Raw genomic sequence first — 72,089 nt, 5'->3', positions numbered from 1 at the left:
TGGTTGTAGAAAACACATCTAACTAAAAATTTTAACATGAAAACCGAAAAGTAGTTGAACATAGAGTATTACCAACTATAACATTTAGGTTTAACGTTCTAACGTAGCATGTAGTTACATTTAAATGTTACTTTATTCGATGTTCAAGTTGTCAGTAAACTGTAATACTTCAAGTAAAATATATTACCTTCTATAGTAGAAAACCTCTCTCTAGCCAGATCTACTAATTCTGTAACGGAGTCCACTATTCCTTTCAGTGACCCAATAGTATTACAAGTTGGGTGATGATGGACATCAGCGTGGGCCAACACGAAGAAATACAATATATTTATCATCTTATAGGCTGAAAGAGCGAGCATGTTTGGCGCGACGGGGATGCTAACCCGCGACCCTCAGATTACGAGTCGCACGCCTTAACACGCTTGGCCATGCCAGGCCGGACGGTAGGTGAACTAAACTTTGTTTCGTAATGTAGCTTTAGTTAATCCTCAGTCAATGGCTGTTATCGTGAAACATTTAATGAAGAGTTAGCCACTATTTTCATAGAAGAAAAACTACTTTGTTCCACGAACTCAGTTATGTAGAATAATTGGAAAATAAGTTTCAGAACGAGCCCAGGTTTAAAATTAAAAATAGTAAACTTTGTTAAGAACATATAACGTTTTTTATTAATTGTTTCATGATATTTCTTCACTTATTCTGTTTATTAAAATATACTAATCATCACTTTTAAATATACAGCTTATAAGACTTTTTTACTTATTCGTTTTAGTTTGTTTTTATATATGCATCAAAATGTTAATCTGTGTTCAACCTGACACTTTTTACATGATGATAAACATATATCAGTGTTCAATAACACATAGGAATCAACTTTTTAGTTTATACCATAAATTGCTTCAAGTTTCTTGAGGAATTACAAGCATATTACTTCTTAGTCTAGAATCGTTTTTCGAACAAAAATTTGGATATTACGTTTCTCACGAATTAAGCACAATGTCACATAAAGGGGGGATCTGTGTTCTGACAGTCATGGGTATCGAAACATGATTTGTAGCATGGCGAGATCGAAGACATACCGCTGTGCCACTTGGTGCCAAATTAGTGAGATTGGTTTTAGTTTAAAAAAGTATGAATTTCTTAAGACAGTTTCCACATATTTTGTACAGAATAATGTTGAATAATACAGGAATATATATTTTAAAGTTTTATTTTGATACTATAAAACTTAGTTATCTTAGTATTTCTTATTTATTTTCTTATTTCTAGTTGATCCAAAGAAGAGGAGTTTTAGAAAAACAGTTGAAAAGTTTTATAGATCTGAAAGACTTTGACAGAAGTCAAAGATATGCAGAGTATGACGAGTTATTGGTGGGCCTGGCATGGCCTAGCGCGTTAAGGCGTGCGCTTCGTAATCTGAGGGTCGCGGATTCGCGCCCGAGTCGCGCCAAATATGCGCGCCCTCCCATCCGTTAGCCCTCGAGTTGCTTTGTGCGAAATTCCAAAACAGTTCTTGGTACGAAGTGAAAGAGAACTCTATAAAATGAGTTACAAAACGTACAAGGGTGAAGCGGGTGAGCTTAAACTTTATTCCAGTACAGAACATCCTACATTATCTGTTTATATATTAATTATTTGAACATTATTGAACATAACAACATGATGTTCAGTACCAAGGATAAATACAACTATAAAAACACTGGTATTTGTGCTCAAAGCTAAATTGTTTTGAATTTCGCGCAAAGCTACTCGAGGGCTATCTGCGCTAGCCGTCCCTAATTTAGCAGTGTAAGACTAGAGGGAAGGCAGTTAGTCATCACCACCCACCGCCAACTCTTGGGCTACTCTTTTACCAACGAATAGTGGGATTGACTGTCACATTATAACGCTCCCACGGCTGAAAGGGCGAGCATGTCGGGGCCGTGCTCAAAGCTACAAAGGTGGTACAATAATTGTATTTTACGTCATCTGTCATGATAGACAGACAAGATGGACATATATTCTTTACGTTTTTTATTTTTTCTCAGTGTGTAATTATATTTAAATGGATATTTTACCATAAAGAAATAAAGTAATTTTGATGAAAGTTTACGACTGTTACTTTAATCTAATATTCGTATTATAATTAAATTGTTTATCTAAAAATTTTTATTGTCTACAAATACTTTAAGAGAAATGTGTTTAATAACCATATAATTTATATATAACATATTGTCTTCTGTTTCTGTTTAGTTTGAATAATCAATAAAACTTTTCCTTGCGCTGTGTTAAAAGGTTTAATAATGTTCCAATCAACTGAATACTGACTGTTTCTTAGCTGCCAGATTAATTTTTTGTGTGAATATTTACATGATTTTAATATTTCTATAAAACATAATCTTGGACCTTCAATAATAAGAAAGTTTTTTTCATATTTCTCTAAAAATTACATCTTTACTTAAATCAATAATATTGCAATACAGAGTTTCAAATTTCATATATTGTGTTATTAGTAAACGATTACAATATGTACCAAAATTTTTACTTTTTCTTATTTCTTGGCACGAAGTGTTATTTCCCAATTGCTTATGCCTAAAGTAAAATGGAAAAAGACTTATTTGTTTTTCAAACTTTGCTCTTTTGACCTGGGTAATGAAATTTTCAAATTCAGTGCTGAGTAGCTGATTGAAAATTTTCTCGAACTTACAAGAATTTTCAAGAACTTCTAGATTATTGTAGAACTTACAATAATTTTCTAGAATGTTGTAGAACTTACGACAATTTCCAAGAACCTTTTAGAATTTTCTAGAACTTTCCATAGTATCATGTATTTAGGGGCTCACCACTCACCACTTCAGTTTAGTTCTAGCTGCCTAAGTGAACACATAGAACCTATCTGATTTTATCAAAGATGGCATCAAGAAGCTGCAAGCATCCTCCAGACACATTCTGCTATGTATGTGGCTAATTTATCAAGACAAGAGCGAAAATGTACTCTGTGATAGCATCTACTGAAATGTGTGTAGCCTACAAGGTACATTTTGGCATGCCTGTCAAGCCAAACCCTAGGCACTTCATTTTACCTGCGAGCGCTGCAAAAAAAACTCTAGAAGGTAAGACGGACAATTTTTGCTTGCTTGAATATTAAGATTTTATATTATTTAATTTTTAGATCTTTTAAAATTTAAATATCTTTTGAAGCACCTCAAATAGGAACTAAACAGCGTAAACACCTTGCTAGAAGCCTTGCAGTATGATGTGTATGGCTGAGAGGTTATCGGATATTTAAAAATGGTGGCACTCCTGATGTGTCTCCAAGGAGGCTTTATCAAGTTTCCTTGTTGTCTTTGCCTTTGGGACAATAGCAACACCGCAGTGCACTACAACAGGAAGCACTGGCCACACTTGACCGAGTTCTCTGTGGGGAGGCACAAAGTCAAGTGTGAACCACTAATGGGTCACCAGAAGGTGTTGTTCCCACCATTGAACATAAAATTGGATCTTATGAAACAATTTGTCACAGCTCTTGATAAGGAATCTGAATCCTTCACGTATCTTCGAGACTTCTTTCCTAAGCTGTCTGATGCAAAGATCAAAGCTGGTATCTTCGTTGGACCACAAATAAAGAGGATCCTGGAGTGCACAGAACTCCCCAAGAAGCTCAGTGGGAAGGAAAAAAAGCTTGGGGCAGCTTTGTCGCAGTGGTTCGGGAATTCTTGGGCCATCACAAGGCCGGAAATTATGTGGAACGGGTTGAGGCTCTGATGAAGAACTACGGCAAAATAGACTGCAGGATGTCCCTGAAAGTCCATATCCTTGACTATCATTTTGATAAATTCAAGGAGAACATGGGAGCCTACTCAGAGGAGCAAGGCGAGCGATTCCACCAAGATATAATGGACTTTGAATGCCGCTACCAAGGAACATATAACGAAAACATGATGGGAGCCAATATTTGGGAGCTGATACGTGAAAGTGATTTACATTACAGTCGCAAATGTCGAAAATCTACCCACTTCTAAACAATTTTTGCTTATTTTTGTATAACTTTAGTATAAATACATGTAAATCTATATTCATATGTTGTTTTACTCAGATCTTGTGTAAATGAAAATGTACAAATTTGTCCATTTTTACATAGAAAATAGGTTAATTTCCAAATTTCATTATCCAAGTCACAAAAGCAATGTTTGAAGGGAATAATGGCCATTTTCTGCAATTTTACAACATAAGCAATTAAGAAATTACATATATTATTCAGAAAAAATTGCATTTCATAGTGTTATTATTGTTAACTCATAAAATTAAAACTATAAAGAAGATACAATTTACAAGTATCTTATATTTCTTTCCTATCGGATGTTTTTCTGACGTATAACATTTATTATCCAGTTGTTAGCGTGAAGAATTGTGGTTTTGAAAGTTTATGATCCATGTCTTACTCAAAAATAATCATACTTCTCATTACAGGCCATTTTTGTGTTATAAGTATAAAGATCAAACACCAATATTGAAATATTAAGTTAGAGAAGTTCAAAAATTGTCGGTATATGGTGTTGACTACCTACATTCCTTCTTACCTGTCAACAGAATATTGGGTAAAGATGGCGTAAATCATTGGGATAATAAATACGTTTTTAAATTCCACATGAATGTATCATAATGTTTATGAACACAACGTTTTAAAACGTTTAAAATCAGTGTCAGTCATGTTGGTGTAACAACCAACCTGAAAAAAATAAAATAATTTTAAAACCAATCTATTCAGAGCAATGATTACGCCGCAGTACAGCAACCACTAGTAAAATGTCTTAACTTCTGAATTTGTGTTAATGAAAGCACAACGATATAGAAACGTTCTTGAGTTAGAAAATGAACAAATGTATGTGTATCAAAATAAACATTCTTTCCAAAAACGGCTCCATAGGATGTGGGTCAAGGGTACATCTTGCTAACGGGTATAAAAGAATCCCCATATCCTCGATAACATAATACAGGTAAAAAGACAAACACAGCGTGGATGTCAAAAGAAAAATACGTGAGATATTCGTTTGGATGTAAAATATTTACTGTAATGTTATATATCAGACTGTAATCATATTGGTTAATTATTAAGTAAATTGAGTTACGTTAGTGGTTACCGAACATTAATGCAAAATGGTAAATGTTCTACATACATGAAAGAACCTTAACTATGGATCTGAAGTATATGATAGAATATTCCATATCCATATTACATATTCCATATGTAATGTTATATTATATTTATCTACCGGATACCCAAAAAATAATAACTGTAGAAAATGCAGTTAATAGGATATTTCGTAATGTATTCCATATCTAATATCTAAAAAATAAAATAGGGCAGTAAGAAAAAAGTATTCCACTTCTTCCATGGATGTTCTGCAAGAAAAATATATAAATAATTCCCTGAGTCGCTGTAATAGTGAAAATACTACTCACTAGTGGTCGCTGTTTTTAAAGGCCTGAAATTATTGTGTTTTAAGATCGCTACCAGTCATCAAATTATTTGATGCAGTTCTGGCTTGTCCTTCATCTTCTTACTTCAGGTTAAAGCTACACTGAGTAACAAAGTTTAATGTTATATTACTATTATCTAATATTATTCTGTCCAAAAGTAGTTATATCGATTTCTAATTCAAATTAAAGTTCTGGCATTAGGTTTAGTAATTAAGCTTAGGCTTACCGTGTTGGAGCTCAGTTAACACTAATAAGGGTAAAACTTTACATTCAAAAGAGTCCCATCTGAAGTTTAGTTATATGTTCCACTGTGTTTTGTGAGTAAAACGGTGAAGGATCGATATACAATTAAACGGAATACAATGTTAGAATAATTACTGAAACATAGTTAACCCTGAACAAACTCTACACATGTCCCGGTGTGATAAGACACCACTGAGAAAATGCAAACCTAAGTGAAATATTTACATTACTGTAGCCTCATCTAGGCTTAAACTACCCAGAATTACAAAATATATGTCCGGTACTTTATTATTTCTCTACCTAAACCGGTTTAGTTTAAAATTTTGCTACTTTTAATATTTCCCTAATATTTAATTCAACTTTCTGCCTGATTTATGACTTTATTTGGTTTTATCTACCTCGTTTTAATGTTAAAGTTTTTAATATATATATATATATATGTGTGTGTGTATGTGTGTGCACTGTAAGTTCAACTACAGATTCAAGGAATTTTGTAAATCTTACATGAACAAATTAAAGGGAAAATGTAAAATAGATAACGTGAGTTTGCTCGTCATTTGTTCCAAATTTATCTATAATAATATATAAGATATAATGAAACAACTGCATATAATGTAGTGTAACATTCTCTCCGCGTTGTAAATTAAATATTTCTCTCAAGGGAAAATAGAAGAAAGTGATAAATGTGATATTTACAAAATTCCTTTTATCTGTGGTCTAACTTACATTAACTAAGTATTTAGAAAGATAAAATTCAGGATAAACATATAAAAAAGCTAGAAATATAAAAAGTTAATGAATGATATAAGTAGAACATGTGATGGAAACATCTGTTATAGACTCGAATAACAGTAGGTTACTGAGACAGGTTGAATTTAAAATTGAATTACAAATCATATAAAGTATCGAAATAGAAAATAAATATATATCGTATTAAACTAGGAAGCTGATTAAGGGCTAGAAACAATAAAGTGCTGTTATATATATATATATATATATATAATAATATATATATATATATATATGTTATATGTATTCAAACATCTAACACCGCCTTCTACATTCCGACACCCAGTTACACAACCCCTTTCAAACATGTGGTCAGCTTCCGGTCAGTTACCTCTTTGTGAACCTGACGATGACCGAAGAAGGTCGAAACGTTGTTCGCTCTTCTATGTAAAATATTTTCTTAACCCAAACGAGCCGTTTTTTGCATATATATTTCTCTACAAGTGGGTTTTCTCGACATCACTGATTAATAAAGTGCTGTGCAGATGTTTTACACTTTTGTGTAGATTACCTCTAGATGGAGCCACAGGAATGTTAATGTGGGAAAATAAGCTCCAACCATGGCTCAACAGTACTCGTTATGATAGTGTTAGAATACAATGGAATATATATGCAGAAATCCTTTTGGGCTAGTCCCTGTTTTAACAATTATTTATTGTATAATAATGATTTAACATTATACTCCTCCTGACTCCATATACATATTTAATTCAAATGACAGAATCCCCAGGTATAAATAATACACAAATATTCACGTCTCTCGGTAAAGAAGTTTTATTACATAATTGTACGACGTTACAACTACAGAATGAATCTTCACCGCTAAAATTCAAACAACAGACACAAACGTTTCTGCAAACTATGTGTTACATCATGCTCTTGTTAAAGTGAAACGTTGATGTTGCAGAAACATGGAAGTTGTTACAGAAACAGAAGTATCACATTATCCAATATAATTTACATAATATCCCAGAGACGTGATTTTATGAGCAATTCTACTTTTAACCTGATCAAATACATGTCGAAAAATATAATAATAGTTGAGTTAACTTCCCCCAAAAATTAAACTTTCAGTTTAGCATGTTATGTCATTTAGGTATGTTACGAATAAAATTATAGAAACTAAATAATGTTTATTTATGTTTTAACCAACGAAAAAATTTACATACAGTTTTGAGAAACGTGCAAAATACCTTCATTTGTGGTCAGTTTAAAACATGTTTCGATACCCTTGGTTTACGCAACGCTGTGTAGGTTAACAACAAAACAAACAAAACTTATTATGATAATATATACCTTTTTCATATTTACAACACCTATATATTTACTTGTTCTTGTAATATTCATTATTATGAACCATTTTAATTTTAGAAAAGAACGTTAACAATTAAAATTACCTACAATTTAAACATCAGATAATTTTTAAAGTTGTGTGTTATCTTAAGGACCATTAGTCTATGATTGTGGAACTTAATATAACGATAAATATGTTGTTTAGATGGTAAGATATATTTTAACGAGTTAAGTAACATAAATTATCTGATTACTTTTTTAATTTTATTTGATATTTTGAAGCCTTTTATACAGCGCCATCTGAAGAAAGAAATTCGTGTACATTATTTAAACAGATAATGTATGTCACAAACTTTACATAAACAGAAAATAACATATCGACTATAAACTATAAATTTATCAAAATTCGTTTAGTTATTTTTACAACATAAAAACTATTAACAAATGGTTATCAATATAATTTCTTTCTGTATAATCTAATCACTTGTACTTAGAAACTTTAGTTAAATTTAATACCTACAATTTATTTATTGTTTACTAAAATCATTATATTAAACTTGAAGTGATAAACACTTCTTTGTATTTCTTAAAGATGTTAACTTTCAAGCACAAATAAACGTTTAACAAATTAACACTATCAATCTACAAAAAATTTCTTTGTCTATTAATTGAAATACAATCTTTAATGAAATATTTACATGTTAGTTTTATTTATTGACCAATAATAAACTCCACAGATCTTATTTTATCTCGCTTGTCTTTAGTGTGTTCTGTTTGTTTATCAGTGATGCTAGGTAATATCTTATGTTCTGTGTAAAAGAAACCGTTTAAGTTAGATTTATGACATGATTTGTACTACCATCCACCTTTGTAGGTTTGAACACAACTGTAGCTGTTTTTATCGTTGTCTTTATCCTTGGTACTGAACATCATGTAGTTGTGCTTACAAGCAAGTGAAGTTTCTACAACTAATGTAGGATATTATCTACTGGAATAACGTTTCGTTTCCTCGAATGTTTTTTACCCTAACCAAGGTTGTAACACTGTTAAATAAAATATTTCTGTAATATTTTAAGTTAATATTAAGTAATACTTTTTTCAAGACTAAATCACCTACTTATATCTAAACATCAGTAACTTACTTATATCAACAATAAAGAAAACTTGTTAATGTAAACAAAAGTTTAAAGTTGCGAGCGTCACCTTTGTTAATGACGTATTTTGTGATCAGTTGTACGTAATTGTCCTTACTGTGACCAAATCTGTATCCACCACGAACCACCAGTTTGTAAGCGTTTCTTGCTATGGATTAAATTTATAATACATCAAATAATTTTAGGGTACTGTGTATTTTATCATGTATTTGTATTTCACATTCATGTTTAGATGTTTTTAACTTTGTTAATATGTGTAACTAGTTTACTTTAACGTGTAAACATGGTATCTGTATATTTACATGAGTTATTGCATAATCTAATTGAGTAATTGACCTTTAATTAGTTAGTATATCATTTGCATGTATATATTAATTATATATGATGTCACACTTCGTGCTCATAGTGTAATGCTAACTGGTGATACCAGTGGGACTAGTACGAGAGTGTTGTGAAACTGTTTGATTGTGTTGTGCAAATGAAGTTCGTGTGAAACAATTTTGGATGTCACAGTGACTGTAGCGAAACTATCACAAGTGTCGGTGTAACAGTTGTTAGCTTTCATGGGTTTTAGTGTGATCAATGTGAGACATTATAGGTGTCAATGTGATTAATGTGAGACATTATGGGTGTCAATGTGTTTTTTGAAAGATCAACACTGGTGTAAGTGTGACTGGTAAGAGACTGTTATGGAAGTCAATATGACTGAACCTTAATAATGATATTCTTTTATTTGTTACATTAATTTAGAATGTTTCTATACCAATATTTTATTAATGTATTAAACAGGAATCACAAATATTTTAATGTAACGGAATGTGAAAGAATGTTCGTTAGTTTTCAATGTCGTTATTCATGTTTAGACACGAACACATTCAACAGACAATATGTAGAAGACATAAAAACACGTATAGAGAAAACTGTAGCGCTACCAATAAGTGACGTGTGTTTTTTAACGTTTCTACAATTGTTGAATAACTACTTTATGAGTCAACAGTTATTGTAATACAGTCTAACTGAACGTCTGTCGGTACGATGTAATTTCAGTCTATTTCTCCCACTAACAATGTAGTACAAGCGACAGTTGTTAATATCAACATAAAACTGACAGAATGTATAATAAAGTTCTCCTTGTTACTTTTATTTTTTGTTTGTTGTGTTTATACCGTGTATCTCATTAGTTATATATTAAATCTCCTCCGTTCAACCCGTTACAGTTTGTTGTTCTATAAATGATTTATGTTTAAAAAAATACTTTGGTACAATTGCTGATTACACAGATTTGTAAACACACTTAGAAAAATTGTTGATTAGATAAATTTGTAACATTACTTAGAACAATTTTTGATCAGATAGATGTGTAACAATACATAGAAGAAATATTTCTCATATTTAACCATCTAAATTCTTGGATATTTTGTTACAGTAAGTGTTGGTTAAATATATTCTATTCTTTTTTCTGTCGTCATTATTTTTGCAGTTAAACTCGATTCATGATTTGTAGAAATATATTTGTCTTTTAAGTGCATAATTCTACTCTTTAAATAATTCTCACGAAAAAATAAATTCCTATCTTCCATAATTTTAAAATTTAGGGAAAATTTACCAAAGGTCATAGGTAAAAGTGAAAAAAGGAAAAGTTTCAAAAATTTAAGGAAGAATAAACTTCCTGTGGAATGGAAAGCGAATAATAAAGCGTGTATGACATGTGCTATATTTGAGGAATTTTTGAACAAATTAAACAAAATATTGGAACAAGAAAATAGGAATATTATACTTTTCCTAGGTAATGCAACTTGTCACACGAAAGTTCAACTTTTAAATGATTGTTTAGTCTTTCTACCTCCATGTACAACATCAGTTCTACAGCCATTACAATATGGAATTATACAGTTTATAAAATTGAAATACAGAATATTGATCCTTCAGCATATTATTGCAAACATGGACAACTGTAAGGGAGCATCTGAAATGAACATGAAAATTTGACGTGTTAGATGCAATTGCATTTTTAAGTCTTTCAATCAAATGTGTAAAAGATGAATGTGCAATAAAGTGATTTTGAAACTGTGGATTTATTCTTGATAATGGCGGAGATTGTGGAGAGGTTGTTTGTTATGATGATTCTAGTGAAAACCAAACTCTGATCGAGAAGATTGATGTAGATGATTCTATGAATGTGGAAAGTTTTTTGAACGTTGACAAGAATGTTTTAACAGAAACTGATGAAAGTTATTTAAAATCTATAATAGAATCACAACATGTTAACAGTGTGAGAAATTCAGAAGATGAATAAAATGGAAAAGGTAGTGAGGAAATAAAAATTCCTGTTTCATCGGAAGTTTTAAGTTATGTTAGCTATCAAGTTGTATGGGAAAACGAAGAGAGAAAATGAAAAAGCCGTAGAATTAGTGTTCTCTTTTAACTGCATGATAAAGTCCATTTAAAAACCAAAACAGTTTAAATTGGACTCTTTGTTCAAATAAATTTGATTTTGTGTATGTATGTATATTTTGAATGACTTTTTTGGTCTTGTTCTAATAAATATAGCATAAACAGAATAATAACTTTATTCACAAACTTCTTACTTCCCTTGAGTCAAGTAAGGATAAGTTCTGCCCAAAAATTATATATAATTAAGGATATGCATGTTCACTGTCTAAGCCCGAAAACCTGCTTGAGTTAGAAATTTTACTCGGTCCCGTGTGATTCCGCCTCAGACAGGTTTTACTACAATTATTAAATTTGTGTTCGCCGTTCTAACTGTATATTTTCGAAGTTGACAATTATTCTTGTTAATAACCGTCATGTTTTTATAGTTCACAGTATTCTAATTCTTGAAAATTTCTGAAAGGATTCAGAAGTATTCTCAACTTAATTAATTAATTTAATATATCTTGGACTCTGGATGTGGCAATGAATGAATCGATGTGTTCCACACGATAACGTCATCTACATATCGAGAAATGAGGGTATATATTAGCTAAGGGAGAGATATGACTTTTGGTAATAGAAAGTAGAGTTGAGGTATGACGTCAGACCCTGGAGGTCTTCTGCATTTCGACGTGCTGTTGTTGATATTATCATTAACAGTTCTGTTAATTATAATGGAAAAGAGCCACCTGGTGATGGGGATAAGGCCCTTGTAGCTAGTTGACTGATAATTTAGGGTACTGAGTCAGACAGTATGGAATGGTTGCATTACATCTAGAAATGCTGCAACTGTGGAGTGATTCTGGTTGAACTGTTAGTGTATAGATTCAATCAGTCTTACTAGATGATCGGTTGTCTGTCTGTGTTTTGTTTATTGTTGAAGATGTTATTGGTTTCCAAATAATGTAACGGTGCGTTGGATGTGACTTTGTCCATGAGTTTACATAAGTTCATGTTGTGTTTTAAGGAAGTTTTTTTTTTCTCTTAGATATAGGGCACGCAAAATGATCACAGTGTTCATGTAATGGGAATAAAGGGTTAAATAAATAACAATAATAAAGTACTAGATATATATATTGTAAGTCTGGGTATTTTAGGCCTAGAAAGAGCAACAGAAATGTAAATAATTCAGTTCACTTTGGAACATTTTAAAATTAAAATGACTACCATACTTTTCTTCTTCTTCGTCACTGCTGTTTATGTTGTTATATTACACCGGAAAAAATATAAGTTTATTTGTGGCTGGTCATATTTCACTAATTATTTGTTGTGAAACAATGGTTCCAACATTGTATTCCGTTTAAGTTTATATAGATATTTAATCACATGAATCAGTGAAAAGTATAATTTAACTACAAAATAGATTCTGTAGAACTAAACGTTTTACCCTTATCAGAGTTAACTGAGTACGAACACGCTAGCCCTGAGCTTAAATACAAAACTTAGCATCAGAAGATCAATTTGGAATTAGAAATGGACATAAATAGTTTTGCCTATTATAATAGTGGATAAGAATAATATAAAATTAAATATTGTTACTTAGGACAGTTATATTTTCGTGTTCTTACATGACGAGTGAGCCAGAATTGCGTCAAAGAATTTGAACACAGCCAGCAATCATCATCATCTGCCACTCAATTTCTTAAGGAACATAGGGCCGCAATCACTGCGGTTTCCGTAACAGGCTTTTTTAAGTGAGTAGGTTGTTAGCCCACTGCACCTAGCCGTCCCTAATTTAGAAGTGTTACACTAGAGGGAAGGCAGCTAGTCATCACCACCCACCGCCAACTCTTGGGCTACTCTTTTACCAACGAATAGTGGGATTGACCGAAACATTATAACGCCCCCACGGCTGGGAGGGCGAGCATGTTTAGCGCAACGCGGACGCGAACTCGCGACCCTCAGATTACGAGTCGCATGCCATACGCGCTCGACAGCCAGCAATAATCTCTACAACATATTTTCAAGACTTTCTAGTGAGTTTTGCTTCAACTATTCCTACGACACACGGGAATTGTTTTAAACACGTTATTTCCAGATCATTTATGGAACAAATGGACTATGTTATTGTTACTGCATTTTTAAATTTTTGCGTGTGTACAAAGTTACTATACTGTAGCCTAGAATATTTAACGAAATATCTTTCTTACTGTATTTGTTGCACTTATTATTATTATTATTTAAGTATAAAGAAGATATGTGTAATATAATATCCAGATATAGAATATTTTACGATTTTATTCAGTACTATTAATTAAGGTTCTTTCACGTGTGTAAAATATTTACAATTATACATTAATGTTTGGTAACCACTAACGTTACTCAGTTTATTTCATGAAATAGCTAATATGGCTACAGTCTGGATATTGGAATACAATTTAGACGTCCAAAACCATACTAACTTATTTTTGTTCTGATATCACACTCTGTGTTTGACGTTTTACCTATATTATATTATCGGGAATATGGAGTTCGTCTGTTACAGTTAGTAGGATGTGCCCCTGACCCGCACACTCTAGAGCCGTTCTTGGAATAAATGTTTATATTGATACTAGTACATACGTTCATTATATAACACAAGAAAGTTTTATACCGCTTTGCAATCACCAATACAAATCCATAACTTAAGACATTTTACTGATGGCTGCTGTAATGCAAGGTCATCATTGCTCTGAATAGATTGGTTTTAAAATTTGTCTATTTCTTCAGGATGGTAGTACCACCATCATTACTGAGAATGATTTTAAACGTTTTGATTCGTTTGTTAATAAATTTTATAACACATTCATGTGAATTTTAAAGACGTATATATATGTAATTATCTGAATGATTCTCGCCAGTTTAGAAGAAATGTAGGTAGTCAAAACCACTTACCGGCAATATTTGAACTACTCTAACTTAATATTTCAATATTTGTATTTTCCTTTACACTTATAACACAAAAATGGCCTTAAATGGGAAGTGTGATTCTTTTTTGAATGAGATATGAACCGTGCACTTTCAGAATCATAGTTCGGCACTCTTACAACTGGCCTAAACATGTCCATAAAATGTATGATAAATGTTATACGTCAGAAGAACATCCTACAGGATACAAACATAAGATACTTGTATATTGTTTGTTCTTTTTATTTTTAATTTTCTGGGTTTACATTAATAATTGTTTTCTGATAACAACACAAAATACGAGTTTGACACTTTGTATTGCAGTATTATTGATTTAGTTGAAGAGGTAATTTTTAGAAAAATATGAAAAAAGCTTTCTTATAATTGAAGGTTCTAGATTATATTTTATAGAAACACCAAACTCATGTAAATATTCACACAAATAAAATCTGCCAGCTAGAAAACAGACTTTATTAAGTTGATTTCGCTCTCCGTGATATTATTAAACATTTTAACATGGCGCCATCTAAAGGGGAAAATTCCTACTGATTGTAGAAACAAAACAGAAACAAAAGGCAATGTGTTATATATATATTCTATGGTTATTAAAGACATTTTTCTTAAATACTTTGTGGACAATAAAACTTTATAGATAAACAATTTAATTATAACACAAATATTTTAGGCTCTTCTGAATACATTAGATTAAAGTAACAGTCATAAACTTTTACCAACATCACCTAATTTGTTAATGATAAAATATCCACTTAAACATAATTACACATAGAGAAATGATAAAACATGTTAAGATATCTTTTTATCTTGTTTGTCTATCTTAACGTATGATGTAAAATACAATTTTGCATAATATATTTAGATTTTATTTTTATTTATTGACCAATAATAAATTGCACAAGTCTTATTTTCATCTCGCTTGTCTTTAGTGTACTGTGTTCACTTTTCCAATCATACCAGGTAATAACAGTTCTATCTACCTTATCTTGTGTGTAATACAAACTGTTTAGGTTGCAATAATGATGGTTATTGTATCACCATCCACCTTTGTAAATTTGAGCACAACTACCGATGTTTCTATCGTTGAGTTTGTTCTTGGTACTGAACATCATGTTGTTGTGAACAGCAAGAGAATTTCTTAAAATTATATCGGAATAGTTAATAAATAAAATAATATATAAACAGATAATGTAGGCTCCCTCTCTCTTGGGATTTAGGTATGGTATTTACATACCCCGGAGGTCAGGTTCCCTTTAACCTCTTCCTCCTAATGTATGTTGTTATATATGGAATAAAGTTTAAACTCACCCGCGTCATCCTTGTACGTTTTGTAACTCATTTTATAGAGTTCTCTTTCACTTGTACCAAGAACTCTTCATGCTCAGCACATCTTCAACTTTCTTCAAAGTCATCCAGATCAATACGGAGTATCATATTGTCCTGATTGGTCAACGGGAAGATAACGTCATTTCCTAGAACAGACGCAGTATATAATAAATAAATAGTTTATAAGATAGTAAATAATTAATTATATCAAATAATAGCAAGTAACACGGAAAGATATCGCCAGTTGATCACTGTTAGATAAATATATAAGGTTTTACCTAACCAAAACTCCTGGGTTAATTTTCCAAAACCATTTTTGTATTCTACCCACGATCTGTAAAAATTCTCAACTGGTTTTCCAAAATCTCCTCTTCTTTGGACCAACTAGAAATAAGAAATACTGAAATACGAAGTTTTATATTAAAATGAAACTTTAAAATATATATTCCTGTATTATTCAACAATATTCTGTACAAAATATGTAGAAACTGTCTGCAAAAATATTGATATGTCTTTTAATTAAAACACAACTCATTCTCATGATTTGGCCCTCAGTGGGATAGCGGTATGTCTCTGTACTCACACTGTTACAAACCAAAGTTCAAAACCCGTGGTGGTCAGAGCACGGATAGCCCATTGTGTAGCTTTGTTCTTAATTCATAACAAACGTATGATCTAAATTTATGTTTGAAAGACGATTTCAGAATAAGAAGTTAAATGCTTTCAGTTTCTCAATAAACTTAAAATAATCTATAACATAAACTCCAGAGTAGATTACAATGTGTTATTAAACACTTTTATGTTTATCATTATGTAGAAAGTGTCAGGTTTAACACATACACATTCTGATATATATATATATATCAAACAAACTAGAACGGGATGATTACCAAGAAAAACAGATCTTATAAGCTGTATATTTAAATATGATAAAATAACATATATTAATGAACGGACTCAGTGAAGAAGTATGATAAAATATTAAAACAAAACGTTACTTGTTCCTAACAAATTTAAATAGTTTTTTTTTCTTTTTAAACATGGGTTCGTTCTGAAAGTTATATTCCAATTCTTCTACATAACTGTATTCATAGAATAAAGTAGTTTTTTTCTCTGAAAATAATGGCTGACTTTCACTAAATTTTTCCGAAAACAACCAGTAACTTAGAATTAACTAAAGCTACAACACGAAGCAAAGCTTAGTTCACCTATCGTCCATCCTCCTTTTGATGTCTCCAGAAATCGACTGGTTCAAAAATCGTGGCTGTATCTTGTAGGCACCATTGGTTCGGTTTAGTTGTAGTTTATAGATAGTGGCACAAACTTCTGGTAGAGGCGTCTTTGTTCCGTCGTCTGTATCACACACAGCGATTGTTGAAAGGATCGATTTTGTTTGTCATTAACAATTGGTGGAAATATTCGTTCAAGTGTAGTTCTCGAAAACACATCTAAAGAGTAACGGATAAAAACTTTAATGTGAAACCGTAAAGTAGTTGAACATACATTGTTACCAACTCTTGGGCTACTCTTTTACCAACGAATAGTGGGATTGACCGTCACATTATACGCCCCCACGGCTGGGAGGGCGAGCATGTTTAGCGCGACGCCGGCGCGAACCCGCGACCCTCGGATTACGAGTCGCACGCCTTACGCGCTTGGCCATGCCAGGCCCTGAACCTGACAATGACCGAAGAAGGTCGAAACGTTGTTCGATTTTCTACATATTGCTTTATCTATCCATACCAGCCGTTTTACATAGATATATTTCTCTACAAGTGGGTTTTCTCGTCATCACGAATAGGTTGTTTGTGTTTGTCTACCAAGGGTATCAAAAACCGGTCTTAGCGTTATAAACATAAAAATATACCTCTGAGCCACTTGGAGAGCAGGAGGAATCCTAATCAGTGTTAGTACAGAAGTAATTTATTATTGAAATATTTGAAAACAAAAGGATGTAGCTATATATGTAACAAACAGAACTGAACGTTTTATAAAAAACTTTATTTATTAACAACCATGGTTTCACTATGTACAGACTGTAATGGTATGTAAACAGAACTGAATGTTTCATAAAAACTTTATTTATTAACAACCATGGTTTCACTATGTACTGACTGTAATGGTATTTAAGCAGGTTTATATATTTACCAAATAACCTTGACAATCACTTTGACACAAGTTGGTCTATTCTTCCATAAATTTTTCTTTACTTGTTTTTAAACTTCAATTTATTTCTAAAATCTTAGTTTTTACCTTTTTCACAGACATGCAAAACTTTGAAGCTTTTCATTGGATCGAGTTAGTGTTTAGTTGAGTTAGTAAGTTGATTTAATTTTCCTTAACTTTCAGTTTCTAGAATGTTCTTTAATTATAGTTGCTGTGGAACGTCCTGTTTAAAATACGTACATGTTATTACACATTAATTGGTAAACACCTCTGTTACTGTACTTATCGGTTTGTTTTGTCTTTGTTGTTGAATAACATTGTTTGTACACTAGAAGTACGAAAAAACACAGTACTTTCATATAAAACATAACATAGCGCCCTCTTCTGTTGCTGAACACATCTTGAACTCTTTGTTTGTTATCGAATTTTGCGTAAAGCTACACGAGGGCTATCTGCGCTAGCCGTCCTTAATTTAACAGTATAAGACGAGAGGGAACGTAGCGAGTCATCGTCACCCACCACCATTTCTATGGCTACTCTTTTTACCAACAAATAGTGGGATTTACCATCACATTATAACACCCTTACGATTGGAAGGGCGAGCATTCTTAGTGTAACGGTGATTCGAACCTACGACCCCCATATTACGAATCGATCGCTCTAACCTCCTAGCCATGCCGGTTCCTATTGGATTTGTGACGGTAGTTATTTATGACTGGAACAACAAAACTATTATGAGACACATACAACAATTGTATAAACAAATCTAAGAGAAAGCATTTGCATAATAAAAAAACACACCAATATGTATAAACAGATCTAATGGACCAATCAACGTGTCTTGTTGCAAGACCTGGTTATCTTAAATATTGTAGCACGTACGACGTAATTCCCCCCCCCCCCATATCTAGATCTTCTTACTCAAAAATTAACTCTCCCATTATCAGTTGAAACTGGTTATTTACTTAACGAACACTGTAGAATTTGACTCTGATGATGGAAAGACGTTTATCAAAACCAGTTGGCTGTAAATTATATTGAATAATTATATCACAAAACTTCGTTTTTTAAAGTCGTTGCTCTAAACATTTCTTGGACTTAGTGTGACATACATCAGATACAGTTACTAAAACGATTTTAACTCTGAATGCTCTAAGGAAAATTCTTCTTTAATATCCTGTTCAATACAACTATAAAACCATTGATAGAGGATTCACATCATCAATCTAAAAGAAAACAGTTCTGTGTTATTAACCATTTAACAATGTACAACACTGTGGGGATATTAAGTATTTTGTGTTTCTTCGTGTTGACCCAGGTTGATGTCCATCATCACACAGCTTGTAATACTGTTGGGTCACTGAAAGGAATAGTGGACTCCGTTACAAAATTAGTAGATCTGGCTAGATAGAAGATTTCTACTTTAAAAAGTAATATATTTTACCTAAAATATTTTACAATACACAAAATTTGAACTTCGATGAAAGGAACATTTAAATGTTAAACCTAAATGTTATATTCTTAATGTTGGTAACGCTATATGTTCAGTTCTTTTCATATTTCCACGTTAAAGTTTTTATCCGTTATTATTTAGAAGTGTGTTCTGTAACCACACTTGCACAAACATTTCCACCGATTGTTGATGACAAACAAAACCAATCCTTTCAACAATCTCTTTGTTTGACACAAACAACGGAACAAAAACCACCTCTACCTGAAGACTGTGCCAGTATCTATAAACAACAATTAAAACGAACCAGCGGTGTTTAAGAGATTCAGCCACAGTTTTTGAACCAGTCTATTTCTGTATACTGTGATATGGAGACATCAGGAGGAGGGTGGACGGTAGGTGAACTAAACTTCCTTTGGCGGTGTAGCTTTAGTTAATTCTGGGTTACAGGTTGTTTTCATGAGACATTTAAGTCAAAGTTAGCCATTATTTCCATGGAAGAAAAAACTACTTTGTTGTGTAATCTCAGTTATGTAGAAGAATTAGAAAATAAGTTTCATGACCAAATTCATATTTGAAAAGATAAACGTTAAGAGCATGTAACGTTTTTGTTATAATTTTTATCATATTTCTTCACCGATTCCGTTCAGTAATATATGCTAATTTATCATATTTAAATATACAACTAATAACACATGTTTTCACTTGGTAATCATTTCGTTCTAGGTTGTATAGATATATACCAAAATGTGTATCTGTGCTCAAACTGACGCTTTCTACATGATAATAAATATATAACAGTGCTTATACTCTTGAATGTATCTTGATGTTATGATGATATTATCTTAAAATCATCCATGAAACATAAATTCAGATCATTTGAATAAGTTCTGTTTTCGATTTCAAGCCTTTCTTTTTTAGACAGGTTTCATGAAAACAGAATAATGTTGAATAATACATTAATATATATTTTAAAGTTTCATTTTGATACTTACAAATCTTAGTTATCTCAGTATTTCGTATTGCTTTTCTTATTTCTAGCTGATCCAAAGAAGAGGAGCTTTTGGAAAAACAGTTGAGAATTTTACAGATCGTGGGTATAATACAAATATGGTTTTGGAAATTTGACCCAGGAGTTTTGGTTAGGTAAAACTTTAGATATTTATATAACATTGATCAACTACTTATTTCTTTTCATGTTATTTAGTAGCATTTGATGAAACTAATTATTTACTTTCTTATAAACTATATAATTATTATATACTACTTCGTTACAGGAAATGACATCATCAAAGATATGCAGAGTTTGACGGGTTCTTGGTACGAAGTGAAAGATAACTCTATAAAATGAGTTACAAAACGTACAAGGGTGACGCGGGTGAGTTTAAACTTTATTCTAGTATATAACATTCTACATTAGTTGTTTATATATTATTTATTAATTATTTCCATATAATTTTAGGAAATTATCTCGCTCCCCACCACAATATGATGTTTAGTACCAAGGGTAAAGACAACGATAAATACAGCGGAAGTTGTGCTCATAATCACAAAGGCGGATGGTGGTATAATTCATGTCATCGTTGTAACTTAAATGGTTTCTATTACATAGAAGATAAGATAGATTCTACCGGTATTACCTGGTATGAGTGGAAAAGTGAACATATTACACTAAAGACAAGCGAGATGAAAATAAGACCCGTGGAGTTTATTTTTGGTAAATAAATAAAAATACAAAGATTGTTTTTGTTTGTTAAATGCTTATTTTCATGCAAATGTTAAAAACTTTAACAAATATAAAATCTTCCAAAATTAAATTTCATAAATAATCAGATAATTTATGTTACTTAACTCGTTACACTATCCCTTGCGATATAATCTATATAATTTACGTTAGTTAAAGTTACATAAAATTTTCATGTTGTAAAATAACTAAACGAAAGTTTGATAACTTTATAGTTTATATTCGATATGTTCTGTTCTGTTTGTATAATGTCTGTGACATAAATTATCAGTTTAAATAATCAACATGAATGTCTTCCTTCAGATAGCGCTGTATAAAAAGATTCACAATATCAAATGGAATTAAATTTAAAAAATAATCAGATAATTTATGCTACTTATTACGTTAAAATATCCATTACAATAATTTTCACAATCATAGACTAATGATATTTAAGATAATACAAAACTTTAAAGTAAAGATTAAAAATTATCTGATGTTTAAATTGTAGATAATTTTAATTGTTAACGTTCTCTTCTAAAATTAAAACGTTTCATAATAATGAATGTTACAAGAGTAAGTTAATATAGAGGTGTTGTAAATATGAAAAGGTTCATATCGTAATAACAAGTTTGATTGGTTTGTTTTGATGTTAAGCTACACTGTCTTGTGTAAACCACGGGTATCGAAACATGTTTTGGACTGACTACAAATGAAGGTATTTCATAACTTAGTGAAAACCGTTAGACACAGATAAAATTTATTTAGGTTCTATATTATTATTCATAACATACATGTTAAAATGGAATTTTAGTTTTGGAGAAATTAACTCATTTATTACTGAATTTTTCGACATCTATTTGTTTTAGTTTAAAAGTAGAATTATTCATAAACACACGTCTGTAGGATATTATAAAATTTTGTTGGATAATCTGTTAGTTTTGTTTTCATTACAACTTCCATGTTTCAATAACATTATTGCTAACTTTAAACAACAGCATGGTGTAACCCACTTTGTAGAAACGTCTGCGTCTGTTGTCTGCACGTTACTGTTGAAGGTTGATTCTGTAGTTGTAACGGTGTACAATTATGTGATAGAACCCGTTCACCTAGAGACATGAATGTTTGTGTGTCATTTAGGCAAGTTTGTTCAGAAGAAAAAGTTGTTTTTAAATTGCTAAGTTTGGAAAAGTATAAATTAGTCTTATAAAACATGCTTTAATCAAAGTAAGGACCATTTGCTTCAAAAGACTTTTGCCAACATGTAACGATGCTATTTATGCTCCTGCTGTAAAAATCGGAGTTTCTATGATCAATGAACTTCTTGAAAGCTTCTTCTGCAGCTGACTGGTTTTGAAAGCGTTTATTGTTTAAAAATTCTCAAAGTGCTTGAAAAATGAAAACCTGTAAGGGAAAGGTCTGGAGAATAAGGTGGATGAGGCAGAACCTCGATTCCCAATTATTTCAATTTTAGGAGCGTCATCCTTGACAGGTCTCATAGCGCCGATTTTGTTGATCTTCAGTCAGCTCATGCAGAACCCACTTATACAACTTTTTCTTCTTTGTAATCGCACTTATGTGGTTGGCAGTGCTTGATCTGCTTGTGCCTCTGCAAGCTTTTAAACTGCTTTGCGAGGATCTGTCTCAACTGGTTTCCTTATTTCATCTAAGGAAGGCTTCTTTCCACGACCTTCGTGGTCTTCAAGACTTTATTTCCATGCTAAAATTTGTACGTTCAGTAACAGATCCATAGCAGATTGCCTGGTTGATGTTCCATGTAGTTTCGGTAGCTTTTCGTCCAAGTTTCAAGTAGTAGAGGAAAATCAGACGAAAGTCCTTCTTGTCCATGCTGCTTTAGGGGTTGTGAAACTTACTCTAAGTAGAGTTGAAACAGTAAACAATTACGACACCTTGTAAGCGACAAACGTTGGATTAAACAAACTAACCAACGATACGTTACTCAATATTTAGTTTCTAAATGTGAACGTGAGAATTTCTGGACAACCTAACATAACTATAAAATGCCGTATTGTAATGTTAATATATTTGTTAAAATATTAAACAATATTAAACTTAAAACATTAATTATGGCGAACGGTGAAACCTATAATTTAACATCAAATGCACAAAATTACAAATAAAATGTAAAGTAAATAACATGACTGTTTGTTTGTCGTATGTTCAAACTTTATCTACAGGAATAGGTGATATAACAAAAACAAATATAAATAATGTGATGGAATATTCTGTACGTGTTGTATCTTAAACTGTTTTCGTACGGGTACAAAAGATAGAATAGAAGAAATTGATAAATTTGTGATTTACAGAATTCCTTGTGTTTGTAGTAAAACTTACATGGACCACACATTTAGAAATTTAAAGTTCAAGATGAAGAAATATGGAAAAATTGTACAAAAATATAAAGTAAATAAATTGGTATTAGAAGAAAACTGCCCCCCCCCTGGAAAATGTTGGTAGGTTTCATATATTTTTGTCAGATAATATAAAAATATGTCAAACTATATGTTATTTAGAAAACACCAAACAAGATCTGGTCAAATCATAATTTAACACTGGCTTTTGTAAATACATGAGCTTTTATTGATTTTAGTTACATTTTATTATAAATAGTGTTGAACACCTGCCGTAGTTTCTTATTATTCTAATCAGCCTACAAAATGGTCAAACAACTTTCTCTGCAATTGTGGAGTCATTAAAAGATATCATAGAAATAAGAGAATTATTGTTATGTTATGGCCAAGTCAATCAATCCGATTGAAAATTTATGGGCTGAGTTAAACCGATTAACTAACAATCACAAACCAAACATGGAAGATGAACATTTTCAAAAACTCAAAGAAGGATCACAGTCAATCACCCAAGAACATCTGTTCAAACTCATTGAAGACATGTCACGTTGATGTGAAAGAGTTCTGAAACCAAAGGGAATTCCAACTAAACATTAACTTATGAAACTGATTTGGGTTATTTTGAGATTCATCTTTACGTTCGACTCGTAATTCTTATCACATCAAACATGATCGCACTTTCACCGATGTGGGCGTTATAATATTCAGTCAATTCCACTTTTCGTTGGTAAAAGAGTACTCCAAAAGTTGACGGTGAGAGGTGATAAGTAGCTGCCTTTCCTGTAGGCTATCACTTATAAATTAGGACAACCAACCCTCCTACGACAAGACGATCAAAAAAGTAAGCTTCCTACAATAAAAGAAACAAATAACTAAGCCTCATACAACAAAATAAACAAAGAAGTAAGCCTCCTACAATAAAACAAAGTAAGATTCGTACAACAAAACAAAGAAGTATGGCCAAGCGTGTTAAGGCTTCAATACTATATATCAATACTATAGAATTTTACAGGAAATGATATGTGTATATGGGGTCCGGCATGGCCAGGTGGGTTAAGGCGTTCGATTCGTAATCTGAGGGTCGCGGGTTCGCATCCCCGTCGCGCCAAACATACTTGTCCTTTCAGTCGTGAGGGCGTTTATAATGTTACGATCAATCCCACTAATCGTTGGTAAAAGAGTAGTCCAAGAGTTGACGGTGGGTGGTGATGACTAGCTGCCTTTCCTCAAGTCTTACACTGCTAAATTAGAGACGGCTAGCACAGATAGCCCTCGAGTAGCTTTGTGCGAAATTAAAAAAAAAAACAGACAAAACAAAGAAGTAAGCCTCCTATAACACGACGAACAAAGTAAGCCTCCTTCAGTAAAACAAACAAACACTTTTAGTTATCTATTATACAGATTTTCCATTTTTACACTGAGTTTTTACTATTAAAAGATATTTACGTTTTAGAATGTTCTATAACAATATTATATACGTATATAACAAATATATATAACACTATAAACCAAAAGAATGTAGACATTTTTTCCAAAAGAAATACTTATTTCACTTTTGCAATGTAAGTAATGTTTATATGGACTCTAAGTTGAAACATTCAGTTTTAAGAGAAACTCATTTTCAAATAATTACATATCAAACATTATTGTTTTTTTAATTGACCCTCACAGTTCTATAGTGTCATTACCATGACAGTTATTAACAACAGACAACAACTCTTACGATAATAACACCTCCAATATATATTTAAAAAAGCGGAAAATTGTAGATGTTGACTAAAACTATATTTAGAAATTATAAACCTTTATTGGACTCATTGTTAAAATCATCAGATTCAGTTACTAACACGTTTCTAAGTTGTAGTAATTTAAGGAAATCCCTTTTTAGATATCCTGTTTAATATAGCTATAAAATCATTTAACAATGTACAGCACTGTGAAGATATTAAGTGTTTTGTCTTTCTTCGTGTTGACCCAGGCCGATGTCCATCATCACACAGCTTGTAATACTGTAGGGTCACTGAAAGGAATAGTGGACTCCGTTACAGAATTGGTAGATCTGGCTAGAGAGAGGATTTCAACTTTAAAAGGTAAATATTGAGCCTGAAGTATTCAAGTTTACGGAAAACTTGAACATCGATTAAAGGAACATCTAAAAATAACTATTTGTCAAGTTAGAATGTTAAATCTAAATGTTACAATGTTATTGTTCTACAACCACACTCGAACGAACACTTTAATTGATTTTTAATGACTAAGAAAACCGATCCTTTCAACAATCTCTTTATGTGACACAGACGACAGAACAAAAGCCACCTCTACCAAAAGACTGTGCCAGTATCTATAAACAACAACTAAACCGAACCAGTGGTGTCTACAAGATTCATCCACGGTTTATGAACCAGTGGATCTCTGTATACTGCGATATGGAGACATCAGGAGGAGGGTGGGCGGTAGGTGAACTGAACTTTGTATACAAGGGAACCTTTATTTTTAATTAAAATTAATTTGAAATTAAGGAACTTTTACAACTTGAAAAAATAGTTTATTAAATACCTGATTATTTCGAATAACTTGTAACTGTTTATTGTACTTTTTCATTAAACTATTTGAATTATCACGTTTATTTTCATAGTTTGTGACACATGTTTTCAATTGGTAATCATTTCATTCTAGATTATTTACCAACTGATAGTTAAATTGACCATCACATTATAATGCCCCCCATGGGTGTAATGGCGAGCATTAATGGTGCGACCGGGATTCAACCTCGCGTTCCTTAGATTACGAGTCGAGCGCCTTAATGATCTGGACATGCTGAGCTTCGGAGGATTATCAAGTCGAGGATATGCAGAGTATAACGAGTTCTTGGTAAGAAGTGAAATAGAAGTCTATAAAATGAGTTACAAAACGTACAAGGGTGACGAGGGTGAGTTTAAACTTTATTCCAGTATATAACATCCTACATTAGTTGTTTATATATTATTTATTAATTATTTCCATATTATTTTAGGAAATTCTCTTGCTGTTCACAACAACATGATGTTCAGTGCCAAGGATAAAGACAACGATAACAACAGCGGTATTTGTGCTCAAAACTACAAAGGCGGATGGTGGTACAATTCATGCTATCATTCTTACTTAAACGGACTGTATTTCACAGAAGATAAGATAGATGCTACCGGTTTTAGCTGGTATTACACATTAGAGTAAATACATTCGAGAATATATTAAGACATATAATTATAGGTGGATACCCTTAAGTTGTGTTTATTTATACATAAATATCAACAAACGTCACAAATGTATATACAAATTTCATCATTTAAAATATTAGGCAAATACAAAATAAGATGTATTTAGAGTTGGATTTAGAAGAAAAAAATGTATTTAAAATGATTTTGTTATGTACAAAATAAATAATTTCTCTGTGTAAACGTTTGTTCATTAAATGTTTATATTCTGTCCATATCTTACTTAAAGGCGAATTTTTGTTAACCCTATAATTTATATCTGGTATATTATATTGTTTTGTAACATTTGTGATGAAACGGTCAGTTTAAATAATCAAGTTTCTCACCCTAAAAATGATTTTGTGGAAAAGGCTTAGCTAAATCAGGCAGAATTTTAAAATAAATATTTATTTACGATCTTTGAAGTAACAGAAAATTCACGAAGTAAAGTTTCAAAATAATCTTAAAAGTAAATTCCAAATATTTTTACTGGTAAAATACTTTTCTATCAAAATGAAACGTTTTATATTAATCACGTTTATGCGAGCATGTGTAATATAAGTGTTGTGAAGTTACTGGAATTGTTTCATATCTTACTGATATTGGAAATAGTGTTATGTCGACGTAAATGTCTGTAAACAAGAGTCACTCGCCATCTATTGAATGGTGCCACAAAAACAAAAAATCTATAAATAATTTCACACTTTCGTTACTGAAGATTCAGACAACTTATGTACAAGAACCATTTCTTTATAACAGAACTTAATTTTAAACAATACTAATCTACTTACAACAAGATCACGACTTTCACTAGAACTGTACGTGAAGTTTTAACATTTTCACTGTAATACTGATAAATCATGAAAACAATTATTCTTGTTAATAACCGTCATGTTTTTACAGTTTACAGTATTCTAGTTCTTGGAAATTTCTGAAAGGATTCACAAGTATTCTCAACTTAATTAATTAATTTAATAGCCTCTGGACTCTGGATGTGGCAATGAATGAATCGGTGATGTGTTCCACACGATAACGTGATCTGCATATATTGAGAAATGAGGGTATATATTAGGTTAGGAAGATGTATGACATTTGGGAATAGAAAGTAGGATAGTGGGCAGAGGAAAGACCCTGGAGATCTTATGCATTTCGACGTGCTGTTGTTGATATTATCTTTAACAGTTCTATTATGATAATGGAAAAGAGCCACCTGATGATGGGGATAAGGAACTTGTAGCTAGTTAACTGATACTTTAGAGTATTGTGTCAGACAGTATGGAATGGTTGCATTACATCTACAAACGCTGCGACTGTGAAATGATTCTGGTTGAACAGTTGGTGTATCGATTCATCCAATATTACAAGATGATTGGCTGTCTGTCTGTTTTTTGTACTCACGTTTTGTTTATTGTTGAAAATGTTATTGGTTTCCAAATAATGTAACAGTGCGTTGGATATGACTTTGTCCACGAGCTTACATAAGTTCATGTCGTGATTTAAGGAATTTTTTTTCTCTTAGATATAGGGCACGCAAAATGATCACTGTGTTCATGTAATAGGAATGAAGGATTAAAAAATAATAATAATAAATAATAAAGTACTGGATATATGTATTGTAAGTTTGGGTAGTTTAGGCCTAGGAAGAGCCACAGAAAAGTAAATAATTCAGTTCAGTTTGGAACATTTTAAAATTAAAATGACTACCATACTTTTCTTCTTCTTCGTCACTGTTGTATATGATGTTATATTACACCGAAAAAATATAAGTTTATTCGGGGCTAGTCATATTTCAATAATTATTTGTTGTTTGACAGATCTCCCAACATTATATTCCGTTTAACTTTATATAGATATTTAATTACCTAAATCAGTGAAACGTATAATTTAACTACAAAATAGATTCTGTAGAACTGAATGTATCAACACACAGGGCCTAAGGGTAATTACAAAACGTAACATCAGAACTTTAATTTGGAATTAGAAATTGATATAAATAGTTTTGCATATAATAATAGTGAATAAAAATAATATAAGATTAAATATTGTTGCTTAGGATAGTTATATTTTCATGTAAGAAGATGACGAATGAGCTAGAATTGCGTTAAAGCATTTGATCACAGTCAGCAGTAATCCATACAATATGTTTTCAAAACTTTCTAGTGAGTTCTGCTTCAACTATTCCTACGGCATACGGGAATTATTTTAAACACGTTATTTCCAGATCATTTATGGAACAAATGGACTATGTTATTGTTATTGCATTTTTTAAATTTTTGCGTGTGTACAAAATTACTATACTGTAGCTTAGAATATTTAACGAAATATATTTCTTACTGTATTTGTTGCACTTATTATTATTATTTAAGTATAAAGAAGATATGTGTAATATAATATCCAGATATAGAATATTCTACGATTTTCTTCAATACTATTAATTAAGGTTCTTTCACGTGTGTAAAATATTTACAATTATACATTAATGTTTGGTAACCACTCAGTTTATTTCATGAAGTAGCTAACATGGCTACAGTCTGGATATTTAAAATTACCATACATTTTATACATCCAAAACCATACTAACGTATTTTTCTTCTGAAATCACAATTTATGTTTGACTTTTTACCTATATTATATTACCAAAAATATGGGTCCTTCTATTCCCGTTAGTAGGATGTACCTCTGACCCACATCCTCTAGAGCTGTTCTTGGAAGAAAGGTTTATTTTGATACTTGTACATACGTTCATTATATGACACAAGAAAGTTTATATACTGCTTTGCTATCATCAATACAAATCCATAACTTAAGACATTTTACTGGTGGCTGTTGTAATGCAGTGTAATCATTGCTATAAATAGATTGGTTTTAAAATTATTCTACTTCTTCAGGATGGTAGTAATGCCGTCATTACTGACACTGATTTTAAACGTTTTGAATCGTTTGTTAATAAATTTTATAATACATTTGTGTGAATTTTAAAAACGTATTTATGTGTTTTTATTTCAATGATTTACACCAGCTTTACTCAATATTCCGTTGATAGGTTAGAAGGAATGTAGGTAGTCAAAACTACTTACCGACAATTATTGAACGACTCAAACTTAATATTTCAATATTGCTATTTGACCTTTACACTTATAACAACAAAAGGGCCTGAAATGGGGAACGTTAATAAATGTTTTCTGATAAAAACAAAAATTCGAGATTTGAAACTTTTTATTGCAATATTATTGATTCAGGTAAAGATGTAATATTTAGAAAAATATGAAAAAAACTTTCTTACAATTGAAGGTTCTAGGTTATATTTTATAGAAACATCAAAATCATGTAAAGATTCAAACAAGTTAAATCTGGCAGTTAGGAAACCGTCATTATTGAGTTGGTTTCGCTCTCCGTTATATTGTTAAACATTTTAACACGGCGCCATCTGAAGGGAAACATTTCTGATTGTACAAACAAAACAGAAACAGAAAGAAGAAAATATATTATGTAAAAATTCTATGGTTTCTTAACACATTTTACATAAAGTACTTGTGGACAATAAAACTTTAAAAAATAAATAATTTATTTATGACACATATATTTCAGGTTCTTCAGAACACGTTAGATTAAAATAGCAGTCGTAAACATTCACCAAAATTACTTTATTTCTTTATGGTAAAATATCGACTTACATATAATTACACACAGATAAAAAATAAATCATATTTAGAACATCTGTCTATCTTGTCTGTCTATCATCACGTATGACATAAAATATAATTTTTTTTTTATTATTTATTGACCAATAATAAACTCCACAGGTCTTATTTTCATCTCGCTTGACTTTAGTGTACTGTGTTTACTATTCCACTCATACCAGGTAATACCAGTTGTATCTACCTTATCTTCTCTGTAATACAGGCCGTTTAAGTTACAACGATGGCATGAATTATACCACCATCCGCCTTTGTAGCTTTGAGCACAACTACCGCTGTTTTTATCGTTGTCTTTATCCTTGGCACTGAACATCATGTTGTTGTGAACAGCAAGAGAATTTCCTAAAATAATGTCGAAATAAATAATAAATAATATATAAACAACTAATGTAGGATTTTATATACTGGAATAAAGTTTCAACTCACCCGCGTCACCCTTGTACGTTTTGTAACTCATTTTATATAGTTCTCTTTCACTTCGTACCAAGAACTCGTCATGCTCTGCATATCTTCGACTTCCTTCAAAGTCTTCCAGATCAACACGGAGCACCATATTGTCCTGATTGGTCAACGAGAAGATGATGTCATTTCCTAGCAGTTTATAATAAATAAATAGTTTATAACACAGTAAATAATTAACTATATCAAATAACACTAAATAATATGAAAAAATAGTAGTTGATCACTGTTAGATAAATATATAAGGTTTTACCTAACCAAAACTCCTGGGTTAAATTCCCGAAACCATTTTTGTATTCTATCCACGATCTATAAAAATTTTCAAATGGTTTTCCAAAATCTCCTCTTCTTTGGATCAACTAGAAATAAGAAAATCAATAAGATATACTGAGATAACTAACTTTTATAATTATCAAAATGAAACTTGAAAATATATATTTCTGTATTATTCAACATTATTCTGTACAAAATATGTGGAAACTGTCTGTAAAAATATTGATATGTTTTTTTAATTAAAACAAAACTCATTATTATGACATTTGGGAATAGAAAGTAGGGTAGTGGGCAGCGGTATGTCTGCGTCTCACATTGTTAAAACCATGTGTCGAAACCCATGGTGGTCAGAGCACAGATAGCCTATTGCCTATCTTCGCGATTAACTCATAAGAAATGTATGATCTAAATTTATGTTTGAAAGACGATTTTAGAATAAAATGTAATATGCTTTTAAATAAACTTCTAATAAACTTCTCAAGAAACTTAAAATAAACCATAACACAAACTCCAGAGTAAATTTCAATGTATTGTTAAACACTGTTGTATGTTTATCATCATATAAAAAGTGTCAGGCTCAATATAGATACACATTCCGATATACGTATAAAAAACAAAGTAGAAAGAAATGATTACCAAGTGAAAACGCATCTTATAGACTGTATATTTAAATATGATAAAGTAACATATATTAATGAACGGAATCAGTGAAGCAATGTGATACAAAAATAAAACAAACTTAATTGTTTTTTGTTAAATGTTAATTTGGTTCTAAAACTTATTTTCCAATTCTCTAATATAACTGAACTTATATAACCAAACAGTTCATTTTTCTATGAAAATAATGGTAAACTTTTATATAAATGTTTCAAAAAACATCCACTAACTGATAATTAACTGAAGCTACACTACAAAGGAAGTTTAGTTCACCTACCGTCCACCCTCCTCCTGATGTCTCCATATCACAGTATACAGAAATCGACTGGTTCATAAATCGTGGCTGAACCTTATAGACACCACTGGTTCGGTTTAGTTTTTGTTTATAGATACTGGCACAGTCTTCTGGTGGAGGTGGCTTTTGTTCCGTCGTCTGTGTCACACAAAGAAATTGTTGAAAGGATCGGTTTTGTTTGTGATTAACAATCGGTGGAAATGTTCGTTCAACTGTGGTTGTAGAAAACACATCTAAAGAATAACGGATAAAAGCTTTAATGTGGAAACAGAAAAGTAGCTGAACATACAATGTTACCAACAATAATATTGTAACATTTATGTTTAACATTCTAAAGTAACATGTAGTTATAAATATTACTTTAATCGATGTTCAAGTTTTCCGTTAACTAAAATACTTCAAGTGAAATATATTACCTTCTAAAGTAGAAATCCTCTCTCTAGCCAGATCTACTAATTCTGTAACGGAGTCCACTATTCCTTTCAGTGACCCAACAGTATTACAAGCTGTGTGATGATGGACATCAGCCTGGGTCAACACGAAGAAAGACAAAATACTTAGTATCTTTACAGCGTTGTACATTGTTAAATGGTTAATAAAACAGAACTGTTTCCTTATAGACCGAGATGTGAATCTCCTATCAATGGTTTTATAGTTGTATTAAACAGGATATCCAAAAAGGGTTTTCTTTAAATTACTACAAGTTAGAACCGTGTTAGTAACTGTATCTGATGTTTGTCACACTGAGTCCAAGAAATGTTTATAGTTTTCTAGTTATGGCTCTTGTCAATATCTGTAATTTCTACTTCTTTTTATAAACATTAGAGTTATTATTATCGTAAGAGCTGTTGTCTGTTTTATAATATTTATATTAATGATGCTATTGAACCTAATATAAAGTTATGAGATTTCATTGTAAAAATTAAAATTGGTATTACGAAGAACATGTTTGTATATTTTTTACCGCTTATAGTTTACGTGCTAGTTAGTGAGTTTACTCTGGTTTTCGTGCTGGAAGTTTTTATCTTAGTATGAACATAGCAGAAGACAAATAAATACTAGAAACCTATTTACACGTAAGATGTGATGTGATATTTTTCAGAAATTTCCCATCCTTAAATCATACATTTCTACAGAAGTAGAACAAAAACTTGGATACGTTTGTTTGTAACCAATATTAATACCGTACAGAAACACGTTCAAGCATGAAGACTATGATTTTTTTTTACCTTAAAGTTTTTTAGATATGTCTGGAAATTTACTTAAGAAACACTAAGATTTGTAGGTTATTATTATTGTTTATATGTTAGGGTTAGCTTAAAGGTGTCGATCTTTAAGTAAAATGTGAAATAAATCATACATAAAAAGATCCAAGTGTAAACAAGATACTTTTAAATATTACAGTGATATTTATAGTCTATTATTGACTGTATTCTTCTTTCAGTTATAAATCGTAAGATGGAAAAACCAATTAAATATAACAATATAACAATATCCATACATAGTCATTGAACCTGAAATGTTAAAGTACAGTTTATCGTTACTTTCTACTGTAGTTCTTATTTTATTTATTAACTCTATGTTTCATTATTTCTGTTGTATATCTTTCACAACTTTTAATTTTCAATACTTTAATGTCTTTAAAAATAGGTGGCAGCTCATGTAAAAAGTATCTAAGATGTCAATAAATTATCTGACTTATTTTATAAATTCATAATTTCACAATTATCATATATAGAACACTTGTTTTATTTAACTTCACGAACAACTCATAAAGTTTTCCCTCCTTTCCATTGTTGCACTACAGAAAGATGGTTTAGTATAGATAGACAAACATGATGGCCCTTCTTTCCCTAGCATATCCCTGTCAGACTTTTTCTTGAGTTAGGTTGTCAAATATTACGTATATTTGACACTTGTACGTGATATCCTGGATCTCAATCAAGGAATAATCGATGTAATAAGGAATGTGATATTGAACAACACATAAAGTATCATCAGGACAAACTTCTAATAACGAACTACACCCATGTGGTACTATACTAAAACAAGAAGACATTTTGTCGAAGCTAAATAAATACAGAGTATTCTGTCTGTAATATTTTTGAAATTATTAATTTTTAATATGGGATCAGATAGTTTGTGGACACCCAGCATACTATTATTCATGTCAGTTTTACTTTGAGTAATTTTTATACACATCATTGGACTATAATGGTTCAATAGAATCATGTAAGTGTACAACCAAACATGTAACTAATTTGTACGAAATAAAGGCAAAAGGCAGTTTTATATTTCACAAAAATAAACAAACTGTTCTTTGTGTTACTTTAAATATAACTAAGTGTTTAGTTTTAATACAAGTACAAGAAAGTTACAAAACCCTACACCCACAAAAAACGAACTGGCACTGTCACTGTAAACCATGATTTCAGAAACGTTTTCAGTTGTCGTAACCTCCACGAACTGATAAAGTTGAAACCGAATTTAATATTTTTAAAGATGTATTGAAAAAACAAGTAATTAAATTGAAATTTATTTTTAAAATATACATTTCTAACTGTAAATTTATACATCACCTACGATTCGATAAAAAAAGAACAAATGCCATTCTCTCTCTGTTGTTACTAGGCGTAGCAATGTTAGTTACATAGGCCATCTTTATCTCAGTGGCAATATATGATCCCTAAGTTTTTATTCAACCCCTGTTCAGGATAATCACCACCAGGAGGTCCATATCGACCGTTTGAGGATCTCTGCTTACCGATTTACTGGAATTTTATATGCAAAACGGCTCGTTTGGGTTGAGAAAATATTTTACATAGAAGAGCGAAAAACGTTTCGACCTTCTTCTGTCATCGTCAGATTCACAAAGAAAGAGGTAACTGACCGGAAGCTGACCACATGTTTGAAAGGGGTTGTGTAACTGAGTGTCGGAATGTAGAGGGCGGTATTAGATGTTGAAACGTTGTTCGCTCTTCTATGTAAAATATTTTCTCAACACAAACGAGCCGTTTTTGCATATAAATTTCTTAATAAGTGGGTTTCTCGACATCACTGATTTACTGGAATGTAATATCGTTTTAAATTTAATTCAAACTGAAATAGATGGCGCTGTAAACTAATTTTTCTTGGCATCTTACAACGTATTCTAAGTGAATGTCGTTTCATCATCAGCGTGAAGGAAAACATTTAAAATATTTGTTGCTTATTATGGAGTAAAATTTAACTGCAGGCTAAAATTGGGTCAGAATGTTTGTATTTCATAAAAGTGTTTTAAATATTTGATCATATTTGAAATAACACAATATAATGTTTGGTGAAAACATGGGATCCGTTGGTTTATCTCGGCTGTTGCATCGTCTAAAGTAAAGTAGAATAAATAAATCTTGAAACCAACCCTTATCATCGACATACATATCAATTTTTTCTTAAACTGACTTAAGTTTACGGTGTCTTGATAAACTGAAAGCAACCCATTCGAAAGGCCAACCATCCTGTTAGAAAAATAAAACGGTCTTAGCTGAAGATGACTCCTATTTGTGTCCCCTACCTCTACTATTCTCACTCTTAAATATCAAAAAAGATGATACATTAACACTATGAATTCCTTTTGAAATCTCAGTAACATCAATCACAGGTCCCCCACTCCCCAATATTTTCTTTTATCAACAGTTTAAGATATTTCTGTCTCTCCTCGTATGACAACTTCTTTATCCAAGCACCATTCTAATAACCCTTTCCAACAATTCAATGTCTTTCCTAAGGTAAGGAGACCAAGACTGAACACAATACTCCAGTGTGGCCTAACCAGTGATCTTTGCAATGAAATTATAGCCTCTTCAAGTTGTATTCAATATTTCTATACAAGTTTAACAGACTGATTGCCTATTACACCAAAACCCCTTTCTGTTATGACACTGTTAAGGTTATTCCATCCAAGTTATATTTGTAATTCAAATTATGTAACCACAAGCATTATCTTGCATTTATTACAATTAACGACCATCTGTATGTTCCCAACCGACTAAATAAACGTAAAATAAAATAATTATTATCAATATAAACAAATTCCAATTAATTAAAAGTAGTTCTGAATATTATTATTTATGAAAAGTAATATAATCAATATTTAAGTTTGTTGGTTGGAACATAAAACAATATTAAGTTACATGACTGTCAAATATACTGATATTTCTACCGTATCAGTTAAACAAAGACCGCAGGAACTGACAATATTTAAGACGCTGAAATCATTTATTAGATTATTAAACTGATGAACAATAATGTGAGATAAACCAAAATCTCATACTAATAGTCTTAAATAGAGGAAATATAGAAACGTTTTTAAATATTTTATTTTTTCATTAATTAAAACAAAATGTATTTAATATTAGTAGATAAAATGCAGCTTTTGTTTTCTAGAGATTGAAACAAAACATAGTTAGACGTCGGTCAGTGGTTGTTTAATTTATATTAAATGTTTCAGAATTTTGACATCGAGTATACAGAACATATTAGTATTTTAACTAATTAGTTCTAAAATGTTTGTTTACAGAAGAATAAAGCAACATTATAATTATCAGCCATGAACTGTTTTTACCATTAACCTTTAAGACAGTGTGAGCGGTTCATTGGTTTCAAATGTAACGGTTACGTATCTAAAGAAAATAATTTTAAAATTTAAAATCAAAACAATTAACAAGCACATATATAAATTAACATGCATTGTTATGACAGTGTAGGAATTACGCAGAAAACAACACACCAATTGTATACATTTTTAGTGGTTATTCTTAGCTAACGTTGTCCAGGTATAACGTGAATCCAGGTTTTATGGATGGCTTCTTTTAAAAACATAAAACAATAACATCTTTTTAACATCAGGTTATTAAAACACGTTGTGTACAATAAGACCTAACGTGTAAACCTTGGTTAGAGACAAAAAGGAAGATTGGGTTGTTTTTACTAGCATAACCGGTCTTAGAATTATAAACATGAAAACAAATCTCAGAGCCACTTAGAGGGCAGTAAGATGCGTAACCAGTGTTAGTATGGAAGTGATTTATTATTAAAATATTTAAAAACAAAAGGATGTAGCTACAGAATTAAGGAAAGCAAAACAAAGAGAACTGTGACGTTTTATAAAAACTTTATTTATTAACAACCATGATATCACCGTGTATAGACTGTAGTGGTTTGTAAGCAGGTTTATATATTTAACCAAATAATCTTGACATTCACCTTGATACAAGTTGATCTTGTCGTTTATAACTTTTTCTGGACTTGTTTTTTTCTTTCTAATTATTTTTAAACTTTCGTTTAATATTTCGTTTTTTGACTTTTTCATAGCAATATAAATTTTTCAGTTTTTCTCGATCATATTGGATTTTCGCTTCATCAAGGGAAAATGTGAAGGTTGAATCCATTTTCCCTAATTTCCTGCTGGTGCAAATTTTGTAATTATAATTTCTGTGGAACGTTCTGTATGACCTCTGTATACACACTATCACAGTCTTGACACGTTAGCTGGTAAACATAAATCTTCCTAAACTTTTGTTCTTTGTTATGGCACAACATTTTACCTAGATTGATCATGCAGTAGAAGGCTGGTCTAAAGATTTATTTGTTTGGTGTGTTATATATTTAGTAAGAAGGTTTTACAATGTAGCTCACCTTAAACCTTGACACTCAACTTAGACAAGAGGAGAATGGAAATTTAAAAAAAAAAAAGAAATCCAGAAAAATTCTAAACAAACAAACACAAGTTCTACCCCATTTGTCTCAAGGTGATTGTCATTGTTACATCTAGTTTCATAGTTAAACATAAATAAGCATGTTTGCAAACTGTATCGTCAGCATACATTGACACTTTCTCCACACGAAAACAATCAACTTTCAATAACCAGCACTGTAACTGACGCTACTTCTCACCTGTCACTCACAGTATACACATCCACACCACTATTATTCTGTCATTCCCAGTAGGTCTATCCACACTACTTTTAACCTGTCACTCACAGTATACACATCCACACCTTTGTTGTTTCACATGTTTCACATCAGTCACACTGAAACCCGTAAAAGCTAACACCAGTTACACTGACGCTCAAATTAATTTCACTCCAGTCGCTGTGACATCCAAAATAGTTTCACACAATATCCACAAGGCCTGGCATGGACAGGTGGTTCAGAGACTGCACTCATAATCCGAGGGTCGTGGGTTCGAATCCCTGTGACACCAAACATGCTCGCCCTTTCAGCCGTGGGGACATAATAAGTAACAGTCAGTCCCACTATTCGTTGGTAAAGAGTAGCCACCATGGGATCAAAGAAGAATAATGAAAGCAGCAAACCAAAAAGAAAAGTTGTTTGAACCACAATAGAGGTGAAAAAAGATCTCATAGCGAAGTACGAGAGTGGTGTTCACGTGTCTAACCTTACTACACAGTTTAGTTTGGCGAAGTCTACAGTCTGCACTATACTGAAAAATAAAGAGGTCATCAAAGGAGCTGATATTGCAGAAGGAGTGACAATGCTTACGAAACAAAGATCACAAACAGTGAAAGAGGTAGAAAACTGTTGTTGATTTGGGTAAACGAAAAACAGTTATCTGGTGATAGCATTTCTGAGACCATCATTTGTAAGAAAGCAAAGCAACTGCATGCTGACCTCCTGTAAAACTCCCCTGGAACGAGTTCTGATATAAGTGATGCCTTTAAAGCTAGTAGAGAATGGTTTGAAAAATTTAGGAAGAGAAGTGGCATACATAGTGTGGTGAGACATGGGGAGGGTGCCAGTTATAACAAAGACGCTGCAGATAAATTTGTTAGGGAATTGAAGGACTATGTAGAAGCTGAGGGTTTTATTCTTTAACAAGTGTTCAATTGTGATAAGACAGGCCTCTTTTGGAAGAAAATGCCAAAGAGGACCTACATCACCAAGGAGGAGAAGTCACTGCTAGGGCACAAGCCAATGAAGGACAGGCTAACTGTATTGTTATGTAGTAATACAAGTGGAGACTTAAAATTTAAGCCTTTGCTTGTGTACCATTCTGAGAACCTGAGGGTTTTTAAGAAAAATAATGTCCTGAAAAGTAAACTAAATGTCATGTGGAGGGCTCATAGTAAAGCATTAGTAACCAGGCAATATTTTATGGAGTCGGTCCATGAAGTGTTTGCTCCAAGTGTAAAGAATCACCTCACGGGAAAACAGTTGCCACTCAAGGCCCTTCTTGTGATGGATAATGCACCTGCTCACCCACCAGGCTTGGAGGACGGGTTAGTGGAGGAGTACAGTTTCATTACGGTGAAGCTCTTGCCCCCTAACACGACTCCTCTCATTCAGCCCATGGACCATCAGCTGATATCGAACTTTAAGAAACTATACAACAAACACTGTTTCAAAGGTGCTTTGAAGCGACCTCTGACACAGAGTTAACCCTCGGAAGAGTTCTGGAAAAATCACTTTAATATCCTCCATTGCTTGAGGATCACAGACAAAGCCTGGAGGGAAGTATCTTTAAGGACCATGAACTCAGCCTGGAAGAAATTGTGGCCAGACTCAGTAGCAGAAAGAGACTTTGAAGGCTTTGAGGCTGAGCCTGTTGTCGAGGATATTGTCTCACTAGGTAAGTGTATGGGCTGGAATGTGAGTGGTGATGATGTGGAGGAGTTGGTGGAAGACCACAACACTGAGCTCACCACGGAAGAACTCCAAGACATTCAGAAGGAGCAGCACCAGAAGGCAACTGAGTTTTGTGTAAAACTTTCTCCCTGACAAAGCTGTAGTAAACCGCAGCATAAACCTTTTCAATGACAATGCCATGTCTTACTTCAGAAACATTTTAAAATGCCGGTAGAAGCAAACCTCATTAGACAAGTTTTTAGTGAGAAATAGGTCCAGTGTGTCTCAAGCAGGTTGTAGCGGTGCAAAGAGACAGAAAAGAGAAAGAACCCCAGAAGGAGAGTTACCTGACGTTTTTATGGAAGATGACTCCCCTTCCAAACAATAATAACCCTCCTCACCACCTTTCACTTACGCCTTCAGCTCTCCTCAGCACAGGTAAAGTGCAGTTAAATTTTCATTTATTGTTTTTTATTGCCTTTATAGTTTTTTGTGGTCGGCTTTATGCATGTAAGTATTATTATACAGGTATAAATAAGCAATATTTTTACTTAAAATGCTTCATAATGCATAATTTTTGGAGGTCTGTAACGGATTAATTTAATTTACAGTATTTCTTGTGGGAAAAATTGATTCGATTTTCGAACAAATCGCTTTTCGAACAGCTTTCTGGAACGGATTAAGTTTGAGAACCGAGGTTCCACTGTATTGTGTTCAGTCTTGGCTCCTTATCTTACGAAATCATCGAATTGTTGGAAAAGGTCCAGAGAAGACTACCTAAATGGTACCTAGATGAAGGTGTCATCATACAAGGAGAGGCTGTAATATTTCTCTTTCTCTTGAGAAAAAGAAGAGTTATGGGGGGAATTATTGAGGTGTTCAATATTTTTAAAGAAATTTATAATGTTGATGCATTACGCTTTCTCCATGTTATTATTCTGTTCTTTACACGCATCATTAAATTAGACAAATAATTATTTACTTTAGCAGTACCAATATCATAAAACGCAGCTTTAAAGTAAATACGTGTTATTTTAGATTACATTTAGTTTACTTCAAGCAAACGAGAAAAATATCTCATAAAACACCAATATGTGGGGGAACGTGTTATCTTGTTGTACATATTAAACAGCAGTCAAAGTTGGGGCAAGTATACATGTATCTTAGGTGACCAAATGTGAAGATGTTAAGTATTTTGACTCTTTTCATGTTGATTCAGGCTGATGTCCATCATCAAACAGCTTGTAATACTGTTGGGTCACTGAAAGGAATAGTGGGCACCGTTACAGAATTAGTAGATCTGGCTAGTGAGAAGATTTCAACATTAGAGGGTAATATATTTTATTTGAAGTATTTTAGTTTCCGTAAAACTTGAACATCGATTAAAGGAACATTCAAATATAACTATTTGTCAAGCTAGAATGTTATACCTAAATGTTATAATATTGCTCTTGTTAACACAATATGTTCAACTACTTTTCTGTTTTCACATTAAGTTTTTATCCGTTACTCTTTAGATGTGTTTTCTACAACCACACTTGAACGAACATTTCCATCGATTGTTAATGACAAACAAAACCGATCCTTTCAAAATCTCTTTGTGTGACGCATATGACGGAACAAAAGCCACAACTATCAGAAGACTGTGCCAGTATCTATAAACAACAACTTAACCGAATCAGCAGTGTTTATATGATTCAGCCACGATTCTTGAACCAGTCTATTTCTGTATACTGTGATATGGAGACATCAGGAGGATGGTGGACGGTAGGTGAACTAAACTTTGTTTTGTGGTGTAGCTTTAGTTAATTCTGGGTTACTGGATGTTTTCGTGAAACATTTAATTAAACGTTTGCCATTATTTTCATAGAAGAATAAACTGCTTTGTTATATAAATTCAATTATTTAGAAGAATTGGAAAATAAGTTTCAGAACCAAACCCACATTTAAAAAGAAAAAAAAAATATATTTAAGTTTTTAAAAAACATGTAACTTTTTTATTTTTATCATATTTCTTCACTGATTCCTTTTATTAATATATGTTATTTTATCATATTTAAACATACAACTCATAAGACAGGTTTTCATATGGGAATCATTTTGTTCTAGGTTGTTTTGATGTATATATATATATATATCACAATGCGCATCTGTGTTCAACCTGACACTTGCTGATAAACATACAACAGTGTTTAATAACACAAAGAAATCTGCTCTGGAGTTTATGTTACAGATTATTTTAACTTTCTTGAGAAGTTAAAACAAATTATTTGTTATTCTAAAATCGTCTTTCAAACATAAATTTAGATCATATGTTTATTACGAATTGAATACAAAGTTACACAATGGGCTATCTGTGCTCTGATCACCACGGGCATCGTAACATTGTTTGTAACAAAGTGAGTCCTTACACTTTGTTTTCACGTATTTTGTAGAAAATAATGTTGAATAATACATTAATATATATTTTAAAGTTTCATTTTGATACTTATAAAACTTAGTTATCTCAGTATTTCTTATTGATTTTTTTTATTTCTAGTTGATCCAAAGAAGACAGTATCGTGTTCCGTGTTGACCTGGAAGACTTTGAAGGAAGTCGAAGATATGCAGAGTATGACGAGTTCTTGGTACGAAGTGAAGGAGAACTCTATAAAATGAGTTACAAAACGTACAAGGGTGACGCGGGTGAGTTTAAACTTTATTCCAGTATATTACTTCCTACATTAGTTGTTTATGTATTATTTATTAATTATTTCGATATTACTTTAGGCAATTCTCTTGCTTCCCACAACAACATGATGTTCAGTACCAAGGATAAAGACAACGATAACAACAGCGGTAGTTGTGCTCAAACCTATAAAGGCGGATGGTAGTATAATTCATGTCATCGTTGTAACTTAAACGGCCTGTATTACACAGAAGATAAGGTGGATACAACTCGTATTACCTGGTATGAGTGGAAAAGTAAACACAGTACACTAAAGAAAAGCGAGATGAAAATAAGACCTGTAGAGTTTATTATTGGTCAATAAATAATAAATAAAAATTAAATATAATTTGCAAAATTATATTTACGTCATACTTCATGATAGAGAGACAAAATAGACAGATATTCTTAACATGTTTTATTTTTTTCTCTGTGTGTAATCATATTGAAGGCGATATTTTACCATAAACAAATAAAGTAATTTTGGTGAATGTTTACGACTCTTACTTTAATCTAATGTGTTCTGAAGAACCTATAATATTTATATTATAATTAAATTGTTTATCTATAAAGTTTTATTGTCTACGAATACTTTAAGAAAAATGTGTTTAATAACCTTAGAATTTACATGTAACATATTAAATTCTGTTTCTGTTTGGTTTGGCCTGACATGGTTAGGTTGTTAAGGCACCCCACTCGTAATTTCAGTGTAGTGAGTTGGAATCCCAGTTGAATCAAACATGCATACTATCACAAACGGAGGGCGTTATAAAGTGACGTTCAACCCCACAATTTTTGTATAAAAGAGTAGCCAAGAGTTGGAGGTGGGTGTTGATGACCAGTTGCTTTCTCTTTAATCTTACATAGCTGAACTAGGGACGACTATCACGTATAGCTCTGATGTTGAACTGCGCGAAAATTAAAACCAAATCTTCAGGACAGGCGCACAAAGAATAAAATAATCACTATATATGAGCCACAATACATGGACATTGCCCTGAAATGGATCAAAATAATATTCAGTTTTACAATTACAAATACCAATCCGGTAAGAACGTAAGTATGGGGAGGAGGAAGAGGTCATAGAAAATATATAAGAAATAATGAAACAAGAATATAGAATGTAGTGTAACATTCTCTCCGCGTTGTAAATTAAATATTTTTCTGAAAAGTACTAAAGATAGAATAGAAAACAGATAAATCTGGAATTTACAAAATTTCTTTTTTCTGTGGTCGAACTCACATTAACTAAGTATGTAGAAAGATAAAATTCAGTATCAAGGAATATGAAAACTGTATAAATATAAAAAGTTAATGAATGATACAAGTAGAACATGTGATAGAGACATCTGTTATAGACTGTAATAACACTGAGTTAATGAGACAGGCCGAATTTAAAATTCAATTACAAATGTTATAAAGTATCGAAATAGAAAAATATATACATCGTATTAAACAAGGAAGCTGATTCAGGTCTAGATATAATAAAGTCCTGTGCAGAAGATGTTTTGCAATTCTGTGTAGTTTAAGTCTAGATGAAGCCACAGGAATGTTTATGTGAGAAAATAACCTCCAACCATTGTACAACCGTACTCGTTATGATAGTGCTAGAATACAATGAGATGTATATATAGAGATCTTCTTTGGGCTCGTCCCTTTTTTAATAATTATTTATTGTGCGATAATTATTTTAACGTTGTATTCCTCCTGATTGTATATACATATTTTATTCAAGTGTTATTTTAATTCATTTGGTAAGATATACTTTTAAACTTTAGATTGTGTGAAAGATACTAATTCAAAACTTCATACTTTTAATGATGATATTTAGTTTATTTTTAAATTTTGTGTTGAAGTAAACCTACTCTCTACCCATCTGTTTAAAAATACTGTTACACATGTTGTAAATGTTTGTCATTATAACACATTCTGTATTAAACAACATGCATTCACGGTGTGATTTAACTTATAAACTTACTTGGTGGTCTGTGTCTCCAAATGAATGAAAAATATTAATATTACAAGACAGAATCCCAAGGTATAAATAATAAACAAATATACATTCTCTAGGTAAAGAGGTTTTATTACATACTTGTACGAAGTTACAACTACAGAATGAATCTTCATCGCTAAGATTCAAACGACAAACACGTTTCGGCAAACTATGTGTAACAACAAGCTGTTGTTAAAATGTAACGTTGATGTTGCAAAAACATGGAAGTTGTAACGGAAACAAAAGTACAACATTATCCAATGTAATATACATCGTATCCTAAAGACATGAGTTTGTGAATAATTCTACTTTTAAACCGAAACAAATACGTGTCGATAAATGTAATAACAGATGAGTTAACTTCTAGAAAATCATTTTACATTTATGTTATGAAAAATAATATAGAAAAATAATAAAATTTATTTATGTTTTAACCAAGTGAAAAACAAACGAAATGTGAGTACACTTTTTATATACTTCTAAAATACCGTGTCTTTCTTTTTGTAATCAGTACAAACCCGGGTTTCGATTCCTGTGGTTTACACAACATTGTGTAGTGTAGCTTAACGACAATACAAACAAATAAAACTTATTATTGTGATAATATGAACCTTTTCATATTTAAAACATCTCCTTATTATCTTACTCTTGTTATGAAAGGTTTTAATTTTAGAAGAGAACGTTAAGAATTAAACTTATCTGCAATTACACTTCGAAAGTTTTCTATTATCTTAGAGACCATTAGTCAATAATTGTGAAAATTAATATAACAATAAATATGCTGTTTAAATCGTAAGAGTAACTTTACACAAACAGAACATAACGACAATAAACTATAAAGTAATCAAACATTCATTTAGTTATTTGTACAGCATGAAAACTTTATTAACAAATGGTTGTTAATATAATTTCTTTCTATATAACCTAATCACTTGTATTTATAAACTTCTGTTAATGTTAATACCTACACGTGATTTATGTTTTGACTAAAATGGTTAAATCAAACTTATAGCAATAAAAATTTTTCATAGTTCAAAGAGTGTTAACTTTTACATACAAATAAACATGTAACAAATTAATAGTGTCAACATTTGTATTTTTCTTCTGCATATTAATTAAAATACAATTTTTAATGAAATATTTACATGTTAGTAATTATTTATTGACCAATAATAAACTCCACAGGTCTTGTTTTCATCTCGCTTCTCTTTATGGTACTGTGATTCCTTTTCCAGTAATACCAGTAGCATCTACCTTGTCTTCTGTGTAATACAAACCGTTTAAGTTAGTACTGTGACAGTTATTGTACCACCATCCGCCTTTGTACCTTTGAGCACAACTTCCACTGTTTTTATCGTTGTCTTTGTCCTTGGTACTGAACATCATGTTGTTGTGGGAAGCGAGAGAATTGCCTAAAGTAATATCGAAATAATTAATAAATAATACATAAACAACTAATGTAGGATGTAATATACTGGAATAAAGTATAAACTCACCCGCGTCACCCTTGTACGTTTTGTAAATCATTTTATAGAGTTCTCTTTCACTTCGTACCAAAAACTCATCATACTCTGCATATCTTTGACTTCCTTCAAAGTCTTCCAGATCAACACGGAGCACCATGTTGTCCTGATTGGTCAACGAGAAAATAACATCATTTCCTGGAACAGAAGCAGTATATAATAAATAAATAGTTTATAAGACAGTAAATAATTACCACTATCAAATAACACTAAATAACATATAAATAAATAATATGTTAATTTCTGTTAGATAAATATATAACGTTTTACCTAACCAAAACTCCTGGGTTAAATTTCCAAAACCATTTTTGTATTCTACCCACGATCTGTAAAAAAATTTTCAGTTGGTTTTCCAAAATCTCCTCTTCTTTGGATCAACTATAAATAAGAAAATCAATAAGAAATTATGAAAAAACGTAACGTGTTCTTGGATGTGAGAAAATATAACATCTGTGTTTTAAAATGTTATAAGTACCAAAATGAAACTTTAAGATATACATTCCTGTATTATCGTTCAACTTTAGTATGAGTTTATGTGAAAACTGTCTAAAAACGAAAAGTTTTTGAATTTAAACATATTTCATTCATACGATCTCAGTTTTTGTTTCTTGGATGATTTCAGGATAATATTATCGTAACATCAAGATAAAATACAGAGTAGATTCCTCTGTGTTATTAAACTCTTATATGTTTATCATCATGCAGAAAATGTCAGGTTCAACACAAATACACATTCTGAAATATAAATGAAAACAAACAAAAACGAAATGATTACCAAGTGAAAACACGTCTAATGAGCTGTAAATTTAGTATGATAAAATAACATATATTAATGAACGGAATAAATGAAAAAATATGATAAAAATTTAAAAGAAAAACGTAGCTTGTTCTAAACAAACTTTTTTTTTTTTTTAAATGTGCGGTTGGTCCTGATACTTATTTTCCATTTCTTATAAATTACTGAATTTATATAACAAAGCAGTTTCGTCTTCTATGAAAATTATGGAAAAATTTTAATTAAATGTTTCATGAAAACAATCAGTAACTAAAAATTAACTAAAACTATACCACAAAGGAAAGTTTAGTTCACTTACTGTCCACCCTCCTCCCGATGTTTCCATATCACAGTATATAGAAATTGACTGGTTTAAAAACCGTGGTTAAATCTTGTAAACACCACTGGTTCTTTTTAGTTTTTGTTTATAGATACTGGCACAGTCTTCTGGTAGAGGTGGCTTTTTGTTCCGTTGTCTGTGTCACACAAAGAAATTGTTGAAAGGATCGGTTTTGTTTGTGATTAACAATCGGTAGAAATGTTCGTTCAACTGTGGTTGTGGAAAACACATCTAAAGAATAACAGATAAAAGCTTTAATGTGAAAACAGAAAAGTAGCTGAACATACAGTGTTATCAACAATAATATTGTAACATTTATGTTTAACATTCTAAAGTAACATGTAGTTATAAATATTACTTTAATCGATGTTCAAGTTTTCCGTTAACTAAAATACTTCAAGTGAAATATATTACCTTCTAAAGTAGAAATCCTCTCTCTAGCCAGATCTACTAATTCTGTAACGGAGTCCACTATTCCTTTCAGTGACCCAACAGTATTACAAGCTGTGTGATGATGGACATCAGCCTGGGTCAACACGAAGAAAGACAAAATACTTAGTATCTTTACAGCGTTGTACATTGTTAAATGGTTAATAAAACAGAACTGTTTCCTTATAGACCGAGATGTGAATCTCCTATCAATGGTTTTATAGTTGTATTAAACAGGATATCCAAAAAGGGTTTTCTTTAAATTACTACAAGTTAGAACCGTGTTAGTAACTGTATCTGATGTTTGTCACACTGAGTCCAAGAAATGTTTATAGTTTTCTAGTTATGGCTCTTGTCAATATCTGTAATTTCTACTTCTTTTTATAAACATTAGAGTTATTATTATCGTAAGAGCTGTTGTCTGTTTTTATAATATTTATATTAATGATGCTATTGAACCTAATATAAAGTTATGAGATTTCATTGTAAAAATAAAAATTGGTATTACGAAGAACATGTTTGTATATTTTTTACCGCTTATAGTTTACGTGCTAGTTAGTGAGTTTACTCTGGTTTTCGTGCTGGAAGTTTTTATCTTAGTATGAACATAGCAGAAGACAAATAAATACTAGAAACCTATTTACACGTAAGATGTGATGTGATATTTTTCAGAAATTTCCCATCCTTAAATCATACATTTCTACAGAAGTAGAACAAAAACTTGGATACGTTTGTTTGTAACCAATATTAATACCGTACAGAAACACGTTCAAGCATGAAGACTATGATTTTTTTTACCTTAAAGTTTTTTAGATATGTCTAGAATCTTACTTAAGAAACACTAAGGTTTGTAGGGTATTATTATTGTTTATATGTTAGGATTAGCTTAAAGGTGTCGATCTTTAAGTAAAATGTGAAATAAATCATACATAAAAAGATCCAAGTGTAAACAAGATACTTTTAAATATTACAGTGATATTTATAGTCTATTATTGACTGTATTCTTCTTTCAGTTATAAATCGTAAGATGGAAAAACCAATTAAATATAACAATATAACAATATCCATACATAGTCATTGAACCTGAAATGTTAAAGTACAGTTTATCGTTACTTTCTACTGTAGTTCTTATTTTATCTATTAACTGTATGTTTCATTATTTCTGTTGTATATCTTTCACAACTTTTAATTTTCAATACTTTAATGTCTTTAAAAATAGGTGGCAGCTCATGTAAAAAAGTATCTAAGATGTCAATAAATTATCTGACTTATTTTATAAATTCATAATTTCACAATTATCATATATAGAACACTTGTTTTATTTAACTTCACGAACAACTCATAAAGTTTTCCCTCCTTTCCATTGTTGCACTACAGAAAGATGGTTTAGTATAGATAGACAAACATGATGGCCCTTCTTTCCCTAGCATATCCCTGTCAGACTTTTTCTTGAGTTAGGTTGTCAAATATTACGTATATTTGACACTTGTACGTGATATCCTGGATCTCAATCAAGGAATAATCGATGTAATAAGGAATGTGATATTGAACAACACATAAAGTATCATCAGGACAAACTTCTAATAACGAACTACACCCATGTGGTACTATACTAAAACAAGAAGACATTTTGTCGAAGCTAAATAAATACAGAGTATTCTGTCTGTAATATTTTTGAAATTATTAATTTTTAATATGGGATCAGATAGTTTGTGGACACCCAGCATACTATTATTCATGTCAGTTTTACTTTGAGTAATTTTATACACATCATTGGACTATAATGGTTCAATAGAATCATGTAAGTGTACAACCAAACATGTAACTAATTTGTACGAAATAAAGGCAAAAGGCAGTTTTATATTTCACAAAAATAAACAAACTGTTCTTTGTGTTACTTTAAATATAACTAAGTGTTTAGTTTTTAATACAAGTACAAGAAAGTTACAAAACCCTACACCCACAAAAAACGAACTGGCACTGTCACTGTAAACCATGATTTCAGAAACGTTTTCAGTTGTCGTAACCTCCACGAACTGATAAAGTTGAAACCGAATTTAATATTTTTAAAGATGTATTGAAAAAACAAGTAATTAAATTGAAATTTATTTTTAAAATATACATTTCTAACTGTAAATTTATACATCACCTACGATTCGATAAAAAAAGAACAAATGCCATTCTCTCTCTGTTGTTACTAGGCGTAGCAATGTTAGTTACATAGGCCATCTTTATCTCAGTGGCAATATATGATCCCTAAGTTTTTATTCAACCCCTGTTCAGGATAATCACCACCAGGAGGTCCATATCGACCGTTTGAGGATCTCTGCTTACCGATTTACTGGAATTTTATATGCAAAAACGGCTCGTTTGGGTTGAGAAAATATTTTACATAGAAGAGCGAAAAACGTTTCGACCTTCTTCTGTCATCGTCAGATTCACAAAGAAAGAGGTAACTGACCGGAAGCTGACCACATGTTTGAAAGGGGTTGTGTAACTGAGTGTCGGAATGTAGAGGGCGGTATTAGATGTTGAAACGTTGTTCGCTCTTCTATGTAAAATATTTTCTCAACACAAACGAGCCGTTTTTGCATATAAATTTCTCAATAAGTGGGTTTCTCGACATCACTGATTTACTGGAATGTAATATCGTTTTAAATTTAATTCAAACTGAAATAGATGGCGCTGTAAACTAATTTTTCTTGGCATCTTACAACGTATTCTAAGTGAATGTCGTTTCATCATCAGCGTGAAGGAAAACATTTATAATATTTGTTGCTTATTATGGAGTAAAATTTAACTGCAGGCTAAAATTGGGTCAGAATGTTTGTATTTCATAAAAGTGTTTTAAATATTTGATCATATTTGAAATAACACAATATAATGTTTGGTGAAAACATGGGATCCGTTGGTTTATCTCGGCTGTTGCATCGTCTAAAGTAAAGTAGAATAAATAAATCTTGAAACCAACCCTTATCATCGACATACATATCAATTTTTTTCTTAAACTGACTTAAGTTTACGGTGTCTTGATAAACTGAAAGCAACCCATTCGAAAGGCCAACCATCCTGTTAGAAAAATAAAACGGTCTTAGCTGAAGATGACTCCTATTTGTGTCCCCTACCTCTACTATTCTCACTCTTAAATATCAAAAAAGATGATACATTAACACTATGAATTCCTTTTGAAATCTCAGTAACATCAATCACAGGTCCCCCACTCCCCAATATTTTCTTTTATCAACAGTTTAAGATATTTCTGTCTCTCCTCGTATGACAACTTCTTTATCCAAGCACCATTCTAATAACCCTTTCCAACAATTCAATGTCTTTCCTAAGGTAAGGAGACCAAGACTGAACACAATACTCCAGTGTGGCCTAACCAGTGATCTTTGCAATGAAATTATAGCCTCTTCAAGTTGTATTCAATAATTCTATACAAGTTTAACAGACTGATTGCCTATTACACCAAAATCCCTTTCTGTTATGACACTGTTAAGGTTATTCCATCCAAGTTATATTTGTAATTCAAATTATGTAACCACAAGCATTATCTTGCATTTATTACAATTAACGACCATCTGTATGTTCCCAACCGACTAAATAAACGTAAAATAAAATAATTATTATCAATATAAACAAATTCCAATTAATTAAAAGTAGTTCTGAATATTATTATTTATGAAAAGTAATATAATCAATATTTAAGTTTGTTGGTTGGAACATAAAACAATATTAAGTTACATGACTGTCAAATATACTGATATTTCTACCGTATCAGTTAAACAAAGACCGCAGGAACTGACAATATTTAAGACGCTGAAATCATTTATTAGATTATTAAACTGATGAACAATAATGTGAGATAAACCAAAATCTCATACTAATAGTCTTAAATAGAGGAAATATAGAAACGTTTTTTAAATATTTTATTTTTTTCATTAATTAAAACAAAATGTATTTAATATTAGTAGATAAAATGCAGCTTTTTGTTTTCTAGAGAGATTGAAACAAAAACATAGTTAGACGTCGGTCAGTGGTTGTTTAATTTATATTAAATGTTACAGAATTTTTGACATCGAGTATACAGAACATATTAGTATTTTAACTAATTAGTTCTAAAATGTTTGTTTACAGAAGAATAAAGCAACATTATAATTATCAGCCATGAACTGTTTTTACCATTAACCTTTAAGACAGTGTGAGCGGTTCATTGGTTTCAAATGTAACGGTTACGTATCTAAAGAAAATAATTTTAAAATTTAAAATCAAAACAATTAACAAGCACATATATAAATTAACATGCATTGTTATGACAGTGTAGGAATTACGCAGAAAACAACACACCAATTGTATACATTTTTAGTGGTTATTCTTAGCTAACGTTGTCCAGGTATAACGTGAATCCAGGTTTTATGGATGGCTTCTTTTAAAAACATAAAACAATAACATCTTTTTAACATCAGGTTATTAAAACACGTTGTGTACAATAAGACCTAACGTGTAAACCTTGGTTAGAGACAAAAAGGAAGATTGGGTTGTTTTTACTAGCATAACCGGTCTTAGAATTATAAACATGAAAACAAATCTCAGAGCCACTTAGAGGGCAGTAAGATGCGTAACCAGTGTTAGTATGGAAGTGATTTATTATTAAAATATTTAAAAACAAAAGGATGTAGCTACAGAATTAAGGAAAGCAAAACAAAGAGAACTGTGACGTTTTATAAAAACTTTATTTATTAACAACCATGATATCACCGTGTATAGACTGTAGTGGTTTGTAAGCAGGTTTATATATTTAACCAAATAATCTTGACATTCACCTTGATACAAGTTGATCTTGTCGTTTATAACTTTTTCTGGACTTGTTTTTTTCCTTCTAATTATTTTTAAACTTTCGTTTAATATTTCGTTTTTTGACTTTTTCATAGCAATATAAATTTTTTCAGTTTTTCTCGATCATATTGGATTTTCGCTTCATCAAGGGAAAATGTGAAGGTTGAATCCATTTTCCCTAATTTCCTGCTGGTGCAAATTTTGTAATTATAATTTCTGTGGAACGTTCTGTATGACCTCTGTATACACACTATCACAGTCTTGACACGTTAGCTGGTAAACATAAATCTTCCTAAACTTTTGTTCTTTGTTATGGCACAACATTTTACCTAGATTGATCATGCAGTAGAAGGCTGGTCTAAAGATTTATTTGTTTGGTGTGTTATATATTTAGTAAGAAGGTTTTACAATGTAGCTCACCTTAAACCTTGACACTCAACTTAGACAAGAGGAGAATGGAAATTAAAAAAAAAAAAAAAAGAAATCCAGAAAAATTCTAAACAAACAAACACAAGTTCTACCCCATTTGTCTCAAGGTGATTGTCATTGTTACATCTAGTTTCATAGTTAAACATAAATAAGCATGTTTGCAAACTGTATCGTCAGCATACATTGACACTTTCTCCACACGAAAACAATCAACTTTCAATAACCAACACTGTAACTGACGCTAGTTCTCACCTGCCACTCACAGTATACACATCCACACCACTATTAATCTGTCATTCCCAGTAGGTCTATCCACACTACTTTTAACCTGTCACTCACAGTATACACATCCACACCTTTGTTGTTTCACATGTTTCACATCAGTCACACTGAAACCCGTAAAAGCTAACACCAGTTACACTGACGCTCAAATTAATTTCACTCCAGTCGCTGTGACATCCAAAATAGTTTCACACAATATCCACAAGGCCTGGCATGGACAGGTGGTTCAGAGACTGCACTCATAATCCGAGGGTCGTGGGTTCGAATCCCTGTGACACCAAACATGCTCGCCCTTTCAGCCGTGGGGACATAATAAGTAACAGTCAGTCCCACTATTCGTTGGTAAAGAGTAGCCACCATGGGATCAAAGAAGAATAATGAAAGCAGCAAACCAAAAAGAAAAGTTGTTTGAACCACAATAGAGGTGAAAAAAGATCTCATAGCGAAGTACGAGAGTGGTGTTCACGTGTCTAACCTTACTACACAGTTTAGTTTGGCGAAGTCTACAGTCTGCACTATACTGAAAAATAAAGAGGTCATCAAAGGAGCTGATATTGCAGAAGGAGTGACAATGCTTACGAAACAAAGATCACAAACAGTGAAAGAGGTAGAAAAACTGTTGTTGATTTGGGTAAACGAAAAACAGTTATCTGGTGATAGCATTTCTGAGACCATCATTTGTAAGAAAGCAAAGCAACTGCATGCTGACCTCCTGAAAAACTCCCCTGGAACGAGTGCTGATATAAGTGATGCCTTTAAAGCTAGTAGAGAATGGTTTGAAAAATTTAGGAAGAGAAGTGGCATACATAGTGTGGTGAGACATGGGGAGGGTGCCAGTTATAACAAAGACGCTGCAGATAAATTTGTTAGGGAATTGAAGGACTATGTAGAAGCTGAGGGTTTTATTCTTTAACAAGTGTTCAATTGTGATAAGACAGGCCTCTTTTGGAAGAAAATGCCAAAGAGGACCTACATCACCAAGGAGGAGAAGTCACTGCTAGGGCACAAGCCAATGAAGGACAGGCTAACTGTATTGTTATGTAGTAATACAAGTGGAGACTTAAAATTTAAGCCTTTGCTTGTGTACCATTCTGAGAACCTGAGGGTTTTTAAGAAAAATAATGTCCTGAAAAGTAAACTAAATGTCATGTGGAGGGCTCATAGTAAAGCATTAGTAACCAGGCAATATTTTATGGAGTCGGTCCATGAAGTGTTTGCTCCAAGTGTAAAGAATCACCTCACGGGAAAACAGTTGCCACTCAAGGCCCTTCTTGTGATGGATAATGCACCTGCTCACCCACCAGGCTTGGAGGACGGGTTAGTGGAGGAGTACAGTTTCATTACGGTGAAGCTCTTGCCCCCTAACACGACTCCTCTCATTCAGCCCATGGACCATCAGCTCATATCGAACTTTAAGAAACTATACAACAAACACTGTTTCAAAGGTGCTTTGAAGCGACCTCTGACACAGAGTTAACCCTCGGAAGAGTTCTGGAAAAATCACTTTAATATCCTCCATTGCTTGAGGATCACAGACAAAGCCTGGAGGGAAGTATCTTTAAGGACCATGAACTCAGCCTGGAAGAAATTGTGGCCAGACTCAGTAGCAGAAAGAGACTTTGAAGGCTTTGAGGCTGAGCCTGTTGTCGAGGATATTGTCTCACTAGGTAAGTGTATGGGCTGGAATGTGAGTGGTGATGATGTGGAGGAGTTGGTGGAAGACCACAACACTGAGCTCACCACGGAAGAACTCCAAGACCTTCAGAAGGAGCAGCACCAGAAGGCAACTGAGTTTTGTGGAAAACTTTCTCCCTGACAAAGCTGTAGTAAACCGCAGCATAAACCTTTTCAATGACAATGCCATGTCTTACTTCAGAAACATTTTAAAATGCCGGTAGAAACAAACCTCATTAGACAAGTTTTTAGTGAGAAATAGGTCCAGTGTGTCTCAAGCAGGTTGTAGCGGTGCAAAGAGACAGAAAAGAGAAAGAACCCCAGAAGGAGAGTTACCTGACGTTTTTATGGAAGATGACTCCCCTTCCAAACAATAATAACCCTCCTCACCACCTTTCACTTACGCCTTCAGCTCTCCTCAGCACAGGTAAAGTGCAGTTAAATTTTCATTTATTGTTTTTTATTGCCTTTATAGTTTTTGTGGTCGGCTTTATGCATGTAAGTATTATTATACAGGTATAAATAAGCAATATTTTTACTTAAAATGCTTCATAATGCATAATTTTTGGGGGTCTGTAACGGATTAATTTAATTTACAGTATTTCTTGTGAGAAAAATTGATTCGATTTTCGAACAAATCGCTTTTCGAACAGCTTTCTGGAACGGATTAAGTTTGAGAACCGAGGTTCCACTGTATTGTGTTCAGTCTTGGCTCCTTATCTTACGAAATCATCGAATTGTTGGAAAAGGTCCAGAGAAGACTACCTAAATGGTACCTAGATGAAGGTGTCATCATACAAGGAGAGGCTGTAATATTTCTCTTTCTCTTGAGAAAAAGAAGAGTTATGGGGGGAATTATTGAGGTGTTCAATATTTTTAAAGAAATTTATAATGTTGATGCATTACGCTTTCTCCATGTTATTATTCTGTTCTTTACACGCATCATTAAATTAGACAAATAATTATTTACTTTAGCAGTACCAATATCATAAAACGCAGCTTTAAAGTAAATACGTGTTATTTTAGATTACATTTAGTTTACTTCAAGCAAACGAGAAAAATATCTCATAAAACACCAGTATGTGGGGGAACGTGTTATCTTGTTGTACATATTAAACAGCAGTCAAAGTTGGGGCAAGTATACATGTATCTTAGGTGACCAAATGCCCCGTAGTGCCACCAATGGATGTAGTCCTCTCGTTTTAAGTTCGTGTGATTACTTCATATGTAGACTACTATCGTCCCAAAGTCTTAAGATAATTTAATATGTAAATTTTCTCACCCCAAGTTACCACAATTATTTTAAATGTTTTATCCTTTCGTTTGAAGTTCTTACGTTGGTATTAAATGATTCACCATTTAGTTCTCCATTATTTACAATCCACAGCTTTATGATTCTTGTGGATCGAGACAATGTCCAACTTCAAAAGTTTGTTAGCGTTGTCCCTCTGTAAATTCACTTCCTTTATAAATTCTGCTGAATTTTTTTATGCCACGGTTTGTTTTCAAACTTTCAATCGCTTTATGGACCTCCTTTTCCAAAATGTTGGGGCCGTTGCTAATTAGTTCTCCAATTTCAAGGGCTAATTATTCTTCTTTGACATCTTCGTTCAGTTTTCTCACATACTCCATTGATATATTTTGGATATTAATTTAAAACAATATCCATCACCATTACTTTAATTACTACCAGTGGACGACAAGAAAGTTTGCTATTCAACTACAAACGGGCCGGGATGGCCAAGCGTATTAAGGCGTGCGACTCGTAATCCGAGGGTCGCGGGTTCACGCCCGCGTCGCGCTAAAACATGCTCGCCCTCCCAGCCGTGGGGGCGTATAATGTGACGTTCAATCCCACTATTCGTTGGTAAAAGAGTAGCCCAAGAGTTGGCGGTGGGTGGTGATGACTAGCTGCCTTCCCTCTAGTCTTACACTGTTAAATTAGAAACGGCTAGCACAGATAGCCGTCGAGGAGCTTTGTGCAAAATTCCAAAACAAACAAACAAACATAAGCTTCAAATATGGGTACCATTACATTAAGCTCAGCATGGCCAGGTGATTAGGGCACTTGACCTGAAATCTGATGGTCGGGAGTTGAATACCTATCCTACCAAACACGCTCGCCCTTTCAGCCATCAGGGCGTTATATGTGACGGTCAATCCTACTATTCATTAGTAAAAGTATTGCCAAAGAGTTGGGAGGTGGTGGGAATTGATGACTTGCTATTTTCCTTCTTGTCTTTCACTGTTGAATTAGGGACAGCTGGTGCAGATTTAACCCTCCACGAAATTCCAAACAAACAAACCAATTATATTTGAGTGTCCAACGGTGGAATAGCGGTACGTCTATTAATTTATAACGCTAAAATCAGAAGTTCGATTCCCCTTGGTGGACACAGCAGATAACCCAATGCAGCTTTGCTATAAGAAAACACACGCGTACATTTAGGTTCAAGATATATGACCATCTGTTTAGTTGACAGGTTAGCCTGTAATCTAATATGTTGTTGTTATAACATAAAAAACGAATGAGAAACAGAAACATTTTCAGCTATTCTTTTTAATATGGATAATAAAGAAGATAGAAGATGAGCAACAGTAGAAACATACATTATCTTGTAATGCATGACAATTATATTTTGGTGGGAAAAACAACTATATTAGAAAATGTTGCCAACTATTTATCAACTAGTCAATATGTGAATGATATCAATGATAATAACAACGGCATTGTTGATTAATAAAAAAATGCCCCCTCTCAAGAAAAATACAGTTAAAAGGAGAGAAACAGTATGTATTTCGTAATATAATTAATAGGTGACGACACAATGTAGGTAATGAACTGTGAGTGACATATTTGCTCTTAAAGGTAATTTAGAAATTACAAACATTTAAAAGGAGCTTCTTTAAAAAGATTGTTATCGCTATTTTGGCATTGCGTTAGGCTGCACATTTTTGTATCCAAGGTTCAAGACGTAAACACGATCTACACTTACGACAATGGGTGAATTATAAAAATGGCAATTAATTCTGTTATTGAATTCAAAGATCTGAAAAGAGCCCTTCTTTAGATTGTTTCTGGCTGTCTGCTCTCCTTCTAACCAGTAGTTACAAATTAGGGATAGCTATAAGTGGGTCATAATGAAAGTTTAAGTTAGTGCATTTAATCTAGACAAGTCATTCTCATACTTATGTCAACTTATACAATAGTAAACCAAATACAAATTAATTTAGTTTGAATTTGTTTACCAAATCTATATATAAGTTAGGTTAATACCCTCTATATTATTTAAACACAATAAATAGGGCATTTTCACTGTACTGCATACGAGATAAGGACAAAAGAAAGATAAACACAGGTCAAATCTTACTCATTTGCAATTCACGATAGGCTGTAAATTGACAAAAAATATTAATAATTCTATTCACTAGTCTTATATGTGTATATAAATCTCAAACTCGGTTCTGAAGAAAAAACAAAACATATATATAAATGCTATCTCATCAGAATAGATTGTGATACATATTTTAATGTAGTTCTATCTATGTTTCCATAAGTGGCTTCAAAAAAGAATCGCTGTATTAAATAACTTAAACTCAATCATAACTCATAATATTTGCTTAGGCCTAGCGAATATTATTATTAATTAATTGTTTGTATTATTACTGGACATTGACTTTTGCAGTTAAATTTTTACACGTTAAAGAGAGAAGTAAAGCAGATGAATTCTGATTCTAATAAATACATTTAGTTGTCCGATGTAGCTGTAGTACTAACAGATAAATCTTTGCCGACATTCACTTTAAAATGTAAATTTGCAAGGAGGAACCTGTTCTGTATTTTTTTTCGTATCATTTTCAGTAGCAGTCATTTGTCAGAAAAACTCCTAATATCAAAGGTGAAATAAAGACAAAAATAAACAACCCTTTAATATGAGTATATTCAAAGGTGGATATTTCATTTTTTAAATTCCTATTGTTAATTAAACCAAAAGGTTTATTACTATCAGTAATTCAGTACAGGAGACTAATATTATGGTGAATAACATCCAAGCAAACAGAAGTTTGATATAAAAGTATTCGAAACGTTGAATTATCCTAATTGTAATATTTCGAGTAGTGTATAGTCTTTGTGGGTCTAATACTACGTATTATTAATATAGCCTTTATGGATCTAATACTATATATTAAATATATGATTCGCAACTTGCAGAGCATCAGAATTGTTGAAAGTAATGGTGAATCATAACAACTATTTAAATTGGTTTCACAACTCTGTTATTCTTATCCTAATAAACATGTGACAAGCTTGTGATTTAATTTTAGGTAAAACAGCATTGTATTCTAATTATGTATGTACTTATTTTGAACTTTTAAAAATTCCAGTCTTCAACAAGCTATGAATTTAGAATAAGCATTTGTTAAAATAAGAAAAGCTACACCATTGAACTGTTTAATTCACTGGTTAAATATTTCTTTTAGGAATTGGACAGTTTGTTTTTAGCCATAATCTAATAGTTTTCTACTTGATAAATAATGTAAAAATTTGTATTTGTTAAAAGTGTTCTAAAAACAGATCATTAAGATAAAATTAGTAGTAATTGTTTTTTCCAGTACCATTTGTTTCATGAGAAAGATGTACTTGTATATAAGAAAGTTGGATGTTTCATTTGGGTATATTTGTCAACTTCATTAGTACTGTCTCAGCTTACAATGTAATCTTAAAGTAAGGAATTTCCATTTCAGTCAAAGTCCACAATTATGTCAATTTTAACATTTTTATGAAATTTTGTTTTTATTGCAAAAGTTTGTATCAGTATAATGTTAATTTTCTCATTTGATAAATTAATACATTCATTCTTTTTATCTGATAACATCCAACATATGATTATCCGTTATGTAATTTAATTATGATTAGTAATAAGTAAATATTCTACACTTGAGTTAGTAATAACAAAAATATGGCTTTGTATTGTTCTAAATGCTAATTTTTAACATGTTCCAAACAAAATCAGAATAATATATTTTTATATTCTCTATTTTATTGCACCAGTTACTTTAATGTTCTTCATTTTATATTTATTCTAATTCATTGTTCTTATTCAGAATTGTTTAAAATTCTTTTGGTTGATGATAAAAATATTACCATCTTTACAACATTGGTTATTTCAGAAACCTGTTGTTCTTCCTGTCTATAAAAAGTGAGAGAAAGCAACATGAAGTGTTCACTAAAAACAGAAGTTAAAAATAACTGCTCAGAGCTACAGGTGGATCTAAAACTTGGTGAGTTTAACATGATTTCCATATTTTAGTAAGTTGGATTTGAAAGTTGCTGCATTTGTTTTCTTATCTTTCATAACACGTGTAGTCAAATATTCCCAAAGCTATTATATAAAAGTGCTAATAATATTATAGTGAGGACAGTTTAGTTTGAAATAAGAAAGTGCAAATCTTACAGAATAAAGTATCTTGCTGTTTAACATTCACTAAATTGATTGTTCAAGTTATGTTTTTATGTGTCACTACAAAACATCTGCAATGTACAATTAAGTTGTCAAAAGGTTTGTTTTTTTCAAATTAGATTTAGAAAAATAGTATTAAATACTTAGTTATAGAAAAGTATATGCAGCATCTGAGGTATTGGGATAAAGTGTAGTTGAAAAATTTACTCCTGCTACATTATCCCTCACTTGTAATGCTGTAAGTAGGAATGGGTTATTAATTAGCATTGGATTCCCATACTTTCAAGCTCTTTTCAAAAATTAATAAAAAAAAAAATTAGTGTTATAAGCATTAAATACTCAGTATATTTGAATAACTATATCAAGCTGCACACAGTGTACATTTTGTTTGTTTGTGGAATAATTCTTATTTTTGAAACTGCTTTATCACTGGACATCTAGTTATCCAGTTAAATCTTTTATACATCCTAAAATGAATATTTTTCTAATATTATTCTGTAGAATCCTGCAAATTTGAAGATGTACTTTTGTTCTGTAATAAAATATTTTGATAAATAATTTCTTTTTTTACTAGCTTCTGGACAGAAGGTTATTTTCAAAACTAGTAACTTGACATCGTTGGAACTTACTCAGGAATTTTTGAATATTGTCAACAGGTTTGATGTTCCTGTGGAATGAAGAGCTTAAAATAAAAGGAATACGAGTCATAAAATACTGGTTTTCATCAGCAAAGATTACATTATACATTCACTTAGTATCTTAAGTTAAGTGTGAGAAAAGATCAGATAGTGAGTTTATCCTGTTAAATAAATTATATAAGGAGATTCCAACATTTACTGATGTCTTTGATGAAAGAAGTTTTATATATTTTCACTTCCTTCATGTTATCAACGGTTTTTCTTGTCTCTCTTTAAATTAAAACCGATCAAATGAACGATATTTCATATAATGTATTCATGAATAAAGAAACTAGTCTCAAACTGTATTATTTCACTAACACAGGGTTACGATAGTTTTATCCCTTCACACACAGACTGTATGATATTTGAAAGAAATGAAATAGAAGCAGTGTTAAAATAAATTTAAATTATTTTTAATTTAATTCATTATCATTGTTACTTTATATCTCTAACAATGTACTTGTTATTTTCATTAATTATAAATTAGGAAAATTAAAACATTTCATAAAAAGAAAAAAATACAAATATAGTCCTTATTAGATTTCCTTTATGTAATCATTTTTAGATAAGCACCATTATCATCGTGGCATAATTTACATCAGTGAGTGGCAGAAGCTGTTACTAAACAAGTGTTGTTTTGTTGTTATAAATTACTTTTGATCAAAGTAAGTTACTCGCATAAATCTATAGATCTAATTTAATAAACAACTGTAGATATGAATATGAAGATTATAAAACAGAAACTTGATGATTTACAATACAGTGATTCATCAGTTATAAAAGTGTTGTTTATGATGTAATAATATCTCACAAGACTAAAAAATGTGAATTAAGTCATACACTAAGATAACAATTTAAAATAATCCTCACATTAAATATTTGTTAAATTAAAAATTTTAATATTTTAATAACCAAATAAATTTATATTGAAGAAATGTATGATATTAGAACTAGTTGTTTGTGTTATTCACAATCACTACTTCCCCATCTGTTGGTGCAAGGGAACATTGTTTGTATTCTATCAGTCACTGGCAAAAACTGTTGCTAAGAAATGTTTTGTGTGTGAGCAGGTACCCATGAATGAGAGAGAAATAGTATTATTAAATTTTAATATAAATTCTCTCTTGCATATTTTGAAATTGAAATACCTTTGATACATGGAGCCTGGTTACAAGTAATACTAAATTTGTTACTAGAGAGGGAGTTATCAGAATTTAAATATATTACTGCTGTCTTTGTTAGATTTTTGTGTGAAGGCCTCTATAGTTGTGTTTTGTCTTACAGTTTTATTTCACTTCTGTTCTAAAAATGTGTCCAATGTATTACATTCACACAAACATCAAAATTTTATGTTATTAACCCTATAACACCACATGGAGTTAAAGATTGTAGATTTACACTGGCAGTTTAGGATTAAAGAGTAAAGATGAAATAACATTCAATTTGAATAACATATGCAGTTTTAGCATTTATTTTGATTTTTATATAAAGTATTATTTATGAGGGCACCTCTAATGATTAGTGTTGTGAACTGTGGGTTAGAAGGTCCAAGCTTCAAGCTATGATATGATATTGAAAACACTCCACAGCTGCTGTACGAGAATCCTTGTGAATCTGTTAATAATGTTACTATTGATTGGTTTCTCTTCTTCTATTCAGCAGTTCTAAATCAGGAATAGTTCTATGTATGCCTTTGTTGTCTTATACCTGGTCATTTAATTAAGGTACATTGAAAACCACAAGATTCTATTGTTTCATCTGATTCCACTGGCTTTGGTAATGACTGCAAGGTTGTGTTGTTTCATCAGATTCCACTGGCTTCAGTTATGACCACAAGGTGTTCTTGAGTGTTTCGATCGCACAAAGTCAATATTACTCCACTTTATATTGTAAATTAATTTTGTCACAAATCCACTCCTGAATATGTCATTCTTTTCTCTTCTTTAATCATATTTTTGATTGGCAGGGAAGTGGGCCATTGTTAATGACAGAAATAAATAAGAAATGTACAACAACTATAATTTTATTTTTGAGAGTTAAAACCATATTTTTTATTTGTTATTAGTGAAAAGTGAGAACTGAAGTTATGAAAATATTCACAGATATATTTGTCATTGTTTTAGAAATAATTACGACATTATAGACAATATTTACGATTGTTGTAAAATATATGAATATTATTAACTAATCAGATGTGTTGGAGGCCAATTTACAGTGTTTTAGAAGTTGTTTGACCCCACAAATGTACCCATTACAACAGGGGTTTTAGGCTTACCATTGGGTTAAGGGTTAAATTTTGTGCATTTTCCTGAGTGTAATTTCAATTTCTATGTAATTTTACTGGGACGGTTTGAAAACTGAGATGGTCAGTCTCCTAACTTCATACATATCGATTAGTATGTAAATTGCAGCAAATAAAGCTTAGAAAATGTCCAGAGGTAAATTCATAAACTTGTTGAAATAAAAGAATTACTTTAAATTCTATATTTATGTTCAGATTTGCACTCAATACATAAGAAATGCTCACAGGTCATAGTAAGGTGATTTTACAAAAAATTAAATTAATATTTAATTCTGAGGGCTGTGATTCCAAAAATTAAAAGGGTAAACTTATCTGATATTAATCTAGAATACATCCTTAGATTATGAAGTGCTGAGCTAAGAGTGTCTGTTAAATCTGCAGATTGCAAGTTCAAATCCTGTTACTGAACATGCTCACCCTTTCAGCCACGAGGATGTTAAAATGTTATGTTCTATCCCAATTTTCAGTTGTTAAAAGAGGTGGGCAGTGGGTCATGCTGAACTGCTTCACTCCTTCTAGTCTGTAATTTCCAAGTTATAGATAGCTATCACTGATAGCTTTTGATTGAGTATTTGCAAATTTTCAAAAATGAAACAAACGAATGTTAAAAGTTTCACATTTCCACCAATTAAGCATCTCCTCAGAAGATGCAGTAAATACTCATGAAACAACCAGGAATAAATACATTTACAACCGATACATATTCGACTAATTTTTATTATTATTATTATTCTCAGTCACAGACTGTATAGTAAGTTATATAAATAGGGGTATTATATGTTGAACACAATGTCTGACAACATCATTACCTGTACAAGAAAGATGAAGAAGGTTATGAAAACCACACTACATGAAATAACAATGAAAACATACATCAAAATTAACTTTTAGAAAATAAATGATATTGTGGTGTATCATCTGATAAGAAAATACATAAATTGTTTAACACTTAAATGGTTACCATCGAAGGAAAACTTTGATTCATTTTCTTGCTCAGATCTTACTTTGATGACAGAATAAACTCATCAAAAACCACATTTTTATAACAATAAAAGTGACTTATTACTTGTTCCATCAATATTTACTTTAGGCCTTATTTTATAAACAACTAAACTCTTCTTTTGTTTAAGTCGCAGGACATTGTCTCATGGAATGGCTGAGAGTTTGTTGGGTTTTTTTCAAGTACAAGTAGGTCGTTGCTCTATCTCTTTACCACTCTGAGATCTAATTGTAGCTAAGGCTATTTAGGATTCTTTCGTTTATTATGCAAAGACTAATGGTTAACAGAACCTGCCAATAAAAGGCAGCTTGGTTATTCATAAGCTGAGGACAAAAGTAAACAATTTTGAGATAAGAAGTGAAACTCGTGCATATTACGCTACTTTTCAATCAGTAAAAGTTTGTGTTGTTGTTTATTCAACCTAAGTCATATAAGTTACTTCATAAAATTTTCAGGTTAATATTGTTAGTTGACACGAGAATTCGACAGATTTCATTTTACTTTACATTATACTTATCCTCTCTTTTATCCTCATTATACAAATCCTCTTATTAGATTAATGATTAAACTGGTCTCGCTGGTTAGGATACTCTACTCGCAATATGTGGGTTGAAATCCCGCCACCGAACATGTTCCCTGTTTCAGCTGTTCAAACGTTGTTATTATATAATGGCAAATCCCACTTTTCGTTGGTAAAGGGAAGCCAAAAGTTAGCGGTGAATGGGTTGGATTGCTTTCCATCTATTCTACCACTACTAAATTATGGACAACTATTATTGAATTCTTTTGTGCGAAATTCAACAAGGAAACTTTAAAATTATTTTGGACTTTTTAACCTTGCGAATCTTAACATTTCATGTCAATGTCAGTGAAGAGCAAATTTAGTGAGAAATAACAACATAAACCATACACTATTTTACTCTGAACCTTGTTTGATACACGATGGTCACAGTAGACGATCTCGGATAATATCCTTGCTAATATTGTTTAGGCCTCTGGATATATAACTAATAACGAAATATGTTATGGCGTGAATGCCTTTTGCTGATAACGTGCGAGTTTACAGGTCAGTTATATTCATCTAAAAACAATATTATTATGCTTATATAGTTTTTAGTCACTACAATGTTTTTAGGCCCCTTAGGGTTTTCAAAGAACAAGATTGTATGATACGTTTCGGACATACACAAAGTCAGCCATATCTGTCAATTAATGTTAAGAATACTAAACACGAGAATAGTTTGAATTAAACATTCTGTTTGGCTTAAGTACAATATCTTATAATTTTTTTAATGTTCATTTAACAGTTATACTTGTCTTTAGCAAATTGGGCCTGGCATGGTTAAGCGCGTAAGGCGTGCGACTCGTAATCCGAGGGTCGCGGGTTCGAGCCCACGTCGCGCTAAATATGCTCGCCCTCTCAGCCGTGGGGGTGTATAATGTGACGGTCAATCCCACTATTCGTTGGTAAAAGAGTAATCCAAGAGTTGGCGGTGGGTGGTGATGACTAGCTGCCTTCCCTCTAGTCTTACACTGCTAAATTAGGGACGGCTAGCACAGATAACCCTCGAGTAGCTTTGTGCGAAATTCCAAAACAAACTTTAGCAAATTAAATCAGAAGCTCCTTATAATAATAAATTAATTTAGTGTTTGTTTTATAGAAAAGCAGCACTGGGCTATCTGATGTATCCAGTGGGGGGGGAATCGAACTGTATTATTGTAGACTTTCCTGTGTCCCACGAGGGGCAATCAAGTAACTTGTTAATAACAATAGTAATTTAGGTAACCTTACTTATATGGTTACTACTTTTTAAAGAGTGCGAACTGGCTTAAAATTTACATACACTTCAAAATCTGACCCCATCTGTCGAGTATAAAACATTTAAAACAACAAACATTTTCTCCTTTTGTTGTCGTGTTTTGGTATATGTTGTGAATTCTGAACACCTATCTGTCTAATGTCACAACCTGGAAATATCTTGTTTTAATCACCTTCAAAAACACGTTTTGTTATGAAAAAATTCCATCCAAAAAACTGCTCGAAAATCCCCCCTCCCAACACACACAAATATTTGGAGTAATTTCAGATACAGGCTGCAGTGATGAACCACGTACTGTAATTTGGATAACAAAGAGTTGAACCAGTACATCCAAGCTAAAACAGGAATTAAACTCAAGATCATCGTCTAGTAAAGTACTGGGAGGGGGAAGGTGGTACTAAAATATATCTTTAAGGATCATTAGAAATTCATTTCTCAAAATGGTAACATTAATGTATTGCATAGTTTAGAGGTATTGTATAGCGTACATTAGCTCTCAGTCTTTTAGCTGAACCACCGGAATTACATGAGAAAAGTTATTCTGAACAAAGTATGTGAAAAAAAACAACAACATTTAAAACAGTAATGTCTGTAACTTGTGTAATTTATATTGTATTACAGTAATTATATCATTAAAGTTAAAAATATAATTTTAATTTAATGGTTCTTTCATTTGGGCTTTAAATTTAAATTGATAAAAATAAAATAATTTACTTAACAACGTATTTTTCTGTTTGAAAAATATGTTGTACAATGTTTGTGATTTTTACTGTAATACGAGGATCTCAGATGTCTCTTCATGTGAGTTTTCGATTTATTCTTGTAAAAATGAATACTTTAGGGTCTATAAATATGTTTGAAATGTGTGAAGTCATGTTTAACATTAACATTATTAACTACAGACAACAACTCTTACGGTAATAATAACTCCTACTTTTGTTCTTTGCCCTAAATTGTTGGAAGAAAAAGAGTGAGGTGCAGCGTTTGAAAACGATTCATAACATTACTTAACCTGAGGCTTGAAAACTGCTGTCCACAACTTCATCTCGGACGAATGCTGATGCACATTGTTTCACAGCTACTGTGGGAGTGTAGACAGATTAGTTTATGCCTCCAAAAGAATCGTTCTCCAAACAAATTAAAAGTCTTTTGACCTCCATGGTTAAAAAAGTTGATGAATCAACTTTGACACCTATCTCTTTCCGTTATATACATTCCACCAAATCCCAAGATTCACATCTTTTGGTTCCAGGTACAGGCATTTCCTCAGATCCATTTTCCTTTCTCACCCCAAGATGCAAAACAATGATTCATTCACGTCCTCAGTCTCTGGAATCCCCTTCCAACAGTAAGACCTGCCCAATCGACCCAGGACAGGATCCATGGAGGTCGATATACCTCCCTCGAATAAGGAACGTACGTTAAAAAAATTTGGTCGTAAACAGAAGGGTTCTGTGCCCAATTCGCCTGCACGAAAATAAAAATGGCCACCCTGATACAATGGAACTGTCGAGGTTTACGTTTTAATCTGGATAACATCAAAGCACTGATTGCTTCGTATCATCCTGTTTGTCTCTCCTTACAGGAAACATTTCTGAAACCTGCCGATAGTCACCTTTGGGCAGTTGATTTGTACAGAAACGATATGCTGTGTGATGGACGAGTGCATGGAGGGGTGGAACTGTTGGTTGATCAGCATGTGCCCACCCTGTCTTTGCCACTTGACACACCCTTGGAGACCATAGCCATCCGTTTTTTCCTTGGGTACATCCATCACTGTTTGTTCTCTCTACCTGTCACCTGGAGAGACCTATTATCAATCAGACCTTGATGTTGTCATTGAACAGTTGCCGTATCTCTTTTTAATCCTGGGGGACTTTAATGGACATCAGTCCCTCTGGGGAAGTGCTGATATTTATAGGAGGGGTCGCTATGTAGAGTGTATGCTCTCTGATCACAACCTTTCTCTTTTTTAATACTGGTTCTTCTACTTATTTCCATGTGCCTAATCAGTCCTTTTCTGCTATTGTTCTCTCAATTTGCTCCCATCATTATTTTCCCATTTTTCATGGAGGGTTGACAATAATCCACGAGGCAGTGATCATTTTCCTATAATCTTGAGAGAGATTGGCCATGGTTGATGCCACCTGACCCGCATACCCCAGTAGAAGCTGGTCAGACAAACTAGCCCTCTTTCACTGCTCTCGCAGAACTTGATCCTACCATTGTCTGTAAGCCATCAATAGACGAATGTGTGGCAGCAGTAACTGACTATATTATACAAGCAGCTGCTTTGCCACATGGCACAGAAAGTGCAAAAACGAGCCTGGGATACTTTCCATAGATATCCCACACTCTTGAACTGCATCGCTTTTCAGCAGGCCCGTGCACATGCTCGATGGGTAAGAACGTCAAAGCCAAAAGGAATCTTGGATAAAGTTCACAACCAGCATATCCTCTACCACCTGTTCCAAAGTCATTTGGGACAAGATTCGAAAGGTCAGTGAGCAATATCACTCTGTCCTCCTCTCGATCTTGCTATCTGATGGCCAGGTATCTAGCACTTCTGCCTCTTCTTCCTCCTTTTTAGCCATCAAGACTTGGTCATGGCAATCATCTTTTTCCTTTCGAGCTGATTGTCTCTATGACTATAATCGTCATTTTACATTGGTGGAACTCAAACTGGCAGTACATCGGTTGGACACACTATGATACACACTATGAGATGCTGCGCCATCTATCTTCTGCTTCTCTCGCTATCCTTCTGGTTGTTTTTAATCGGATCTGGCAGGAGAATGTTTTCCTGATGCCTGGCACCAAGCTGTTGTCATGCCTTTCTCCAAGCCTGGGAAGGATCCCAAGATTCCTTCAAACTACCGTCCAATTGCTCTGACGAGCTGTCTGTGTAAGACCTTAGAGAGGATGGTCAATGCTCGTCTTGTTTGGTTCCTCGAATGAAACAACCTCCTCTCACCCACCCAGTGTGGGTTCTGACGATAGTGCTCCACCATGGACCACCTGATTCGACTTGAAACGTCAATCAGAGAAGTTTTTCTCAAACGAACATCTTGTATCAATATTATTTGACATTGAGAAGGCTTATGATTCATGTAGGTATGACATTTTGCAAGACCTCCATATATGTGGGTTACGTGGCCATTTACCCATTTTTATTAAAATATTTTAATGGACAGGAGATTCCGAGTTCGTGACGGTTCGACACTTTCCCGTTCTTTTCTACGGGAACTTGGAGTTCCTCAGAGCTATGTTCTGAGTGTCACACTTTTTAATATAAAAATTAATGCCACCAGTGAACAACTCCATCTCACTGTTGAAAACTTTGGTTTTATGCTGTTTGTTTATTTATTTTTAAACTTTGTTTTGTTTTACTGTAATTTTCTTCTATGAATTTTATTAAATTTACTTTTAACCTTTTACCGGATGTTTGGCACAGATAGCCTAGCTGCTTTGTGCTATAAAACACTAAATCAACCAACCAACAATCTCTCGCTGTTCACAACAAGATGATGTTCAGTACCAAGAATAAAAACAATGATAAAAACAGCGGTAGTTGTGCTCAAAACCACAAAGGCGCATGTCATCGTTGTAACTTAAACGGTTTGTGTAACAGAGAAGGTAAGGTAGATACAACCGGGGTTACCTGGCATGAGTGGACAAGTAAACACAGTACACTAAAGACAAGCGAGATGAAAATAAGACCTGTGGAGTTTATTATTGATAAATAAATAATAAATAAAATTAAATATATTTTGCAAAATTATATTTTACGTCATATGATGATACACAGACAAGATTGACAAATATTCTTAACATGTTTAATTTTTTCTCTGTGTGTAATTATATTTAAGTGGATATTTTACCATAAAGAAATGAAGTAATTTTGATGAATGTTTACGACTGTTACTTTAAGTTGTTTTGAAGAACCTAAAATATTTGTATTATAATTAAATTGTTTATCTATAAAGTTTTATTTTCCACAAATACTTTAAGAAAAATGTATTTCATAACCTTAAAATTTATAAATAGCATATTGTCTTCTGTTTTTGTTTGTGTGTGGTTTGTACAGTCAATAAAACGTTTTCCCTTGAGTTGGCTCCGTGTTAAAGGTTTAAATTTGTTACGAAGTACGAAAACAACTTATTACGGACTGTTTTCTAGCAGCCAGATTAATTATTTGTGTGAATATTTAAATTACTTTGGTATTTCTATAAAGTATAATCTATGACCATCAATAATGAAGTTTTTTAGTATTTTCCTAAAATTACATATCTACTTAAATCAATAATACTGCGACACTGAGTTTCATATTTTTGTAGCCCTCCAGTCTGCGGACTTAAAACGCTAAAAACCGAGTTTCGACACCCATTGTGGGCAGAGCACCGATAGCCCATTGTGTAGCTTTGTGCTTAGTTCAAAACAACAACAACATATTTAGTATAGTTATTAGTAAACAACTACTAATGTTATCTCAGAAAATTGAAACTACAAAATAGAAACAATACACGAGAATCTTGTGTTTTTATCTTCTAATGTTGTCTAATTGTCTTCTAATGTATAACATTCATCATACATTTTAAGGACATGCGTGGCCCATTTGTTAGTGCCGAACTATGATTCTACAAATGCATGTCTCACTCAAAAAACAGTCCAGTTCCCATTTCAAACCGCGCTTGTGTTATTAGCGTAAAGGTCTAAAACCAGTATTGACATTTGAGTGAAGAACAGTTCAAGAATTGCCGGAGGTGTTAACTGTTTTCATTCCTTGTAACCCATCAACGAAATATTGGCGTGAATCATTGAGATAATTACTTCTAAATACGTTTTTTAAATTCCACATAAATGTATTATAAAATTTATTAACGGTTCAAAACGTTTAAAATCATTGTCAGTAACGTTTGTGTAACTATCAACGTGAAGAAATAGAATATTTAGAGCAATTATTGCACCTCATTACAGCAGCCACCAGTAAAATGTTTTAAGTTCTGGATTTGTGTTCATAAAGGTACAGTGGTATAGAAAATGTTTTGTGTCATATAATGAACATATGCACAACTATCAATATAAACATTTCTTCCAAGAACGGCTCTAGAGGATGTGGGTCAAGGGTACATCCTACTAACGGGTATAAGAGGGACCCCATATCCTCGATAATATAATATAGGTAAAAAGACAAACTTAGCGTGTGATTTCAGAATTAAAATACGTCAGTATGGGTTTGGATGTATAAAATGTATGGTAATATTATATATCCGGACTGTAACCATATTGGTTACTTCATAAAGTAAATTGAGTTACGTTTGTGGTAACCAAACATTAAAGTAAAATAGTAAATATTCTAAGTACCCGAAAGAACCTGAACTTATTGTACTGAAGAAATTCGTAAAATATTCTGTATCTAAATGTTATATTACACTTATTTTCAATATACCTAAAAATAATTGTAACAAATGCAGAAAGTAAAATATTTCGTGAAATATTCTATATTTAATAGCTACAGCATACTAATTTTGTACACACGTAAAAGAAAAAAAATGCACTAACAGAAACGTTGTCCACTTCTCCATAAATGGTACGGAAATATGATATTTAAAATATTCTCTGTGACGTAGAAACAGTTCAAGCATCACTCACAAGGAAGTCCTGAAATATAGTGTACGGATATCGCCGTCTGTGATCAAATTTTTTGACGCAATCTGGCACATTCTCCATCTTCTTACATGAAAATATAGCTATCTTAAGTAACAATATTTAATGTTATATTATTTTTATCTAATATTATTATACCCCAAACTAGATATATCCTTTTCTAATACCATTTTAAAGTTCTGGCGTTTGGTTTTCTAATTAAACTTAAGCCAAGTGTGTTTGTACTCAGTTAACACTAATAAGGGTAAAACTTTCAGTTCTACACAATCCATTTTGTTGTTAAATTATATATTTCACTGTCTTTTGTGATTCAAGCGGTAAAGCATCTATATACAATTAATCAAAGTGCAATGTGAGAATAATTGTTAGACAAATAATTATTAAATATGAGAAACTCCGAATAAACATAATTGTTCCGGTGTAATATGATCCCATAAACAGCAGTAACGGAGAAGAGAAAAAGTGTGATAGTAATTTTGATTATAAGATGTTCCAAGTTAAATTATTTACATTTCTGTAGCTCTTTCTAGGCCTAAACTACCCAGAATTACAATATATATATCCAGTACTTTATTATTTATTATTATTATTTATTTAACCCTTTATTCCAATTACATGAACA

The 72,089-nt window shown here is 32.2% G+C and overlaps 3 protein-coding genes, 2 long non-coding RNA genes and 1 pseudogene across 10 annotated transcripts in view; 4 read left to right on the top strand and 2 right to left on the bottom strand.

Annotated features, from left to right (window-relative positions):
* LOC143238859 (uncharacterized) overlaps positions 1-2,074 on the top strand; it is a 6,881-nt gene extending 4,807 nt beyond the window's left edge. For both annotated transcript variants that reach the window (XR_013020808.1, XR_013020809.1), the window contains exons 2-3: positions 258-443; positions 1,270-2,074. This is a non-coding gene — a long non-coding RNA (uncharacterized LOC143238859). The remainder of the gene's footprint in view (positions 1-257; positions 444-1,269) is intronic.
* A 23,844-nt stretch (positions 2,075-25,918) lies between these two features.
* LOC143240826 (techylectin-5B-like) lies at positions 25,919-26,658 on the top strand. Its single transcript, XM_076483976.1, has 2 exons — positions 25,919-26,236; positions 26,321-26,658. The coding sequence occupies exons 1-2, from the start codon at positions 26,056-26,058 to the stop codon at positions 26,518-26,520; spliced, it is 381 nt and encodes a 126-aa protein (XP_076340091.1). The 5' UTR covers positions 25,919-26,055; the 3' UTR covers positions 26,521-26,658.
* Positions 26,659-30,317: 3,659 nt separating this feature from the next.
* LOC143238487 (techylectin-5B-like) lies at positions 30,318-32,539 on the bottom strand. Its single transcript, XM_076478761.1, has 5 exons — positions 32,339-32,539; positions 31,905-32,155; positions 30,951-31,056; positions 30,665-30,829; positions 30,318-30,580 (listed from the first exon to the last, which is right to left on the bottom strand). Exons 1-5 carry the CDS (start codon positions 32,502-32,504, stop codon positions 30,318-30,320), a joined length of 951 nt encoding a protein of 316 aa, XP_076334876.1. The 5' UTR covers positions 32,505-32,539.
* An 8,226-nt stretch (positions 32,540-40,765) lies between these two features.
* On the top strand, positions 40,766-42,746 carry LOC143239571 (techylectin-5B-like). The gene is made up of 4 exons (XM_076480766.1): positions 40,766-40,879; positions 41,066-41,315; positions 42,088-42,233; positions 42,318-42,746. The coding sequence occupies exons 2-3, from the start codon at positions 41,160-41,162 to the stop codon at positions 42,121-42,123; spliced, it is 192 nt and encodes a 63-aa protein (XP_076336881.1). The 5' UTR covers positions 40,766-40,879; positions 41,066-41,159; the 3' UTR covers positions 42,124-42,233; positions 42,318-42,746.
* Positions 42,747-45,191: 2,445 nt separating this feature from the next.
* LOC143238317 (techylectin-5B-like) lies at positions 45,192-47,567 on the bottom strand (annotated as a pseudogene).
* A 9,731-nt stretch (positions 47,568-57,298) lies between these two features.
* On the top strand, positions 57,299-61,919 carry LOC143239049 (uncharacterized). 5 transcript variants are annotated; one of them, XR_013020990.1, is made up of 4 exons: positions 57,484-57,689; positions 58,399-58,485; positions 59,709-59,819; positions 60,573-61,919. It is a non-coding gene; the product is annotated as an uncharacterized LOC143239049 (long non-coding RNA). The 5 variants fall into 5 exon arrangements; XR_013020989.1 differs by lacking the exons at positions 57,484-57,689; positions 58,399-58,485 and adding an exon at positions 57,299-57,405; XR_013020993.1 differs by lacking the exons at positions 57,484-57,689; positions 58,399-58,485 and adding an exon at positions 57,304-57,326.
* The last annotated feature ends 10,170 nt before the right edge of the window (positions 61,920-72,089 follow it).

This window comes from Tachypleus tridentatus, chromosome 13 (genome assembly GCF_004210375.1).
Source record: "Tachypleus tridentatus isolate NWPU-2018 chromosome 13, ASM421037v1, whole genome shotgun sequence".
Classification (NCBI taxonomy): domain Eukaryota; kingdom Metazoa; phylum Arthropoda; class Merostomata; order Xiphosura; family Limulidae; genus Tachypleus; species Tachypleus tridentatus.
Note: the sequence above shows the minus strand (reverse complement) of the source record. Positions and strands in the feature narration are given on the sequence as shown.

Excerpts from the sequence above, each read along its gene's own strand:
- LOC143238487 (XM_076478761.1), bottom strand. The coding sequence starts at position 32,504 with ATGTACAACGCTGTAAAGATACTAAGTATTTTGTCTTTCTTCGTGTTG. Across the intron at positions 32,156-32,338 it reads GAGGATTTCTACTTTAGAAG|ATGTGTTTTCTACAACCACA; the intron begins GTAATATATTTC and ends GTTATTCTTTAG. Across the intron at positions 30,830-30,950 it reads AACCCAGGAGTTTTGGTTAG|GAAATGACATCATCTTCTCG; the intron begins GTAAAACCTTAT and ends ATAAACTGCTAG.
- LOC143239571 (XM_076480766.1), top strand. The coding sequence starts at position 41,160 with ATGACGGAACAAAAGCCACAACTATCAGAAGACTGTGCCAGTATCTAT. Across the intron at positions 41,316-42,087 it reads CATCAGGAGGATGGTGGACG|TTGATCCAAAGAAGACAGTA; the intron begins GTAGGTGAACTA and ends TTTTATTTCTAG.
- LOC143240826 (XM_076483976.1), top strand. The coding sequence starts at position 26,056 with ATGGTGCGACCGGGATTCAACCTCGCGTTCCTTAGATTACGAGTCGAG. Across the intron at positions 26,237-26,320 it reads AACGTACAAGGGTGACGAGG|GAAATTCTCTTGCTGTTCAC; the intron begins GTGAGTTTAAAC and ends ATATTATTTTAG.